Below are 69,192 nucleotides of genomic sequence, written 5' to 3'. Positions count from 1 at the left end.
TTGAGCTTGGGTTTGGAGTGAAAAAATGGGAATATTCTGAGAATGCTGGTACTGTCACCACAGTTGGCAGCACTGCCTGTGAACCCAGGTAGTGGCAAATGTTGCTGGAGTTTATATTGCAGCTTAAAATGTCAAACTCACCAGACTCCTCTCAAGTCCTGGGGAGCCTGGAGATGCCACCAGCCGGTCTCTGCCTCTTGCATGCACTTGCTTCGTGCCAGAGCTTCGCTCTCAGTCCAAGTTCTGGTGGCAGAAAGCTCCTTTATTCCCTTTTTTATTATCTGTTTTCCATATCACTTATGTGTAGTTCCTCCAAGACAGGAGGGATAATTTTCTGAGCAAGAATATCAGGATTTCAGGGAGTGTTTCAGAATATCAGGGAGGTGATTCTGCCCCTCTGCCCCCTCAGGGGAGACCCCCCTGCAGAGCTGCTCCAGCCCTGGAGAACAGCACAGCAAGGACAGGGAGCTGCTGCAGAGAGTCCAGAGGAGGCACCAAGAGGATCAGAGGATGGAGCAGCTCTGCTGGGAGGAAAGGCTGGGAAAGCTGGGATTGTTCAGCCTGGAGAAGAGAAGCTTTGGGGTGACCTCACTGTGGCCTTCCAGGACCTGAAGGAGCTGCAGGAGAGAGACCATTTCCAAGGGCCTGGAGTGACAGGACACAGGGAATGGCTTCAAAGTGACAGAGGGCAGGGTTAGATGGGATATTGGGAATAAATTCTTCCCTGTGAGGGTGGGCAGGCCCTGGCACAGGTTGCCCAGAGAAGCTGTGGCTGCCCCATCCCTGGAAGTGTCCCGGGCCAGGTTGGACGGGGCTTGGAGCACCCTGGGCTGGTGGAAGGTGTCCCTGCCCATGGCAGGGGGTGGAACGAGATGAGTTTTAATGTCCCTTCCAACCCAAACCACTCTGTGATTCTGTGATTCTGTGATTTAACCCCACAGAAGTAGTTTCACCCCTCTTGCAGCCTATTTTGGGGTCTCTCAGATTTTGAAGTTAACCTTCTGTGTTCTACGCAGGAGAGCAATATTCCTTCACAGGTAGCAGAACTGAGGTAGGTCACAAAATTTAAAATATAGGATACAAAAATCCCTGCCTCAGCCAGGTTTGAGTTCTTTACTGGTTGGTTTGGACTTTTTTACTGTGGTCTGCTACTTTATTTGTGGAAAACCATTTATCCTCTTCCTAATGGCTGACCTGTCGATCTCCTCATCTTCAGAAGGAGCAGACACCCATGCTGATGACAGGCTGACTCATTTCAAAGCTTTTCTGTGACAAATGTGATTAATTACTGACAGGCAGGAGATGGGATTGTGTCCTTCCAACAGGGAGAGGGGCCTGGGACACAGAGGACCTGCACTAAAAGCAGCTGTAGGAAAGGATGCTGAGGCTGAGTTTTATCCTCTTTTGTTTTGGTGTCTGAGAGCTGAAGAATCGGTGGAAGGAGAAGTGGAGGCACTGATATAAAGTGTGTGTTTTTAGGACATGCTGGAATGAGGCAAGGATTTGTAGGATATCATATGTGATCCCTGCTGTGCTGAAGGACCCACAGTGATGATATTTACTTGCTCCTTACACCGTAACAGTTCATATACAATTATAATTAATAACTCTTTCCTCTCTCCTCCCTCTAGAGAGTCGCTCTCTAGCCCAGGTCAGTCCAAGAACTCTGACAAAGCCATCCATGTTTGAGTGACAAATACCAGCACCAGGGGCAGGAGAGACTTTGATGCTGTTCAGCACTGGCTGCAGCACAAAGGAGACTCCAGTCCCATCCAATTGTGCTTTGATCCTGTTTTCTCTGAGGGAATCACAGCTTTGCTTTTGCTAAAGACAGGAAACACAACAGTTGGCACTGGAGGAGGGATTGTAGCTCTCTGTAAAGGTTCCACCTCCAGAGTGATGAAGTGAGCTTGGAGGTGGGAGGGCAGAGGTGATGCCTCCCCCAAAGGGACACAGATAAGAGTCACTTGTTTTTATGTAAAGGCATAATCCGAAGAAGCATCAGTTTTGCAGCTCTGCAGACAAAATGGCCAGTGTGGCTCCACGTCTGAGGGAGAAGCAGGCTGAGAATTACAGCCTGTGTTTGCACAGAGGTGAACTGCCCTACTCATCCCTCATTTGAGTCAGTGTTCTTTCCTTTCAGGCGTTAGGAGGCAGATCCTAAAAGGATGCAAAGTGGGCCAAGCCTGTTGCAGTCAGCAAAACGAGGTTTATTTACCCCAGCTACGAAAGAGCAGGATTTGGCAGCTGAGAAAGGGTTTGTTGGAGGAGGGATTGTAAAGGAGGCTCTGCTGGTTGGGTGGGCACGTGTCTGGAAGTGCTGGAGTACGTGCAAGGCTTTTCTCTGCCTACAAAACAGAAACCTGCAGGCGTCACTTCACGGGGGATTTGAAAGTCGGGCTCACAGCAATTCATTTTGCACCGCTTGAGTAACCAGCTTCAGTGCACAGTTCTGCCAGCTTAGCCCTGTACAATTGAAACTACTCCCCAAAGACCTAAGCTGTCTGGAAATATTCCTGAATATGGGATATTGAAGTGCAGCTGAGCAAGAATATCAACAAGGAGCTGTTGCCATTAGGCTCGGGTCCAAAAAAACAAAGTCTCTGCAGCGTTGCCTTTGCTCGCCCTGGCAGAGGAAGGTGGGACAGGCAAGATCACGTGGAATATTAGCATGTGATGGAATGAAATGTTAGTCCTGACCATGTTCTTTCATGCTGATATCACAGCCAAACATGGAGCTTTTTGGGCAAGCAGGGAGGTCACGACCCTCTAGGGGAGATGGAAAATAAGTACATTGAGGTGCATGTCAAGCCAAACCTCTCTTGGCAGGAAAATTGAAGTTCAAGGGGCTGTAACTTCCCTGACATGTGGAGGTTGGGCTGACCAGTTCTTCAAAGGGGCAAATGAGTGGCAGATTTGTCGAATGAACTACACTGAGTTTCAAGAGGAGCTGATTCCTGCCTGTCACAAGGAAGCATCAACGCCATTGGTTTTCTCTTGTGACTGTGACTGGGATGCTTTTGGCTGGCAAAGAAGTTTCAGTAAGCTGCAAGTAAGGTCAGGATACATAATAAGCCTCTTTTTACCAACAGGAACCCAAAACCAGTTGAGGTCCTGAGAGGATGATTTCTCCTGTAACCTCCCAGTGAACACAAGGGCAAAGATGAGCAGCTGCTCGAATGCAGGAGCCAGTTCAGCTCCAGAGTTGGAAAAATCATGGATATACAGAAAGAATCCTAAATAAAAACACTGGAATTATTGATGTTTGGGTAATGGCAGTGATGCCAACTTTCCTCTTTTTTCCTAGGGTTGGTGCTCTGACACTGGGGCCTCTCTGGGTGCCAACAGTGGGATCCTGAAATTCTACTTTTGTGTAATTTGTAGAGGTATCAGCTTTACTGCCTGGCTAACAGAGCTGCTCCAAGAGCCTTTTGGGGTCTCAGCCTCACTTACAATTGACATGTTTGACAATGTGACACACTGAATTAAATTCTAGGCTTGTGACAAGAACTGCTGGGTATCCTGGTGTGTCTCGTGGGTGGACAGCAAACATCCCCTCATCTGTATAGGGGGATCATGACACTTCATTTACAAAACCACAAAGGATCAGTTGTTTTCCCTCAGAAAACAAATTCTCTTAGAGTTCTGGAATGGTTTGGGTTGTAAGGAACCTTAAAGATCATCTCATTCCAACCATACCTTCCACTGGTCTAGGCTGCTTAGAGCTCCATCCACCCTGGCCTTGGATGAGAGTTTGATCCCAATGGAAGTTTCATTTTTGGCGTGTCATTATTGCATCACTTCTTGACATGGCACAGAGGATCAAACCTTAACAAGGCACAGCAAAGTGCACGGTGCAAGATGTTACCAGCCTGAAAAATCCACATCCTTCTAATGTGATGAGTGACTCATTTGCAGCTTTAGGTTAATCTGATGCCAATATCCCTGCCTGGTGCCTGTGTGCCACAGAGGTACCTGGATGAGCTGGATTTAGTGCTGATTTCAAGGACTACATCACTACATCCTCGCATAGATGTTTGAATCTTTATCCATCAACTGCTTTTGAACAGAGAATATCGCTGAGAGGGAAATACAGCCTTCATTTCCCTGTTCTGACTTATTTCAGAGTGCTTGAATTGCTAATGTTATCCTACTTTATAAAGCACCCACACAAACTGGGCCTGAAAGGGGCCACACTTTTTGTTGTGCCAGTTCTCTCTGCCCTGGTTCATCTTTCCAGCGCTGATGGGGACGTCGAACAAAAGCTGGTGGTACTTTCTAGGTTCTCCTTTCTGTCATATCCCTGGGATGTGTGGCTCAGAGCTGATTTCAAAGCATTCAGCCCCGTGGCTTTTGAAACGTGGCAGGTCTCTTTTTATTCCAACATGTAGAACAAGTGTGTTACAAACAGGCTCCTGCCGTCGTTGCTGTTGCCCTCAGCGATGCTGAATAGGAATCATCCAGGAAGCAAGATAAAAAATGACATCTTTACAATGTGAGGCTGCTGTTCATCCCTGATGTTAAATCTGGGCAGTCAGCACCTCTACACCCACTTCTGTGTTTGTCAGACACAGCACATGAAGTTGTTTTGAGGTTGAACGTGGGAAATGCAGGTCACAGCATCCCAAAACGGCAACCCATCGGGTTCATGGCTGGACTGGGTGATCTTAGAGGGCTTTTCTAACCCAAATGATTCTATGATTCTAAAGGCAGAAATATTTTTTTTTTTTTACTTTTTACTTTAAATGTTCCTTAAAATGAATGTTTGAGTAGAAGCCAGACTGGGGGGATTTTATGTGAGAAAAAGGCCTTTGTCTTAACCCTGGTGGGAAGGTTGGGAAGGTTCCAGGTGCATGTTAGAAACAGCAAAGCTTCAAAGGATGATCTGGGATCTGATTAAGAAAGAAGCATTTTTTTTATTGCCTCTCCTCATCACATCTTCTCTCTGAATTCTCCAGAGGAGTTCCTGACTTGTTTGCTACCTGCTGCCTGGGGTGTGGTAGGAATCAACAACCCCAACACAACCAGAGGGTTCTGGAATATCCCTGGTGAGGAGACTCCACACCCTCTCTGCCCAGCAAAGTTCTTCTCACGTCCAGGTGGAGCTTCCTGGGCATCAGTTCCTGCACATTCCTCTTGTGCCATTGCTGGGCCCCCCCAAGCAGATCCTGGTCCATCCTCTGCCCCCTCCCTGCACAGCCTGATGGAGATTTAAAAGGTCCCCTCAGTTGTATCTTCTCAAGGCTGAAGAGGTCCAGCTCTCCCAGCCTGTCCTTGGAAGAGATATTCCAAAAGAGGCAGATGAGTTCAATCTGTGATTTTTAGACATCATTCTAAGATATTAACCCGTGGTGAATGGAGACCACCTTTTGTGTAAAGCTGCAAATTGCTGCCACAGGACCCACTGCAGTCCCAGAGCAGCGATGCCATCTCCCCCCATTGCTACCAAACACATCCAGAATCAAAGAGGGATTAAATTTTAATGGTTTCTTTGGGACTGTCACTCTGTGGGCTCATCTGCAGTCACTCTGTGGGCTCATCTGCAGTCACTCTGTGGGCTCATCTGCAGTAGGGAGGTTTTCACATGTACACTGGTGACCTACCAGGGTGGTATTAAAAAAAAACCAAACTTATGAAAGCTTAATAAGCTTAATTAAAATAGGGTTCATTAGGAAAGGAAAAAGAGACAATAATACAAGGAAAGTCTGTGGGTCTGGATAATCTGTTTCTTCATGTTCATCAGCTTGGAATGATGGGAAAATCCATGCCTTGAAGGCAGAGACTGGGCAGTCAATGTATGTGATTGACAGTGCCCTAAGCTTGGAATTGCTGCTACAAGTGACTGTAAATGGATCATTAGTGGAGGAGGTGAAGGGCAGGTAATTTTTGCTTAAAAGCCTGGAGCAGGTCTGTGCTCTCATCACAGAGAGTCAGAGTGAGCTATTCTCAGTCTCCACTTCATCAAAGATGTGAGCTCCAGAACACTGGCTTTGATTTATGCAAATCTCAGGGGGCATGATGTAAAACAATTCCTTCAGCCTTAGTAGTCTTGGAAATCCTTCTAATGCAGAATATGCTCTTAATCCTTTTTCTTCATTTGTCTCTCCCCTGTATTTGCTTTATCTGCTTTAGTCATCCTTTACAAGCCTCCATCTAACTGTGCTCCAGCACAGATTTTTTTTCTGTGGCTGCTTTGGAGCTCCTCGTCCTGCCCAAAGTGACCTGTATGAATTCACTTCACAGCACAAAGTTCCTTTTATATCGCTGTGCTCTCTGTTGGGTGACCTCCCAGTTTTCTGGCATGGTACTCTGTGGTTAGGTGTTAATTAGACTCTAATAATATAACAGCACTCCATCCCTAATACAATTTTGGAAACATTTCAGTAACAATAAAAGTTAGAAAATATGTTGTAGGCATCATACCTGTGCCATTCAACAATTGTTTTCCAGCCATGCAAAACAAACACCATGTACTTCAGCTACTTCATAAAGCAACTTCATAAAGCACTGGCCCTGTTCAGTCAGTTAAAGTGACACTCCTCTCCTAATGTTTAAATAATTTAAGCACAAGAGTTTTATTTATATTCAAAAGAAATAATTTAACTCCGAAGCTCGTGTTCAGTTTCTTGCCTTGCTTTGGCTCCCTCTCTGCAGCGTGGTGAGAGCCAGACATTTAATTGTGCCATGATTTATCTGCTCTGTGCTTTGTTCATCTGCCCTGAAATTAAGGGATCAGTGTGCTTGTGCTGCTGAGGGCACGGGAAGTCTGGAAGAGGGAGGAACTGAAGGCAGGGCTCCCAGATCTGGGGCTGATGTCCCAGTCAATGAGCCATCTTTGTGAGTCATTCTGCACCTCTCCTGTAGAGCAGTGACGCAGCAGTGCCTTGTCTCACTGCATAAAGACATTAGACACGATGAGCCACTCCAGCCCTTCCTGAGAAAAGCACATTAAAGTAGCTCGGGTGATTAACTCTAGAAGATGTGGAGGACGAGGACCTGGATTGTGTTTCACACACAGAGACTGGCACAGGCTCTGCTCAGTTCATCTCTGAATTGACAGAGGCAGCTGAGACCGAATTAAAGCTAAAGGTTGGTTAAGCAGAAATGAGAACTGCAGGGGAGCACTTGCAGTATTCACAGGGAAACACACACACAAAAAGCTGTTCTGAAATGTGAATGGTTCTGTCAAAATCAGTCATCTGAAAGCTGCCACTTCCAGGGACACTTAAAGGACCTGGATGCTCTGAACATTCATCAAGTGGGAGCTGGAGATCCAGAGCCTGTATCAGACTCAGCATCAGACTGGGAAACGTGGACAGTCAGCTCTCCCTGCTTCTGATGCCAGTGTCTAAACCTCTACATTTTCCCTAGGATTTGACCTCAGTGGAATTTAAAAGCAAGTGGTTCTCGTGAAGTTGGGCCCTGGTGGGACGGTAAGTGCGAGGTGTGAAGGATCAAGTCCTCAAAGCAGAAAGGTTTTTGCTGTTACCAACCTTGGGAAAAGAGGGGCTTTCAGGCACGTGTTTCACATCAAAGATTTGAAGGGCTGGTTTGTATTTACTTACTGGCATTATGTGGAGCACAAATAGCAGGCAGCTCTTTTTTTTTTTATATTCCATTTCAGGAACTTTGCTCTTTGATCTTTAAGGCACCACTGAAAATACCTCATGGACCAGAGGCTTTTTCCTACTCGAGAAATGAGTAAACTGAAGCATGGAGGAGTGAGAACATGACAAAAACAAGGTGTGGGGTTAATGGTCAGGGATTTCTGAACCAAGTGGCTCATTCTGTGAAGAACTCAGACAAGTGTAATGAGGCAGCTGTGATGAGAAAAGCCTTAGACTGAGCTCAGTTAGGATCAGGTGGTACACGAGGAGGTGTTGCTGGTGATTTTCAGGGGAATATCTGGGAGATCAGGGCAGGAAGCCTTTGTCTGCTGTGTCCTGCATGAAGATGAAGAAGGACAACCAAAAGTATGTCATAACCAGCCCTGATGGAATGTGCAGCATGTGGGATCTTGTGAAGGAGAGAGATGAGTGTTGCAAAGCACATTTAAAGTGCTGGGAATGTGTCTTTTGGGTCACCATGCCCTATTTGGGATATCTCATAGTGAGAAGGAGGGGAAAAAGAGCATTTGGAAATAGAAATGACTAGAAAAAACAATCAAGTCAGGGAGGGTAGAACGTTCAGTGCTGAAAACAATTCAGAAAACTTTTGACAAACATTTGTCTCATGTTCTCATACTGGATCCTGCTTGGCCAAGGGGATGGAACAGGTAATTTCCTATTTCCCAGTAGCTCTATTTCCCAGGTAATTTCCTATTTCCCAGTAGCTCTGTTTTCCAGAACTCTCGTTGAGCTATCGCAGATCTGCAAACTCTGTGCACTGTGGTGAGGATAAGGAAGCTTTTGCACAGTGAACAGCACCTGGAAAGCATTCAGGATTGAAAAAAAATGGTTCATTCAACAGCAGAGCAAAAATCTCACAAGGCAGCTGTGATGGGTGAGAGAACTGATGACTCCAGTAGCCTTCACGAAACCCTGACTTCAGAGCAGGACCTGAAAAATATCCAGGTAGAAAGAGGTGTTTGAGTACAGCACAGGCAGAGATAGTTCAGGCAGACAAAGTTTGGGTTCTGATCCTATTGCTTTTTCCTCATTTTGGGGGTGTTTTGCAGTTGTTTTACAAGAAAACAAATAATGTGAACCCACTCCTCTTTCAGAGGTGTGAGTTGCCATCCTGAAGGGTACCAGATAATCCACGGTGCAACAACGGGAAGGGTAAGAAAAACTGCAGGAATTCTGCTTGCAGTTACCTCCAAAACACAAAGTCTGGGGGTTGTTAAGTGGTGACACTCCTGTGCCCCCACAGAAGGTTGTGTTACAGAGCAGGGCTGAAATCTGTGGGGTCTCCATGCACAGCCCTCCCTCTGCTCTCCTCTGAGCTCCTGGGACGTGCCAGAGGGGTGGAAGGGTCTGTGCCAGGTGCCATCAGTGGGTTGGGTATCACATCAGATGGGGCACCTTTGTCACAGCTGAGGTGGGGGGATTAAAAGCAAAAAAGAGGAGGTCATGTCAAGACCAGGAAAAGCAGAGCAGTGAAGCCAGGAGCTCAGAAAGGAAAGAAAACATGAAAAGGAGAGGTCAGTTAAAGGGGAAAATAAAATGAACCGCTGAGGAAAACCACTTAGAAAAGGGCTGTGATTCAGCCTGGGGAGATGCTGAGGTTCAGTCTTGCAAGGTGTAATATGAAGGTGAAGGCAGGGTTCAAACCTCTCTGGGGAATGCAGGGTTTCCTCGTGCCCTGCTCCTCCTTAGTTCAGTGGTGTTCTCCATGCACTCGAGTGATTTGCTCGAGTGACCTGCTCCAGAATCCCAGCAGCCTCTCAGGTTACAGGCAGGAACGACTCCAGGCTCCAGCCAGCCTCGGGCTCACATGTTCCCCACCGGTGTGACATCTCTCCTGGGAGCCCAGCCCTCGCTCAGGGGAGCTGTGAGACTGTGTACCTTGGTTTTAGCTTCGATTTACCCTCAGTTCTTTTCGATTAACCTGGTAAATGAATGTTGACTGAGAGCATTTTGAAGGCTCTCTGTGTTACTGGCACCAGTTGCTGAGCAGAGCTCACTTTTGGTGCAGACCCTGAGCATTGTCCTGGCACTGACTCTGTACTTCCCCTGCCAAGTTGTTGCCATAATGCCCAAATCAAATGTGTGCCTGAGTATTTCCCTGCCTGTGCAGGCAAGGGGAATGGCCTTGAGCAGCAGGAGAGAAGGTTTAGATTAGTATTAGGAAGAACTTCTTTAATACCAGGGTGGTGAGGCACTTGCACAGAGAGGTTGTGGACTCCCTATCCCTGGAAGTGTTCAAGGCCAGGTTGGACAGGGCTAGTGGTCTAGTGGAAGGTGTCCCTGCACATGGCAGGGCATGGAATGAGATGATTTTTAAGGTCCCTTCCAGCCCAAACCATTCTGGCATTCCGGGTGGTGCCAGGCTGGTCTGGCATTCCCTGGGCTTGCACAAACAGCTGGAGCAGGAGCTGTCAGGCTGCTGCTTCCTCAGCCAGTCCAAGTGATCCTTTTCTCTTACAGCTGAGGTAATTCTAAAGCATGCTTACAGTAAGAGGAGACACTATTTTTATATGGTATGCATTTATCAGGTTCTCCAGAGAGCCCCTATAGCACTGACTAAACAGGTCTGACTTTTTCAGGGCGGCTACGAATCTGCAGTTCCTTTTAGACTGGTGTGAAAGGTTTCATCACTTCTGAAAATCATCTTGGCTGTTGTTATAACACTTACATGTTGTTGCTGCCACCTTTCCTGATAGTCTTCTGGCACAGCCTGACTTGTATCTCTGCTCAGTTTTGTAGGCTCTCTCTTGCTTTCACGTGGCCTCTCCTCCCTCCCCCCTTCTCGCCCTGCCCTTAATGAATGACTTGCTGTGTAAATTCAGTCTTCTGTGTTTATTTTAATTTGTCTGGTCCTGATTAATGAAAAAGCCCTCAGCTCCAGCTCTGGCATTTAACTGGGAAGCTCTTTTGAGTCAAGCTTTTAAATCCACGTTCTCAAAGGAACACAAGGATGTCGGGGCTTCTTCTTTTGCTGTGTCCAATTTAAAACTCTCTTCAGGGGCCTGGTTTTCAAGAGTCAGAGTGCAGGCAGTTCTAAAAATGCCTGGGTGTTTCCAGCTAGACACACTCAAATTCCTGGTTGCTTGCCTAATTTTTCAAACTGGCTCCAAATTTCCATTGAATAAGTATTTGTACTTATCACTTACTCAGTATCATATCTAGTATTAAAAGCAACAGCTCTCAAGATACTGTTTGTTTAAAGATCAGTGAAGGCAGCAGCCTGTGAAGTGATGCATGTGAAGTGAGTATTTCTCTTGCAGGCATTGAAGACCTGTGAGAATTCAGCCATCAATTAAAATGCAGCAAAATATTGCAGTCCTTAATGTTAAGGATTTCAGATGTTTTAGTTAATAAAGGTGATTTACAGGGAGTGACAAAATAGATAGTGTCACACCTGTACTGACAGTATTAGCTGTTCTGGTAGGCAAAGGAGGACAGAGATTTAAAGGTATGATTGCTCATTTTTCTTCATTTTGTGCCACTAAAAATGTTTCCTGCTCATAGCAAAGCAAAGGTGGATCATTTTGGACTGTCCTGGAGGGTACCTGTGCACCTCTATTGTCCATCAAACACTATGCAAATATATTCCTTCTGGCTGAAATATCTCTGCTCTCATTTATGGAGCCTTCAGCAAAGGAATTAAGTCATTCCTTCCTCTTCTCCTTTGGAGTGGAGCCTTGATGCTCTGCAGCAATAAACACTCCAGCAGGTTCTACAAGCTCGGCAGCAACGCTCGCTGTGGTTTGGGAGACGGGATCCGACCACTGGAATGTGGGACAGGCAGGCAAAACGTCTGTGCTTGTGCTGGGGGAATAAAGACAAGCAGTGGAGCCTGTGAGAGCCAACCAGGCAGTCCTGAAGACCCATGTCACCACCAGCTGCTCGTGGAGCAGGATTTGGAGATGCAGAACACTGTCAGCCAGAGCCCAACCTCAGCAAAGCAACTCTGTCCCCGTCAGATCACACCAAACCTGTCACTGCAGGTGTGGGGAGGACTCAAGTACCCACTGGGGAGCCACAGGCCTGTTTTGGTGTGGCTGCTCTGGGGCTCTAAAGATCAGAGCCCTGCACTCTCCTCCTTCTCCAGCTGGTCCTTCGTGCCTTGGAGGCAGCAAAGTGAGACGGGCGTCCCTGACTCCCCTGGCCACTGTCACCCTCTGGAGCTGTGGGTGCTGAACCACACTTTCTGTTTGTGGCAGCAGCCAGGCAGCTCAGGCTCTGAGCCTTCCACCCTCCAGACTGGAAATCTGGGAGCACAGGTTCTTTGGAGAGGCCCTGTCCTGCTCAGATTGCTTTTCGGTGGGAAGCAGCGTCACTTTGTTGGAACCAGGGCAGATTTTAGGCAGGGCCATGGGCTGAATCCTCTTGCTGCAGTGTAGCAGCTGATGTAGGTCACTGCCCAGGGTGGTTGGTGCACTGGCAGCAGCATCTCCCCTGTCCTATGGCACATCATGCCCCCGTAGCCCCCCACCCCAGCGTCCACGCACAGGGCTGTGCCGTCACATCCTGGCTGCTGTAGGGGCAGATGATTCAGGGCACATTCCCACAAAGCAAATAGGGGTGATAACCCCACAGGCTGTGACTGCAAGTAACTGTGTGACCTTCCAGGCTTCCCCAGCAGTGCTCAACAACCTGGCAGCACCTCTTCCCCCAGCACAGCCCCGTCCCTCCCAGCCCATCTCAGGAGCCCTAAGAGCTCTACACGCTCCACACCAGCACACCCCGGCTCCCCAGGGAGCCCCTGGAGCGGTACAAATGGATGTGACCTACATGAGTAACTCCGGGAGCAGACATGCACAGCCACCTGTGCTGCTCCTCGCCAGCGGCCGGTTCGTGCTCGGCAAACACGAACTACAGCCCCAACTTCCTCCTCCTGCACCGCCTGACAGCAGGCACGCCGTGTTGTACAGCGGGAACGTGTCATTAGGCTGTCATTAGTCATGAAGCACAGCCGGTGGGTGATGGAGATCTCTGGCTCCCCTGTGCAGGATCAGCCACAAGGAGTGTGCTGGGGGTGGCAGTGCCCCCGTCAGTGCCCAGGCAAAGGCAGCCGATGCTGCTCCAGCCATACCTGCAGAAGCAAAGAGCTGTCTCTGGCAGAAGATGTGTTTGCACACCCGCTGCATCTGCTCCTGACGCCTCTGCCCCCACATCTTGCCAAGTTTTCTCTTGCAGAAATCCACAGGCACTGCTGTTGCACTGACTCCCTTAAGCTGCCTCGACTGACTCCAGTGATGTCAAAGTCGAGTTGAATTCTGGCCCCTGTGGGCCTGGGGGAGGGGATGAAGGGAAAATCAATGAAAATCAGGAATGTACTGGGCTTTGGAAATGGCTTTATTTACTATTGTGTGGGGAAATAAAAGGAAGCTGTGTTAGACACACCTCAGTGCTGTCCAGCTCTCAGGGAAAACTGCCATTGGCATTGGGCCAGGGAGGGACACCCGGGTGCCAGCTGTGCCATCAGTGCTAGGATAAAAGCCCCTGACCAGCAAGAATTTGGCTCCAGCCCCCTGATGCCACCCCCACAGGGATTTCTTTGTCCTGAACTCAGGCCACGGACACCACTGAAAGGCTTCACCCTCCTTGCCCTCCTATTCTCAGCACAAAACCTTCCCTCTAAGGGGTTTTAACACACGAGCATCTGCAGTTCAATTTTTGTTGTTGCTTTTCACATGCCTCAGCACCTTGTGGCATCTGCTTGTGTGGGGATGGATTCCCTGCTGCTCATCCCCTCAGGTGCCCAAATGCACGGCCGAGCTGGGATGATGCACCAGGAGAGGAGGAGCCCAGCCCTGGGCTAAACAGGGGCAGCAAGTCCCTGCGGGAATTTGGCCCATCAGGACCCTTTCCAAGGGAGGTCACAGTATGGAAATCCTGCTGGAGGCTGCAGGGCAAAGCCATTGTGGTGTCCCAACCTTAAACAATGGGATTTAGCAGGAGGCATCCCCTCGATCTGCTGGCAAGGAGCAGGGGAGTCTTCACTTGGTCCCTGGAGCTTTGGCTGCTGCTCTCTGCTCTGTCCAGTCAGTCTGGCCCTTCAAAGCTTGTTCATGTGCATCCTGGCATCTCCCCAGATGCTCAGGCTTTCCTCTGCCGGGCAATGGGCAGTAAGGGAAGGATGGCATTTGGCTTGGCTCCCCTCCAGCAGCTCTGGGAGCTGAAGGTTGAATAGTGCTTGTCAATCCTCTAGAGAAGGAGGACACCTCCTTTTCTGGTGCAGTTCAGCATCTCCAGCCAGGCAGGCCATGGATCTGTTGGGAGACCTGTGATGAATTCCAGTGGCCACAAGCGATGGCTCTGTGGAGATCCCTGCTGGGTGGTGTGTCCATTCCCTGAGGACTTGGGTTGGAATTCCACGAGGAAAGGGGGAAACTGCTGCTGCCTGTTACAACTCTGAGCACCTACAGCTCCCTTGTCACCCTGGATGTGCCTTCCCTGGCTCCCCCTTCCTGCCTCCAGGTTCGGTGCCTGCTGTGGAGATCCCATCATCTCAGTTCAGAGGGATAATGGGTGGAAAGAGCCCGGAGACACCTGCTCAGTGAAGCGGCCAGGGATGGCACAGATGCATTAAAACCAGAGTGAAATTGCTGCAAACAAAGTGCAGAAGTTCCTGCAGCTCGGGGTTATCTCCTGCCTTCACGTTCCGAACCGACGGAGCATGTTCATGGCTATTCATCAGCACGAGGCCAGGCCCCTGGAAAAGCAGCTTTTACCTGCCTTGATGCTGTCCCTCCTCAAACACACTCCCAAAAAAGGCAGGGCCCATGCATCTTTAATCGGGGCACTGAACAACTCAGTTTGCTATCTATAATTTAATCCCACTTGGAGAGGCTGAACAAGGGGGTGTTTCGGCAGGGGGGAGATTCCTCTGCCTGCCTTCAGCCATCACACTGGTGCAGGCAGGGAGAGGGGCAGAGGTGCAGGCAGGGAGAGAGGCAGAGGAGCAGGCAGGGAAAGGGCAGTGATACAGGTAGGGAAAGGGGCAGAGGCACAGCCAGAGAGAGGGGCAGAGGTGCAGGGAGGAGAGGGGAAGAGATGCGGGCAGGGAAAGGGTAGGGGGGCAGGCAGGGAGAGGGACAGCGAGGTGGCCAGCATCCAGAGCAGGCTGGTGCTCCCAGAGCCGCGCTGCCTCCCCCCTCACCTGCCCGCGGGCTGCGAGCCCTGGCGGCGAGATGGGGGTTGTTGAAAGCGGTTTCCACTCCGCCGCACAGATGTTCCCAGCCCGTGCCAAGAGAGCGGGAGAGGCTTAAAGAAAGAAAACATTGTCCTGTGGCAAAGCCCAGCGAGCATGTAGGAAGATTTCTCTTTTTTTTGTTATTGCCATTATGATTTGGCAGCGTGAAAATGGATTTCTCTCGGGCCTGAATCAGCTCAGCTCCAACCTATTCAGGATTTTATCCTAGTGCTCATCCCGATATCCAAGTGCCTCCCTGGCATAGAGGCTCATGCCCAGCCAGAGGGAACATTTCTAGTGCCATCCTGTCACCGTGTCTCCCTAATCAAACCCAAACTCTTCATGTTTTTATATTCATTCCAGCTGTCTGGTGTCCAAAGCACTGGGACAGTTCATGCCATAAGGGCAAGGAATTTTCCATGATAGTGACCAAGCATTTCCCCCTTTTCCTTCTTCCCCCCGACCCCCTTCCCAGTTTTTCCCCGCTCCACACTTGCTCCAAAGTCTAAGCCTGGTACAGAGAAAACAGGAGCTGAAAAGGCAGAGGCTGGAGACAGCCAGGAGATCCCAAAAAAGGCATTTTTGGGAGAAAGTGCTGACGCAACCCAGCGGTGCCGTCGTGCTGCAGCACCAATAAATATTTGATTTAGCCTGAATAGGAAGGCATCACGTTCAGAATGATCTGAAGAAGAGGGAAGATCACAAATACAATATTATTGAAAGGAAGATTAGCGTGGTGAGCATTCCTGGAGCTCACCCCGGTGTGCAAATTGCCTCAGATTAGAATAAACTGGTGTTACCTGTTGGAAAGGTACCACTGGCTGCACTGGGGTGGGTGGGCTGTGCTGCCAGTCAGAGAATGCCTGTGCCTGGTGCTTGGAAAGACACTGAGAGATAAAAATCCAGCAGATTTTTAAGTCCTTGGCTGACATGTGCTGTCAGCATTCCCTGCACTAGCGTTGCTGGGCACAGCTAGGGGGGCTGACAGGGCCCTGGGAAAGCCACTTTCATTACCCAATACTTTCTAATTCTGGCAGGTTTGGGTTTTTTTTACTTGACTGTGTTGCATTTAAGACTATTTCCCTTTCATGTGTTTGTCAGGTCTTGCTTTCCATCATCCCCTTCCAACAAACACAGGGTTCTGATCTGACTCTCTCAATGCATTCCCCCCTCTCGGACTATCCACTCTCCTCACCTTTTCTTTCAGTTTTTCCTCACTTCCTTTAACGAGTTGCTCTGGATTTCTGGTTCCACTTAGCTCAGCATTAAACCCTGCTCGGGATTCCTCCCTCACTCCCACCACTGCTGTTCTGGCTCGTGTGGGATGCTGCTGGGCTTGAGTGTCCAGCCAAAACCAACCAGAGAGAAACAACAAGTACTTTTCTTTTCAATGAGCTGGGAGTTTTCTAGATCCGATAAACCCCTTCTTCCCACACTGCGTGAAGCACAACCTGCCTTTGTTAAATAATTCAGAGTAAAAAAATCCACATGTCCTCATGAAAATGCTCTGGTAGATCCCAGTTTCCATCTCCTCAGGGTCTACAGCAGGGTTTGCAGTGGATGGGCCTGTAAGTGGGGCCAGGAATCTGCTGGGGGTCCCAGGGAGTGCTCAGGACTTTGCTTTATGGATTGTGACCTTTGTATAGGTTAAGGGAGCCTAATATTGAGGATGTCTTTCCCACAAGAGCATTTTATCTACTGGCTGGATAAAGATGGATTTCACAGCTCTCTGGCCAGGAGGATGCTGAGAAATGAGCTTTTACTGTGGGTTCAGAGCCAGTTCAAGAATCAAACCTCTGAACCTGGGGATGTTTGTAGCTGGAATTTTTGCTCAGCTTTGGTGCTGACTTCCTTGACTGCCTGGGGCAGCACAGTGCCAACAGCTTTCCTTAGCCAGGCTGGGAGCAGTGAGCCAACACAGCGCCAGTGGGTTTATCCAGGACCAGATCCTGCACAGAACCCCCACGCCCCATCCCACCAGCCCAGGCCACCCAAGGGTGGGCTCCACCCCACCAGGCAGGGCTGCTTCCCACCATCATTCCCACCTCCTTGGGAGGAAAGGCTGAGCACCCAGGCTGGCCCCAGGGCAGCAGCACCCCCGGGATAGCGATCTGGATAACTCCTAGAAGGAGGCTGCTTCCCTGGGAGGCCTGGCAGGGGTCCACCCCACCAGTGCCAGGCTCTTGGGGGACATCCTGTACCCATCAGGGCTGGTTGCTGGTGGGAGGAAAACTTCAGCTGGGCTCAGCCCTCTCTCCTCTGTGGGTAAGCAGGGATCACTTGTGGCAGAGCCATCCTCAGAGGATCCACGGGTGGCTGATCCCCCTCCATCAGCTCAGCATCACCAGGACACGATGGATTCAGTCTGAGATCACTCCTGGCCCCAGTGGCAGCACACAGCCCTCTGCTCTCCTCTGTGCCCACCACACTGACAGCTGCCAGCCCGGTGCCCCCCAGGGGAGTCACCATCTCCCTGCCACCACCTCGCCTGAGCTCACAGCCCCTGACACAGGGACACCCGGCCTGCAGGGAGGAGGGATCATGACATCCTGGCCCTTCCTCCATCATTTTGCTCCATCTCTTCTGAAGCCACGTCATCACCAGCTGTGTCCAGGGCAGGGCTTGCAGCACATCCCTGTGCCTGAGGTGCTGGTGGTGCCTCATTCCTCTGCAGGGCGGGGGAGGTGGTGGGAATGCTGCCTGGCACAGCAGATCCTTCCCTGGGACACAGGGAGATGCTGATGGATGCTGCCAATGCCTGCAGGGGTGGAAGAGCCTGCAGCATCTAAAATCAAGTTTAGCCCCCCCCAGGGCCCCCCTCCTGCTCTGTCCCTTCCCAGCCCTGTGGCCCTGGACAGCAGCTGCTGGGGTGTGCCAGGGTTCATTGGCACCCTGGGCAGCTCTGCAGCCTCCCACCTCTGCTCCAGGCTGTTATCCCAGAGGGTTGGTGGGAGCCATCAGAGCAGTCCTGGGTGAGAGTTCATCTTGGGGCTGCTGGCAGAGGAATGCAGGTCCCAGCCTCATGTAGCTGCACTGATTTAGGCAATTTGAGTCCCCCAGAGCTGTTTGAAGAGAAATGTGCTGCTGTGGGGCTGTGGGTGAGTGGAAGGCAAGTTGCTGCAGAAACAACTGGTCCTGCTGCAGATCCCCTGCTTGTGCTGGTATGGTGCTATGGGACAGGTCCAGCTGGACCAGGGCTCTAATCCATCTGAAAGCCGCCTGTAAGCCCCACAGTGGGTTTCCTCTGCTGAAGGTGCTGTAGGTGGAGAGGAAGGAGCTGACCTGGTGGCTTTGGACATCCTTCATTCCTCCCACCACACAGGGAAGGCTCAGGAGGCACCATCCCTCCCCAGACAGGCTCTGCCAGACCCCAATGACCACCTGAGTGTGATGCCAGACGATGCAGGGTCGGCAGGAGGTGGGCAAAGCCTCCAGGCTCTGACAGTGCTGGTTTGACAACCCTTGTTTTGTGGCTCTGTGTGGAGGAACCCTCGTTATGTGGGTGCAGAGGGGACCATTGTCCCACTGTCCCAGCTGAGAGCATCCAGAGGTGGCAGAATTGGGGCATCTCGCAGTCAGCCTGAGGTGATGCTGAGGGCAGCAGGGCAGCACCCACGGAGCATGGCCGGGATTCCTGGAAAAATCCAGGGACCGTGGAGGAGGGAGAGGGCTGGGTCACCCCAGGGTGATGCTGGGGACACCAGGCAGGCGGGGCTCGGCCGTCCGCGCCGCCAGCGGCAGCTCCCCGCTCTCCCCCCTCCTCCTCCTCCTCCTCCTCCTCCTCTCCGCTCCCTCTTCCTCCTCCTCCCGTCTCCCTCTCCCTCTCCCGAGCCAGCCCGGCCGGGGGAGGAGCCGGCCGCGCACAAAACCTCCCGCCCGGCCCCTCCGGGCCCCGCACCGGCACCGGCACCGGCGGCGCCCAGCGCCCTCCCCGGGGCCATGAGCGCCGCGGCGGGGCCGGGGCTGGGCCGGCAGGGGCCGGGGCAGGGCTGGGGCCGCCCTCGGCCATGAGCGCGGCGGGGACGGGCACGGGCGGCGGCCCCGGGGGCGGCGGCGGCCCCAGGCGGGGGCGGCGGGGCGAGCCCGGCGGGGCGGCCCCGGGCGGGGGCGGGCGGCGGCGGCGGGCACTGCGCTCGCTGGGCAGCCTGGCCGGGCGGCTGCTCCGCACCTGGGCGCGCCTGGCCGGGGGCGCGGGGGTCGCCGAGCCGCCCCGGAGGATGACGAGGGCGGGTTCCGCGGCGGGGAGCGGCGCCGGCCCGGCGGGGCGGCCCCGGCGGCGGGGGTGCGGGGGCGATGCGGGAGCGGGCGGGGAGCGGCCGCCGGGCGCGCAGGGGCTGCGGAACCACGGGAACACCTGCTTCATGAACGCCGTGGTGCAGTGCCTGAGCAACACGGCGCCGCTGGCCGAGCGCCTGGCGCTGGGCCGGTACCGCGCCCGCGGGGCCCGCGCCGAGGTCACCCACCGGCTGGCGGCCCTGGTCCGAGCCCTCTGGACCCGCGACTACACCCCGCAGCTCTCCGCGGAGTTCAAGGTACCGACCGGACCCGCCCCGCGCGTCCCGAAGTGACCCCGGCCCCCAGCGGCATCCCCAGCCTCCAGCGGCATCCCCAGCTCACAGCGCCCAGCAGCTCCCCCTCCGAACCCACTGACACCTTTTTCAGACCCTGGTGCCCACGGGCACGCCCAGCTCACGGGCTCCACCAGCATCTCCTGCTCCCAGCACCTGCCAGCACTCCCCCCACCCCTTAGCACCCTCTGACACCCCTGCCAGCACTCCCAGCTCACAGAAGCCAACAGCATCCCCCCACTCCTAGGATCCCCCCACTCCCAGCACCCAGCAGCACTCCCCATTCACAGCACTTACCAGCATCCCTCCTCTCAGCACCCAGCAGCACCACCCATCATCCAGCACCATTCCCAGCAGCCACCAACAACCCCTGCTCACAGGACTCACCAGCATCCCCCCACTCTCAGCACCCACTGGCACCCCCAGCTCACAGGGCACATCAGCATCTCTTGCAGCACCCACAGCACCCTCTGCTCACATCACTCACTCCCCTGCCTCATCCTCCCCATGGACCCTGCCCTGCCAGACACCTCCCAGCCCTGCTGCCATCACCCCTCTGTGGCTGGGCTGCTGTTACCTGAGCTCTGAGCTCCCGTGGTGGGTGGGCTCCCAGCCCTGGCCATGCCACTGGGCCATAAGGGTGAGCTGGCTGTGATGGTGGGGTAAGGCAGGACAGTGCCCTGGGAGCCCAACTCAGTGGCCTCAGGCCCTGTCACTGAGTGTGTCACATCCCTGCTGGGCACATGCCACTGTGCTGGGGACCTGCACTCAGCTGGGGACAGGGACAGGGTGTCAGGCACAGGACAACAGATGCAGCCTGGCACCACAGCTCCCCACGCTCAGGGACACGTGTCCCACTGACATTTCAGCAGGGGCCTGAACTCTGCAAAGTGGAAAGCCAGGCCCTGCCCTGGGGTAAGCAGCCAGTCTGTATCTGCATGCGTAAGGCCTGGGGTACCCACTTCTCTGCCCTCCCTTTCCAGGGGTGTCCTTTCTTCCTCCCTTCCCGGCCTGGAGGCTGGCAGCACCCACCCCACAGGGTGCTCCTGCAGGAGTTCATTGCCTTTGACAGCCCTGGAGCAAAGCAACCAGCTCGTGTGCTGCTGGGCACAACAATCCCACGCCCTTTGCTCCTGAACACACACGTTCCTTAGGCACAGATCAAAAAAAAAAAAAAACCCTCAGACTTCCAGCCTTTGCTTTGCATTCCCTCCTTCCCGGTGGTTACCTGCAGCTGCCACGAATTTCCACCTCATTTTTTAAAGCCACCCAAGTGAGATTTTAAAATTTAGAGCCGAGGTCTGCGACTTGTTTTTTCTGGAAGCCCATCCGTGGTGGCCTTGCTCCCTCTGCTTGTAGTGGGATGGTTGTACTGCTGGGAGCAGGGCTGGGGACAAGCAGAGTGATGGCCAGAGGGGTCTTGGCTTGGGGTGTTTCCCAGCGATGCTGGAGGTTTGATCCCTATCCCAGCAGGTCCCAACATGCTGGTTATAATCAGCACAGATGGTCGGGATTTCACCTGGTTAAAATCCACACAGATGGTCAGGCTTTCTCCCTCCTGGTGCTGGGTTTGGGGCTTAGCTCCTAAAATTGTCCTCTGAGGAGCCACCACCAGCCCAGACTTGGAGATGAGTCCTTGGGGAGCCACCCAGCTCTGATTTTTGGGGTGCTCCCGGGGCTTCCCACAGGGATTCCACACCCCTATGCATCCTGCTTTTTCGGGGTTAGGGACCCATCCTGGCATGTGCATGCACAGCTCTCATGGGCTGTTGGCATCTGCTGGTGGCACATACCCTGGGGCCACCCAAACCACGGGCATGTAGCACCTCAGGGAGCTTGGCTGACTTGGCAAGGGAGCTGGCTTGGTGACCTGATGTCACCCTGGTGAGTGGCACCTTATCCTCCCTGGATATCACCTCAGCCCCATGGCATTCCCAGCCCTGGTGGGTCCCCGTGGGCTGGTCTGGCTCATATGGGCTGTGCTCTGTGCCCAGCCACAGCAAGCTGTCCCCTCCGAGCCTCATGCCAGCAGCTGGGACAACACGGTGATGGGCATGGAGCTGCCGGCTGGTGTGCTGGTGTCCCCACCTCTCTGCTGTCCCCGAGGCCACGATGTCCCTCTAGAGGCAGAATGAGGGCAGGCGCTGCTGCAGGGATGGAGCAGGGGTGGGTTTTGTGGTGGGTGCTAACGAGGTATCTGTTCATTAGTGCCCAGCAGCGCGGTCCGTGGCTCACCCCTGCCCTGCCCATCTCTTGTAGAACATTGTCTCCAAGCACAGCTCGCAGTTCCGGGGCAACGCTCAGCACGACGCCCTCGAGTTCCTGCTCTGGCTGCTGGACCGCATGCACGAGGACCTGGGGGCTGCCTCCCCCGCCCAGCAGACCCGCAGCCCCCAGGAGGTGGGTAACCCCACCGGGGTGGCTGCACACCCTGGCTCAGGGGGAAGGTGTTCGGGCCAGGTCTGGGAGCGGGGAAGCTGGAATGTCCTGGGAGGCAGTGGGACTGGAGCTCACCCCACCCCGGTGTGGATGGGGATATGGATGATGAGGTTTGGTCGGTGGGTGAGTGGAATTGTGGCGGGATCTGGGTGCTGGAGGGGTGTGCAGGGTGGTTGGGGTGCTGGGAGAGTGTGGGGGTGTCAGCAGGAGCATCCCAGTTCCAGTGGGCATCCTGGTTCTTGGGGCTGCTTGATGAGGAGGAGATCCAGCCCCCCCCCCATCCCTCCCTGCCTCCAGCTAAGCCCGCTGTAATTACAGCTCGGCGGCTTTGCTGCTGGCAAAATGAGTAATTAAGTCTCCCTCTATCCATCTGTGCTCAGGCATTGCTCTGGCCTTGGCCCTCCCTGCCTGCCTTCCTGCTTCCTGCAAGCTCCTTCCCTGCTCCCTCCCTCCCTCCCTGCCGGGTGCTGCCTGTTGCAGTGAGTGGATCTGTGCCGTTGGCATTTGCCACGTCAGCTCAGCTCAGCAGAGTGCTGTCCCCACTTTGGGGGCGATGCCCACGTTGGGAGGGATATGCCCAGGTGATGGGTGATGCCCAGGGAGCCTGGGACCAGCTTCCTCCTGCTTTGGGTGTCGTGGCTGTGGCCAAGGGTGCAGGTCAGGGTCCCCATGGGCAGCCCCTGCCCAGCCTCCAGCCTGCCGTGGGCACAGCTCTGTCCCACAGGGGAGGGCTCAGCTGCAGTGCCCATCTCTAGAGCCTCTGGCTGGGGCAGCCCTGTGGCTCCCAGCCTTGCTTGGCCAGGGTCCTGCAGCCATCCCTGTGCTGAGCTGGGCTGTCCTCAGCCCTGCCACCTTTCCTGGGAGGCTCTCTGCGAGAGCCTGGCAGCTCCCGTTGTTCGTGTGTTAAATGCAAGGTGCCCACATGTGCCATGGGCTGTGGTGTGACACCAGCAGTGTCCTCAGCTGCCCATGCAATGCCCAGGGCACCTGCCTGGCTCTGGGGATGGGGCCCTTTGTCTGTCCTTCAGCATCTGTGGTTTTGTTTGGCATTCCCCACTCTTGGGGGGTGCCACCTGAGTGGCACCTGCACACCTGTGTCCTTGGGGAGGGGGTGCCCCTCCCAGGATAAATGGCTTGGAAGTGTCTGGGTGGAGGTGGGCACACACATACCTGTCCTAGTGTTGGGGAGGAGGAGGGTGGGTGCACATACCCACGGGTGGGGATGGCGAGACAATTTGCTCCTGGTCAAGCCCATCCCGAGGCTCAGGGGCTGGGGAGCTCAGCTGCTGGGAAGCAGAAAGTGAGGAGATCAGAGCTGGACAGGCTGGAGGGTTGGGAATACCCTCCTGGCCCACGAGGTGTGTGCTGTGGCACCCAGCTGGCTGTGGTGGGGACCAAGGCTTGGCTGCTGGGAGGGCTTCAGGGGGAGGTTTTGGGGGGGTTTGGGGGGCTGTGTAGGGCACAGACATGGTCCAGGTCCCCTCTCATCCACACCAGATGGACCCCAGCCCCTCAGAGATCTTAAGGACACGTCAGGCTCAGCAGGACCTGGTGCCAGCAGATGGCATGAGGAAAATCCACTTCCTGGCCAAATACCCGGTTATTTTCAGTCTTACTCATTGCAACACCAGAAACTCACTGTCTTACCCCAAAACAACTCAATCTCTTCCCAAGCCACCAACACTCCTTTCTGCAGCATCTCTTTTGTCACTGGGCTCTGGGGGTGAAGTCAGTGGCTTCTGTCCTTGACGTGGGGCTCCTGGTGGTTGGCAGGGTGGGGGGCAGGCAGGGTGCAGGCAGGGGGGTGTCACCTAACCAGGCACAGTCACATCCCAGTGTCCTTATTCCCTGTGGAGTGGAGCAGAAGACTCTGCTCTTCTTGGTGTCCCTGGGGCACATCTCAGGTGTCAGAGAGGCGCTGTGCCCACCACCTGCACCCTCACAGACCCACGAGAGCCCTGCTCTGGGGCAGGGTCGGAGTGCTGGGTGCTGTGCCAGGAGCCCTGCCCGGGCTCAGAGTGCCGGGTGCTGTGCCTGGACTTGGTGTGGCAGGTGCCACGCTGGGTGCTGTGCCTGGGCTTGCTGCTGGGGAAACACTCAGCAGCAGCAGCAGGGCTGGTTTCTGGGCACCCCACAGCCCGCAGCAGCCCACCTGCCCGGCAGGGCATCGCGCCAGCCCGGCCTCTGCTGAGCTCCCCCGGTCTGGGGGTTTGCCTGCGGTTAATTGGCACCCAGCCCTGTCCCCCCCGGGCGGGTGCGTGCCCAGGAATGTGCACACCTGCTCCAGGAGCTCATCTCCCATGGAGACACACATGGACATGAACACAGGCACTGCTGCAGCCTCCACCATCCCACACCCACCCGTGCCCCAGCTCCCAGCGTCCACGGGCGTGTTTGCTGGCTGGGATGTGCCCGTGGGCACTGGGGCTCCCTGGGGGGGATGTTACACGGGACCAGCTTTCCCCCACCCCCAAGCTTTTCCCCCACTGGGGTGCTGCTGTGGCTCACCCAGGATTTCCCTCCTGGAGCTTTTCAGCCAGGCTTGAATGCATTCCCAGCTCCAGTTCCTCAGTGTCCAGGAGCTCTGGACGCTGGGGCTGCTTTGGGTGACCCCTGGGGGTTCCACCACTGCAAATTCTTCATTAACCCTTTGTGCCCTGTGCTGCTGGTGGATGGGATGTACCCCAAAGATTCCCCAGGAGAAGGTGGACAGGCAGCCTGGAAGGCACAGCAGTGCCAGGCAGGCAGGTGCCAGGGTCACTTTGGCATCACCTCCAGCCCATCCTTGTGCCATGGGGACACCAAAACTGGCCTTGGTTCACTAGGACATGTCCCCAGCGCCTGAAGGGTGGGGGGTCACCCCAGCACCTCACTCACCCACTTGTCTCTTGTCCCCCCAGCCTGGCAAGGACAGGAGTGGCAGTGCCAGCCGGTCCCCGACAGCTGCCCAGCACCCCCGGGGGCAGAGCTTCGTGCAGAGCCACTTCCAAGCGCAGTACAGGTGAGTGCAGGGCTGGATCCTGCCCCACTGGGGCTTCACCCTCCTGTGAGGGGAGGAATGTGACAGGGAGGGGGTCCATCCATCCATCCATCCCATCATCCCACCCAGCCCAGGCACCAGAGCTGCTTCTTCCATGGGCAGAAAGTGTCCAAGGCCAGGTTGGACAGAGCTTGGAGCAACCTGGGCTAGGGAAAGGTGTCCCTGCGGGAAGGGGAGGGGGCTGTGTGCAGATGGAATGGTCTTTGAAGGTCCCTCACAACCCAAACCATTCTGTGGTTCTGTCACAGGGCTCAGGACTGGGGTTTTCCCAAGCCTGTCCCAGCAGTCCAGCGTAAGGGTGTCCCTGCACGGGACATCCCACATGTTCATCCCTCTGAGACTCACAGGATGCTGGGAGGGCCAGCGTGTGGCCACCCTGTGCCTGTGCCGTGGCACTGCAGGCATGAGGGGATGCATCTGACGTCACAAGCCTTTCCTCCTCTCTCAATTAATCCCTCGTCCTATATATAGAAAAAAAGGCACCTTAATTATCCACCCTTCCCTGTGTCAGAGCTGTGTGTGTGCAAAGGGATTTATTAATTTGTGTGGCTGCTTCCCGGGGAGCTCAGTGGCTCTTCAAGGTGACAAATAACAAGCATTCACTATTTCAGTTTGGGTTTTTAATTTATTTTCCCCCTTTCTGTTGAATATAAAGGTGGGAGAAAAGGAAAAATGTAATAAACCCAACAGAATTAAAAAGGAATCAGTGGTAAGGTGATGGTTGGCATTAAAGGTTCACTTAAGCCAGTCTCCAGTGGGATATGGGATGGTCGCTACTTCCAAGGGGACCTGCTCCTCCAGAGTGGCCCTGTGACCTCCCAACACAGCAGATGAGTCCCCAGGGCTCCCCTGGAGATGGTGGTTTATCCAGGCAGAGCCTGGGTGAGCAGAGCTGGCAGTCCCAGGGCTGTGGTGGCACCCTGGGGCTTGTCACAGGCAGATGTCTTTCTGCTACCCATCACTGCTCCTCCCTGCAGCCCAGCCACAGCCCTGCTTATCAGCAGGGGTCTTCTTCCTCTCAGCACCCCAAGGCATTGTCCCTGCTTAACCCAAGTGGTCTGGGGTCAACTCCAAGCCCCCAGGAGCCAGAAACCACCCCAGACTCTGCCAGCCCTTGGCAGAGGGTGCAGGATGTGGGGGAATTTTGGGGCTGCATACATGAGAGTGGGAGATCCCCCAGCCCTGGCATTTCTCTCTGACTTCTCTAGCACCAGTTACTGTGGGTGCCCTTGTTAGGTTTCAGAGTTGAGCAGCCCACTGGGTTGGGCAGGCAGGACAGGCTGGGGTGCCTCACCCTGGCAGGAGGTTCATGCCAATCTGGTGTGATGCTGGGACCACCCGAGCTCTGTGGGCTGTGGTACCCAGGGTGCAGAACCAGTGACAGGGCACTGCAGCCCCAGGCTGGGGGCTCTGGGGGACCCTGTGCCTGCTCTGATGATGGTCCCCATCCATGTTTCACAGGTCCTCCCTGACGTGCCCTCACTGCCTGAAGCAGAGCAACACCTTCGACCCCTTCCTGTGCATCTCCCTGCCCATCCCCCTGCGCCAGACCAGGTGAGCCCCACCCACCCCTCCCCAATTGTGGTAAAATGAGGGGTACACCCACCTCCCGGCAGGGTGTCAGCTCCAGACAGAGTCATTGACATAATTTGGGGTAAATAATTGATGTGGGAGTTGGGGGCAGCTCTGGGGATGGGTGACAGCAACCCACTGTAGGAGCTGTGTCCATGGGGTGTTTGCCAGCCCGGAGATGGAGCTGCTGTGCCAGTGGGTCACAGAATCACAGAATGAACTGGGTTGGAAAAGACCTCTGAGATGATCCAGTCCAACCTGTGACCCAACACCCCCTTGTCACCCAGACCATGGCACTGATGCCACATCCAGTCTGTCCTTAAACACCTCCAGGGATGGGGACTCCACCCCCTCCCTGGGCAGCCCATTCCAGTGTCTGATCCCTCTCTCTGGGAAGAACTTCCCAATGTCCAACCTAAACCTGCCCTGGGGCAGCTCAAGGCTGTGCCCTCTTGTCCTCCTGCTGGTTCCTGGGAGCAGAGCCCGACCCCCCTCCGAGCCTCCTCCTCTCCAGGCTGAGCCCCCCCAGCTCCCTCAGCCTCTCCTCACAGCACTTGTGCTCCAGACCCTTCCCCAGCCTCGTTGCCCTTCTCTGGACCTGCTCCAGCCCCTCCATGTCCTTCCTGACCTGAGGGACCCAGAACTGGACACAGCACTCGAGGTGAGGCTTCACCAGTGCCCAGTCCAGGGTCACAATCCCTGCCCTGCTCCTGCTGCCACACAGTTCCTGATCCAGGCCATGATCCATTGGCCTTCCTGACCACCTGGGCACACTCTGGCTCATGTTCAGCTGCTGTCAGTCAGTCCCCCCAGGTCCCTTTCTACCTGGCCCTGTCTCCCCAGCCTGTCCCCAGCCTGTGGTGCTGCAGGGGGTCGTTGTGGCCAGAGTGGTGGCCGTGAGCGGTTTCGGGTCTCAGCACAGCTGAGTGTCCCGCGGCCGAGGCGTGTCAGCGTGTCCCCGTGGTGTCCCCAGGGCTCTCAACGTCACCCTGGTGCTGCAGTGCGAGCGCTGGCGCTTCGTGCGGGTGGGACTGGCCGTGCCGCTGCTGGGCACCGTGGCTGACCTGCGGGAGATGGTGGCACGGGAGGGGTGCATCCCCCCGGAGCAGGTAACGGGGGGACACACATGGTGGGGGGACGCACCCCCCACACCCATCAGGGATGCTGAGGGTGCTGGGTGCCATCCCACAGGTGATCCTGGCCGAGGTGTCCCCGCGGGGCTTCCTGCGCTCGCTGGGGGACAAGGAGGAGCTGGGAGGTGCCGGGGAGGGGGCTCCTCTCTACGCCTTCCAGCCGCCCCCCGCCCGCCGCGCAGGTACCGCCCCCGCGCCCGGATTGGCTGCTGCCTGCAGGCCTGCGCTGCTCCCATTGGTTGGGAGCAGCTCGTGCCGCGCTGGGATTGGAGCTGGGCTGGGCTGGGGTGGGAGTGCCCCTGGGATTGGTGGGGAGGTGGATCCGCTCTGCTGGGATTGGTGGGGAGGTGGATCCGCTCTGCTGGGATTGGTTGGGAGGTGGATCCCCTGTGCTGGGATCAGTCAGAGGCATCTGTGCTCCGCTAGGTTTGGGGGAGACGGGATTGGTTGGAAATCTCTGCTGGGATGAGTTGGAAATGGATCCCTTTAGTTGTGGTTGGCGGGAGCTGTGTGCTCTCTGCTGTGATTGGATGAGATCTTGTTTGCCCCTCTCCCATGATTGGTTGGATGCGGGTGTGCTCTGCTGTGATTGGTGGGGGGGCCAAGCCCCCCAGGCTGTGATTGGTGGGAAGCGCGGGGTGCAGGCAGCGCTGCAGGCAGGGGAGCACAGCCGGGGACCCAGCATGGGCTAGTTAATTAGTTACTTAACTAATTAACTAATTAATTAACTAATTAACGAGAGCGCCTCCGTGCCCCCGCCCTGCCCAGGGTGCCCCCGCAGCCTGCCCGCGTCCCCCGGGGTGGCCCGGCCGGAGGGGCCGCGCCTGCCGCCCGCCGCTGCCCGCTCCTCCGACTGCCTGCACCGCGGGCCGGGCGGCCGCATCCTGCTGCTGCTCTGCAACACTGCGGGCGCCGGCCCCCAGCTCGCCAGGTACCGTCACCCGTCCCACGACCCCGCCCTGCCCTCCCCCCGCAGGACGGGGCGCGGGGTGTCCCCCCGGAGCCGCCTGTGCCCCTCAGCCTGGTGTCTCCCCCCCTGTCCCCAGGTTCGGGCCGCCCCTGGTGCTGCGGGAGGAGCGGGGCATCTCCTGGGAGCAGCTCCAGCAGAGCATCCTGGCCCAGCTGCGGGCGCTGCTGCGGGGAGAGGTGCGGGCACAGGTGAGCTGCGGGGTGGGGACACTGCTGTGCCCTCCTGGGGCTGCTGGCACTGGCTACAGGGGTGACCGCAGGGGTGGAGCCACATGTGGCTGTGGGGTCTCCCTGGGTGGCCCTGGTGGAGCTGTGGGTGGCGATGGCAGCACCGTCTCTGTCTGTGGTGACACCCTAGGTGGCCATGGTAGAGCCGTGCTTGGCTGAAGGGTCACCAGGGGTGGTTGTGGTGGCCCTGGAGTGGCTGTGCTGTTGACGCTGGTGGTCACTGTGGGTGGCCCTGCTGTCCATGTGGGTGGTCATATTCTCACCACAGGCAGCCAGCGGTGTCACTGTGTGTGACCAAAGTGTCCCTGTGGGTGTCCGTGGTGGCCGTGGGGGTTATCTCATCAGGTGGCCACAGCATCACTGTGTGTGGCTGCAGCACTGCCCAGCTCCCACAGCAGAGCCACCCCAGCCCAGCTGCACTCGCCAGCACCCAGGTGCCACCATCCCATGGGAACTGGGGTCCCCGTGCTGCCCCTTTGCCCCCCAGCTATCCACATCCAGTGGGGCAGGTCATCCCCCAGCCCCACGTCCCTGGCTCCACGGATGTCCCCTGCCAACCCAGCCCTGGGGACCAAAGGAATCCAGTTTTTGGAGTGTTTTTGTGTCCCATGTCACAGAGCCTGGCTCCCACAGGTGCTGCTGTAGGGCCAGGGGAGGCTCTGTCCCCCCCACATCCCCACAGCCCCCTCTCCCCTCGCAGGGAACAGGAGCCCTTTTCCGCATCCGCCTGGCTGGGGGCTCGGCCCCCTGCATCTACCTGTCCCCGCAGGACCCCCGCCCTCTCTGCCACCCTGCCATCGACAGGTAAGGGCACTGCAGCGTTGGGATTGTCCCCAGGATGTCCCCTCACTCCCTGGGGGTGGCCAGTGGCTGCACCATGGATGAGTGCAGTGTTCTTGTGGTGGCTGTGCTGTCCATGGGCCATGGGCGGCCAAAGGTGTCCCTGTGGTTTTCCAGTGACCATGGATGGCCAGTGGTGCCACCGTGGGTAGCCACAGTGGTGGTCACCCTGCTCCCCCAGCACTGTGTCCCCAGCCCAGTGTCCCCACTGTGGGTGCTGCACGGGGAGGTGGTGGCTGTCCCTGCCTGCCACCACAAGTGGGCAAGGAGGTGGCCCCACAGTTACGGGGGATTTGGGGGGACATCTCGCCTCGTCCTCCCCCCCAGAGCCCTGCAGCTGAGCGGGGCAGGCGGCCCCCCCCATGTGAAGCTGACGGTGGAGTGGGACATGAGCACCAAAGAGCGGTGAGTCCCCTGCCCCCAGGGTGGGAGGGGCCAGCCCAGCACTCAGGCCACCCTCCCTGACGGGAATCATGTGTGTTCCACCCCAGCCTTTTCGGCAACATCCAGGAGGAGGTGGTGCAGGACGCGGAGAGCGTGCGGCTGCAGCAGCAGGCACACCGGCAGCAGCACAGCTGCACGCTGGACGAGTGCTTCCAGCTCTACACCAAGGAGGAGCAGGTACAGGGCACCCCACACCCGCGTGGGTGCCTGCTCCCTGCCCACGCCCGGCAGAGCCACCACCAGGACCGGGCCTCGCCCGTGGCGCGGCGGCTGTGGGGGTGTGAGATGCCGGTGGAGGTGGCACGGGGGTGCTGAGGATGGCGCCGTGGTGTCCCCAGCTGGCCCCGGACGACGCCTGGCGCTGCCCGCACTGCAAGGTGCCCCAGCAGGGCACGGTGAAGCTGAGCCTCTGGACGCTGCCCGACATCCTCATCATCCACCTCAAGCGCTTCCGCCAGGTGGCCGAGCACCGGCACAAACTCACCACGCTGGTGAGGTTCCCCCTGCGGGGGCTCGACATGGCCCCCCACGTGGCGCAGCGGGGCCAGCCCGGGGGGCAGCTCTTGGGGCGCTGGGCGCCCTGGCAGCCCCCCCTCCGCCTGCCCCCGGGCTGCCCCCGAGACTACCTCTACGACCTGTACGCTGTCTGCAACCACCACGGCAGCATGCAGGGGGGGCACTACACCGGTGAGTGCGGGGCACGGCGTGGGGGTGGGGGGGCAAACTGCTGGGCAACGTGGGGGTTTGGGGGCACCTCGAAGAGCGTGCTGTGGGGCACAGTGTGGGGTTTAGGGGCACGGCTGGGGATGCCGCGGGGAATGGCACGGAGCTGGGGGTGCCTTGCAGGGTTGTGGTGTGGGGCATGGGGTGGGGTGTGGGGGCAGTGTGGGAGCTGTGCCGTAGGGTAAAGCATGAGGGTGGGGGCGCTGGAGAAGGGTGTGCCTTTGGGCATGGCAAAAACATTGTGGGCGGCACTGCGTGGGGTTTGGGGAACATCACAGGAGGACCATGCCATGGAGTTTGGGAGACCATGGGGCAAGGCAGAGGGGAGCTGGGGTGCAGGGGACATACAGGATGGCATTGCAGCCACCCCAGGGCAGGCACCCCAGCAGCGTCCTGCTCCCCCACCGTGTCTCTGCTCCTGCTCCCCACTGCACCCTGGAGGTGCGGGGGAGTGTGTTTGTCCCAGGACAGAGCCTGCACCCCTCCCTCACCCTGTGCCCCCCTCACCCCCAGCCTACTGCTGCAACGCCCTGGACGGGCGGTGGTACAGCTACGACGACAGCCGCGTGGAGGGGGTGCGGGAGGCGGAGGTGAGCACCCGCAGCGCCTACATCCTCTTCTACCAGCGCCGCCACGCCGTGTCCGCCGGCGGCTCCGTCAGGGGTGAGCACCCACCCACCTCCCTGAGCCTCTGTGCCCCGGCACAGCCCTGTGTGCTGTGGGGCACAGCCGTGTGTGCAGACACACACACACGTGGGGCACAGCCATGCGTGCTGACAGAAACACGTGGGATGTGCACGCACAGCAGAGCCAGCTGCGTGTGCATTGAGCACACACACAGCGCGGCTCCCTGCACATGTGTGCATATGGACACGCGTGCACCCCTGTGCATGTGCAGTCCAGTGGGCATGCAGCACAGCCAAGCCTGCCCATGTACATGCATGTCATGCACGCTGGCATGCAGTGTTGAGCACACAGGGCACAGCCACGCTCACACCCTTGCACATGTGTGCACAAACAGGTATGAGCAGTACAGCTGAGTGCACACAGGCTTACATGCATGTGCGTGGAACACACGGTCACACACAGTGCTGCCATGTGCAGTGTCACTGGGGCACACACACGTGTGCTTGGAACTGTGGCCACACAGCACACTCACCACACGTATGTGCACACGCCTACCTGTGTGCACTTCCCTATATGTGTGCACACCCCCCTACACGTGTGTGCACATACTCCTGCATGTGTACTCACACCTACATGTGACCTACATGTGTGTGCACACAGACCTACCTGCAGCACCTCTGTGTGTGTGCATACACTCCTGCACATGTGCACACACTCACACATGTGCACATACCCCTGCATGTATGTGCAAACACCTACATGCCTATGCACACCCCCCACACACGTCCACACACCTACACACGTTTGCACACACGTACATCTGCACATATGTGCACACACACCTACATGCCCATGCAACGCCCCCAGGCCGATCCCCCGCCCCGCTCCCCCAGCTGCCTCACTGTGGCCCGGCAGGACCCCGGTCCGGCCCCCGGCCCAGCGCCCCCCGCTCCCCGCAGGCTCTGCCGCCCCCCCGGGGCACTGGCTGTTCCGCCTGGCCGGCACGGACCCCGGCACTGCCCCCGACTCCTCCGGCTCCTCCAGCGCCCCGGAGAACGGTGAGGCTCGGCCCCGCAAGCCCCCCCGCCCCCCGGACTTCCCGAGCCCTCCTGACCGAGGTTCCCCCGCAGGCGGGTTCGAGGCGCGACCCCCGGTGCGGGGTCTGCAGGGTCGCAGCCTCAGCGTGCGGATCGCGCCCGTCGGACCCCCGGGGCAGGGCGAGCCGGGGCCCCCCCGCGGTCTCCGACGGCCCACCCGGCTCCGCCGGGCAGCCAGCGCCGAGGGGACCCCGCGCCGGCCCCCCCCGGGCCAGGGCAGCCCCGTGGTTGGGGTCCCCCCCCGGATCGTGCTGCCCGAGGGGGACGCGGGTGTCCCCACGGGCCGGCGCCCCCCCGGCCCCCCGGCGCTGGGGCGGTCGCGGAGCTCGGCCAGTCTTCCACCTCGGCCAGAGGGGGGTCTGCGCCGATCTGCCTCGCTGGGCAGGGGCGCGGGGGGAACCCCCCTCCCCGCCCGGGGTGTCCCCGGGGCCACACTGCAGCGGGGCCGGCAGCCCCTCGGCCCCCTGCGCCCCGCGGTCGTGCCAGAGTCCAGCTTCTGAGCTGCAGATGGGGGGGGGCATCGCCTCCCAGCACCCACACAGGGGGTCCCGAACTAAACTGGGAGCTCCCGAACTGCGGGTGTCCCACTTCAGGGGTGCCTGAAACAGAGGATCCCAAAGAAGGGCTTCCATCCTGAACCAGGAACATCCCGACCCGGGAACATCCCCCAGCGGGGTATCCTGACTTGGGGGCCCCGGAACCGGGGCATCCCTAAGCTGGAGGCAGTCAGGTACCCCAAAGGTTGGTTATCCCAATCCAGAGGCATCACAAGCTGGGGACATCCCAAACTGGACTGTCACGAACCAGGGACTCCCAAACTGAGGGCATCTGAAACTGGGACTACCCCAAATCAGGGCATCCCAGCTTGAGGACCCGGGAGGAATCCCAAAGCAGGGTATTCCGACCCAGAGGCTCTTAGCCAGGGGGCATCCTGAACCAGAGCCTTCCAAACAGGGAATGCTGACACGGGGGCTCCCAAATGGGGCACCTGGACCCAAGGCATTCCTGCCCAGGGCCATCCTGACCCAGAGGCATTCCAAACCGGGACCATCCCCAGGTGGGGATTTCAGACCTGGGGACATCCCAAACTAGCGTCATTCCAAACCGGTGGCTCTGAATCCAGGGCTATCCCAAACCGGGGGCATTGCCCGCTCACCGCCCCACGCCCCTTCCCCGGGAGCAGGCGGGCGGAGGCTCCGCGGCTCCGCCAGGGCACCAGAGTATTTATTGTACCAGGAGAGTTTTATTCAGAGACGCTTTTTGTTTTCTAAAAGGCGACTATTTTGGGGGGTGGGCGGGTCCCCCACACCACAGTTCTATGCAATACGCGATTCCTCCAGCCAGCTTTTGTACGCGGGGCTCCGCCCCACCGCCGGCGGTTTCTATTAAAGACACGTCAAACAAGCCGGGCGTCCGTGCCAGGGGAGGTGTCCGAGGGGAAAAAGGGCTTTGTGTCCCATGGGGGGGGGTGGGGATCAGCCTGGGAGTGGGGCTCAGTGGGGTCAGTCCCGGCCGGATCTGTGACTGTCACCCTGCATAACCCGTGTTGTCACTCGGACACAGCAGCCTTGGGCATGGCAGGTTCCCTGGGGCACCCATGGGTGCTGGCAGTGACATGGACAGGACCTCCTGCTGCCCTACATCCAACAGCTGCAGCTGAGAGGGGGTGGGAGCCCCAATATGAGTGACCACCCTAAGCCTGAAGCTGTCCCATCCCATGGGACCAGGTCCACGATAGCCCACATAAAGCATCAAACCATCGTTTGATCACCCAAACCCACCCTAAGCCCCACCTCCTACAGCCCTCTGAGAGTCCCTGTCCTCAACCCACCACCCTAAATCTGGGCTGGGACCACCCCAAGCTTGGTGTTTCCCCACCCTGTGGGACAGGGACCACAACAACATGCACACAGCAAACCCCATCAGCTTATTTAACCACTAAACCCTCTTCCTACACCAAAGTGCCTCTCACAGCTGGAGTCCTAAATCTGGTGTCGGGTTGGAACCTGCCCAAAATCCAGGCTGGGACTAGCCCAGGTTAAACGCTGCCTCATCCCATGGAACCAGGACCATCACATCCCACACAAATCAAAATCCCCATCATTTTATCCCCCAACCCTCATTAAATCCCATTTCGTACAGCAAAGTGCCTTCCAAGAGCCCATGTCCTAAATCCATCAGTGGGCACAAATCCAGGGTAGGATCACCCCAAATCCAGTCCAGGACCACCCCAAATCCATGCTGGCACCACTCAGAATCCAGGCTGGGACTACTCCATGCCTGGTATTGCCCCATGCCCTGGGACCAGGACCAGGACATCCCGCACTGACCCCACCCCCCGACCCTCCTCCACCCCAAATCCTCCCCTCACATCCCCCATGACGGCCGGCCCGGTGCTGCCGGGGCAGGAAGCAAACGGCGGTGCCTCCGGGCAGTTCTCAGCGAGTGGCACACGGATTTATTGGATTTATTGATTGCTTCGGGGTGCTGGTGCCCCCCGGGTGCCCACCTGGGGCGAGGGGCACGGCGCGAGCGGGGCGGGGGCGAAGCGCTGCCATTTCCATCCTCCCTCTCGCACCGGCTGGGCGGGAATGGCTCCAAATAAAACAAATCTCTCTATAGTTTCTCTCTCTATATATATACAAATATATAATATATATATATCTCTGCCGATATATATATATATAGAATCTTCTCTCTCTGGAAAGGATAAAAGGTTAATTTGTCTGTGCATGCACGACCAAAGCCACCAACCCACAGGGACAGCGGGTGCCAAGGGACGTGCACCCCTCGCCCACCAGCACCCCGAGAGCCCGGCGGGGCCACATCCTGCACATGCCCAGGTTATTGCTGGTCAGGTCCCATCCTGCTCCGGCAAACAAGCGGTGGGGGAAGAAGCCGAAGGAACGAAATCCCACTGCAAAGCGCCGAGCTCGTTGTCACCTGGCTGGTACCCAGCGGCACCCGCCGCCCGCCGGGGCACGGAGGAGGTGGTGGCGTCACCCCAGGACGGAGGGTGCTGCGGGGTGGGGTGGGGGGAGCAGGCACCCGGTCGAAAGGCAAAGTCTGGATAAGGCGAAAAAAAATGAAATAAAGAACAGCGACCGCCCCCAAACCGGGCGCTCTGCCACCCAAAACTGGCGCGCCCGTGGCCCCTCGGTGCCGGTGGCCGGTGCTGGCCCCTGGGTGCCGCACGGATGAGCTTGGGGACAGGGACACTGTCATAGGGCTGTGCTCTCTGATTCCTCCTCCTCCTCCTCCTGCCGGGGGGTCAGGCTCGGCCCCGAGAGTCTCTGCGCTGCCTCCGGCGGGTCCCGGCACTGGGCAGCGTCGGGGGGGACGTGGAGGGAGGGGACCTCAAAACGGAGCAGACCTGCGGGAGGGCACAGTGATGGGGGACACTGCGGGAGGGGGCTCGGGGGCAGGACACCCACCGGGGCTCGCACCGTGTTAGTGCCGCCACCAGGGATGTCACCCTGCTCCATGCCACCCCACCCGAACCGGTGGTGACACCACCCCTCCCCCCCTCCAAGGGGACCCACAGGGAGAGGCTGCACGTGTGGTGACAGAGGGTCACCATGTCACCGTGTCCCTTGCTGAGAGCAGAGCAATCCCTGAGGGCACATGGCAGGGGAGCTGCACGTGTGCCAGGGGCGATGCCAGGGTGTGATGTCAGGGCTGCACCAGGGTGCAGTGCCAGAGCCACAGCACTGCTGGTGCCACTCAAAGGCAGCCCCTGGGGAGTGCCCTGCCCCACAGGGTGTCCAGGGCTCAGTGCCACCCATGCTGTCCCATGTCCTGCAGCCAGGATGGGCAACAGGGGTAGAGCCCTCTGCCCCTCCAGACCCCGTGGGGGCTCCCTGACCCCACACATGCTCAGCCCCTGTGTCCCTCGGTGTCCCTGATGTCACCTGGCCCTTCCCAAAGCTTCCCTCTGACTGCCCCTCTCCAACAGCCCCCACTGCTGCAAGGACGGGGTGCGGGGGGACGGACACACATGACACCAAAAAAGCCCAGGGACAGCGAGGTCAGAACAGCAGGAACAGCAGGAACAGCAGAGGCTCATGGGGCTTCCCAGGGACAATGCCACCTTCTTGGGGACACTGCCAGCTTCCAAGGGACATAGCCAAGTGCCCAATGACATTCCTGGGCTCATCACCACTCTCTTCGGGATAGTTTCACTTTTCCAGGGACATCAACACCTTCCTGAGAACATGGTCACCCTCATAGGGGTGTTGCCACCTTCCTGGGGACACTGCATCTGCCTGGGGACATTGCCACCTTCCTGGGGCCAGCACAACCTCTCTGTGGCCAGTTCTGCCCTGCCAGTGATACAGCCACCTTCCTGGAGACATCCCCACCTTCCTGAGGATGCTGCCACCTTACCAGTGACCCGTCCACCTTTCCGGGGACACTATCACCTTCCTGAGGACAATGCCACCCTTCTGGGGATACCAATCACCTTCCTGAGGATGCTGCCACCCTCCTGAGGACATCGTCACCTTCCCGGGGCACAGTTCTACTTTTCCAGGGACATTGCCATGCTCCTGGAGGACACTGCCACAACTGCCACCTTCCTGGGGATACCCCCACCTTCAAAGGCACACTTATGCCCTTTCCAGGGCCAGTTCCACCTTTCCAGGGATGTTGCCACCTTCCTGAGGACACCTGCCGCCTCCCCGAGGACATTGCCACCTTTATGGGAATACCACCACCTTTCTGAGGATGCTACCACCCTCCTGGGGGCATTGCCACTTTCCAGGGCACAGTTTTGCCTTTCCAGGGCCAGTTCCAGCTTTCCAGGGACATTGTCACCCTCCTGGGGGACACTGCCACCTTCCTGCGGACATCACGTCCTGCCAGGGCACAGTCCTGCCTTGCCAGGGACACTGCCACCCTCCGGGGGAAGGGGACACCCTGCCACCCTCCCCAGAGCCTCCCCACCGCCCCCGTGTGCCCCCGCCGGGGTTACCTGTGAGCGCGCCGTCCCCGGGGCCCGCGGCGTCCAGGCAGGGCAGCTCCGGGGGCTGGGAGCACCGGGGGTGGCCGGGGAGCTGCGGCGGCGGGGAGCAGCGTGGGGCGCGGCCGCGGTTTGGGAGTCGGGCGGGCCCGGGGGCGGCGGCGGCGGCGGGGGACGGCAGGAGCAGGGGGCGGCGGCGGCGGGGGCTGCCCGGGGCTCGGGCAGGGGGCCCGGGGGCCGTACGGGGAGGGGTGCTGGGGGAGTCGGGGGACAGGCTGGCGGGGAGGGCTGCCCCCGCCCGGCTCCCCCGCGGCCGCCCGAGGGGAGGATGGGCGCCAACTTCTTGGCCACTGCGGGACAGAGACACGGGAAGGGGTCAGGGTGAGGGGGTCGCACAGAGCAGGAACCCCGGAGCCCCTGGCCCGCTCCTACCTTTGCGCAGGGTGTGCGGGCTGTGCTCGGCCGGCAGGGCGGGGGCGGGGGCGGCGGCGGCCCCGGGGAGAGCTCCGGGGCTTGAAAGTGCTGGGGGCGGGGGACGGGGGACAAACGAGGGAGAGAGAGGGAAAGGAAAGGAAAAAAAGGAAAAGGAACAAGAAAAAGATATGGAAAGGAGGAGAGAGAGAAAGAGGAAGAGGAGGAGGAAGAGGAGAGAGAAAGAGAGAAAGAGAGGAAAGAGAGGAGAAAGAAGAGAAGAAAAGGAAAGAGAAAAAAGGAAAAGAAGAAAATGGAAAAGAAAAAGGTAAAGAAGAAGAGAAAGGATAAAAAGAAGGAGCAAAAGAAAAAGAAAAGGAAAAAAAGGGAGAGGAGAGGGGAGGGGAGGGGAGGGGAGGGGAAGGGAGAAGAAAGGAGAAGAAAGGAGAAGAAAGGAGAAGAAAGGAGAAGAAAGGAGAAGAAAGGAGAAGAAAGGAGAAAGGAGAAAAGAGAAAGGAGAAAATCAAAAGGGAAAGGAAAAGCAAGGAATAAAACATAAAAAAGGAGAATAATAAAAAGTAAAAATTAAATTAAAAATGAAATAAAAGGAAAATAAATCGAAAGAGAAATAAAACGCATAATGTAAAAATTAAAAATTCAAAGAATCAAAAGTAAAAGAATAAAAATAAAAGATATAATAAAAATTAAAGAATCAAAAAGTAAAACTCAAATATAATGAGAAATTAAATTGAAAAATAAAATTAATTTTAAAAATTATAAAATAAAAATAAATTAAAAAATAAATAAAATGCAAACGCGAAAAATTAGTCACAACAACAGGAAAGAAAAAAGAAAATTTAAAACAAATAGCAGAAGAAAGAAGAGGGAGAGCCGTGAGGTCCTTCCCGCACCCAGCACCCAGTGCCCCCCTCCCGCTGCCCCCCAGGGTCGTTCTCAGCCCCAGTTGCTTGTGGCCACCCCCCCCATGACCGAGGGTCCCCCCGGACAGAGGTGACACCCCCCGCCCCCCGTCGGTGTCCCCGCGGTTACCTCGGGGGGCCGAGTCCTGCGGCGCGGGCGGGCGGGCGGCTGCCCCGGGGCAGGGGGGCGCGGGGGGACCCCGCCGGGGGGGCAGAGCCACGGGGACAGGGAGGGACAGTGCCACGGGGACAACGGGGGGTAGTGCAGGGAGCAGGGATGGGGGGTGAGCAGCGAGGAGGGGGCGCGGGGAGCGGGGAGGCTGCGGCTGCAGCCCGGCCAGAGGGGCTGTGCCCAGGGAGGGGGACGGGACCAGGGGCCGGGGCACGGGGGGTCCCGCTCGTCCCCGGGGCGGGGGGCGCTGGGGCCGCCACTGCGCCAGGCAGATGCCAGGTCAGCCCTGCTGCAAATGTACAGAAGCACCATAAAAAACAGCAAAAAAAGAATAGAAAAGGGAGGAAGAAATAATAAAAGAGCAGAAGCGCTGGCGGGGAGGGCGGGGGAGCGGCAGGGGAGCCCTTGCGGTGCCGAATCCCTCTGCTCGTCCCATGGCACATCCCACCCGGGGCTGTTCCTCCCCACCCAATGTGTGCACTCCAGGGCAGAGTCCAGCTCTGCTCCCATTTTGGGGGCAAAAAAAGTGAGATTTAGGAGCTTTCTCCCATCTGACTTGTGCAAATTAAAGTCGGAGGCAGACCCTCGGCAGCCAAAGGGCTCGGGGGTCTCTTGGCTCCCTGTGGCTTTTCCCTGCATCTTCCTGGCACCTTCAACCCAAATTCTGCTACACCCAGGCAAGGGACACTGGGAAAAATCCCTGAAGGCAGCATAGTTCCCATGGGAATGGCAAGACGGGGATGTGGCGGTGGCTGCAGGGATGCTGAACATCCTCTCCTGCTGCCCTCAGGATGCTGCTCCTCTCCCAGGGATGCTGAGCATCCCCTCTTGCTGCTCCTGGGATGCTGCTCCTCTCCCAGGGATGCTGAGCATCCCCTCTTGCTGCTCCTGGGATGCTGCTCCTCTCCCAGGGATGCTGAGCATCATTCCACCCACTGCCTCCAGGATGCTGCTCCGCTCCCAGGAATGCCGAACATCTCTCCCGCGCAGTGGGGTTGTTTTATTGCCGGACTGACACACGGGGAGGGTGCCCCGGTTGGGGACACGGGGCGCCGGTGGCCTTACCTTGTCCGCTCGGTTCCCGGCGGGAAGCCGAAGCTGGTGGGAGGCGGGGAAGGCGCGGCTGAAATCTCCGGCGATTGCTCGGGAATGGGCGAGTGGGGCGTGGGGGGCAGCTCGGCGGGCGGCGCGGGGGGCTGGGCGGACGGAGGGGCGGAGGATGCCTTGCGACCCGCGGAGGTGCCTCGGCGAGCCACCCACGAGGTGTCCATCACCCGGACGCCCATGCTGGGGGCACACAGAGACAGGGGCTCGGCACCCGCCCGGCGGGAGGGCACCGCCAGCACCGCGTCGCGGCTCCTGCGAGGTGCCTGGCTCCTAAAAACGCCTCCTCCATTGGGAAACTGCTGGGAATGAACCCAGGGCAGGGTGGGACGTGCCTGTGTCTCCCAGCAGCCACCTCTCCCTTCCCCCAGCAGCGTTGTCCCAGCACCCACCCAGCACCCTCCCAGCATCCCAGCAGCTTCCCAGAACCACTGCAGAGGATACAGTACCTTTGGATTTTCCTAAGGCTGCATGGGCAGAAACACACAATTATTAGTGTGATAAATCCCCTGACACTGGGCAGTGCAGCGAGAGCCCAATGCTGGGCAAAGGAGCTGTGAGGCCCAGGGGCTTAGAGAGACTGCACAGCAGGGACCAGGCTATGCCAGTGGGAGGGACAGATTGGGACATTTTCTGGAAATGGGGACTTTTTTTTTGTGATGAGGAGAGCCCTGGGGTGTTTTCTGGAATTGATCTGGCTATTTGCAGTCCCTGGGAGGTAGCATGGGTGGGACATGCACAGGCTGGGAATGGGGAGCTCTCCCCTGGAGCAAAGCCTGCAGACCTTGGGGAGACCAGGGCACCTGTCTGCAGCACAGCACAGCCTTGGTGTCACACCACGGGCCACCCCACTCCCATCTGCAGTGGGCTGGGGGTGGGAGCCAAGCCCTGGGCTCACCTGAGCATCGTCCAGAGGCTGGTATGGACAACAGGGGGTTCTCCCACCCCAGGACCACCCAACCTCCACCAGCTCCATGTCACCCCATCTCGCAGTTGTGGCAAAGCCAGGGATGCTGAACACCTTCTCCAGGTGCCCCCCAGGATGCTGCTCCTATCTCAGGGACACTGGCAAAGCCACCACCTCCCTCTCCCCAAACCCTGGCCCTTCAGAGACCCTACCCATCCTTCTTGTAGAACTCCAGCATCATGTTGTCCGTGGCCACGCTGAGGGGCCGCCGCGCCTGGTCGTGCTGCCGGCGGTCGGCGTGGTCCATGTCCGGAGAGGGCATGGAGCTGTAGTTGGCGTTGTGGTTGACGTGCATGGGGCTGCCATAGTTGCCTGTCACGTTGAACTCAATGTCTGGGGGGTGGGAAAGGAGCAGGGAGGGATAAGAATCCTCAGTGAGGGGGTATTGGCTCCGCAGAAGCACCCAGGGGGCTCTTGGGTTGGGCTCGCTGCTGTGAGTCTTGCCAGATCCCTGCCCTGCCCCTGCCCTAGGCCAAGGCAGGCAGAGAGGGCTGGCAAAAATACATCTGGGAGCTCCCTAGGGAGAGCCAGGAGGTCCTACAGAGCCCATCCTGTCCCCAGAGCCACAGCCTACCTCCTGGGAAGAACCAGTCGGCGTGCTGGATGAGCGGCTCGATGATGCCCACGATCTGCAGCGACACGGTCGTCATCATCTCCGTCATGTTCCTGCAAGGTGGTGGGGCAGGACAGCAACCTCAGCCCCTCAGCAACCCCAGCGCAGTCCAGCCTTATTTCCAGTGGGATTTGACCCCCAGTTTTCCCCTCAGCCCCTTCCCAAGCATCCCTCTGTCCAACTCCTCACCCTTCTGCCTGTGGCCACAGGAGGTTGGGCCCCAGCACGATGGCCACGTTGCTCGGTGTCATTTTGTTCATGTCCTGGTACTCAGTCAGCTTGGCCAGGAATTTAATCACATACCTGGAGGGCAGATCCAAAGCATGACCGTGTATTTACTGATCACACCCTCTCTGTCCTCTCCCTGTGTCCTGCTGGCCCCAGGCTCACCTGATGTTGTTGTAGTTGGCTTTGGGCAGCTTCTCACAGGCGTTCCAGAGAGCCTGGAGCCGCTTCTCCTGCTCTGGGATGCTGTGAGGAGGTGGGAGAGAGTGTTATCCCCATCCCCACCCCACTCCTGGGCTTTAGACCCCTCCATCCCTGCTCAGGGGACCCTGAGAAACCCTCAGGTTGCTGCTAACCCTATATAAGTAAATTAATCCCCAAAACCTGGCAAAAAGGAGGAGGAAACCTTTTCAGTGGAGGTTGGATGCTGGGCCTCTCCCCACCTCCTGGCTCTCAGACCCCAAGGGAAACATCCCAAATGTTGTGAGCCGTGTCAGAAATGACTCACAGCCCCCAAACTACCTGTGCCACCACCTGTGTCACAGAGGAACGGGGGAGACACCCCAGACTCACTTGGAGGCCTGGATCCACTCCTCATACAGCTCAAACGTCATGAGGGGCTCCGGCAGCTCTCGCAGGTAGGACTTGAGGGCTCCTGTGGCACACAGGGGACACAGGCATTGGCACTGCGGGTGGCACTGGCTGTTGGGCACCAAGTGATTTCGCTCCTGGGCATTTTGACTCCCACCCCTCCCAGCCTTCCCACCCACCACAGCCCAGAGCACTCGCTAGTCTCCCCGGCTTGATGGAGCCTGTAGCACCCCCTGACCTCCAGCACCCACCTTGCCACCCCCACTAGTGCCTCCCAGCACCTCCTTAATTCCCTCCACCAGGCATTCTCCCAGCTCTCTCTCATTTGTCTTTGCTTAGGACATTCACAGCTCCTCGTGCTGGGAACAGGTTCCCAGTGGGAAACCAGGGTTCAACCCTGTGCCTGCTGGAGCTCCAGGCCCCCTCTGCCCATCTCCAGCCTGTCCAGGTCCCTCTGGATGGCAGCAGGGCTCTGGGGCAGCCCCAGGTTGTGCCATCTGCCAGCTCACTGCTGGTGCACCCTGCCCCATCGGCCAGGTCTTTAATTAATGGCGTTAAACAAAACCAGACCCAGTCTCAACCCCTGGACCACACCACTGGTTACTGGTATCCAACTACACCTCGTGCCACTGATCCACCCTCTGGGTGCCCACCGTGGGGGCCTGGATGGGCCACCCCCCACCCCAGCAGCCCCCCTGCCCCGAGGAGCCCCCACCTGCGATGGCATGAGGGTCAGCTGAGTACTCCTGCACGTCCACCACGCAGCAGTCCAGGGCTGCCTTCAGCTTCTTCAGCTTGGAGGCCGAGGGAGCCACTCGGAACAGACCCTTGGCAGAGGACATGGGAGAGCGTAGGACAAGCTGGTGGTGTCCCCAGAGCCCCCCCAGTTCCTCATCCCTGCCCCAGAGGCACCCACGGCCCCTTCCATCAGGCCCACCAAGGGTGCTTGGGCGTGGGACCCACCTCCTCCTGCATCCCACACTCCAGCAGCATGGTCACACACGCCTCCACGGGGAAGGCGATCTCCCGCCCGCTGACGGCCAGGTGCTCCTCCAAGGGCTTCCCAAAGGAGGGCTTCTCCATCCACGCCTCTGTGACAGGCAAAGGGGGTGACAGGATGAGGAGGATGGTGCTGGATTCAGCATCCCCTCCCTGAAAGGCTCTTGGTAGCAAAATATTCCGTTTGGGTGATGGCAAAACAACAGGACCCCGACCCTCTGTCCTGGGCGGCCCAGGAAGTGCTCTTTAAACAGAAAATCCAAACAAACTGTTTTCCAGTCATCATATGGGACATTTCAAAGGGGCTGGATAACGTTTTCCAGGGCAGGCAATGACAGGCAAACCTTTGCAATATTTCTGCCTTCTTCCATCACAGTCAGAGGCAGGAATATTTTGTGGCAATGAGAGAAAAAAACCAAATTAATCCTTCCCTGCCCCATTGCAGTGATGGCAGGATCCTGAGCTCTGTCTCATGAAGGAGATGCTCCTGGGGCCATCATATGGGTCTCACCTCAACCTCAGGCTCCCAGCCAGTGCCTACAGAGGCTGCACACCACAGAGGGACACCCCTCAGCATTGGGGCTGGCATTAGGGCAGGTGGTGGCATTCAACATCAAACCTGTAACTATGGAGTTTATCTGATTACAGCTCCCTGCTGCTGGCTGATAAATCAGTTTTTGCAGGTCTGCCAAGATTGCTTTGATTTTTCCAAGGTGTTCTCCACAGTTCCTCACTTTGAGAGGGGAGAAGGTATGGTTAACAGAGAAAAAACCCACCTTAAAGTGGACAGGATTCATTGCCAGGATCATAAAATTATGGTTTGGGTCAGAAGGAACTTAAAAGACCATCTAGTTCATCTTCCTGCCATGCACAGGGACACCTTCCACTAGCTCAGGTTGCTCCAAGCCCCGTCCAACCTGGCCTTGGACACTTCCAGGGATGGGGCAGCCACAGCTTCTCTGGGCAACCTGTGCCACAATCAGGCAGGTTCTCCCTTTCCATGAAGCTGGCTGGATCCTGCATCCCACAGCCCAGTGGGGTAGGGATGGGATGCCCTCTCCATCACCACAGCAGGTGGGATGCAGACAGGACAAGCAAAGGGAAGATGCTCAGCCACAACACTGCGGGGTCACCCCAGAGCCAGCTCTGGTGCTGGCCTGACACCGGGGCCTCGGTGTCACACACACAGGACCAGGACAGACCCCGTGGGCACTCACCCTGCTGGGCTTTGATCTGGGGCAGCACGTTCTGCAGGAGCGCCAAGGACTTGCGATGGTACTCGGCCTGCACCTCGATGAGCTGCGGGGACACAGAGCCAGCGTCACCCCCACGGCCGGGGACAGGGACGGGGGGAGCCCCGGGGGGAACGGGAGGCACTTACAGTTTGGAAATAGTTTGCATAGTCTACTTCTTTGGCCACAAAATTGTACATGTCGGCCGAGAGCTGGTCCTGCGGAGAGCAGAGGGTCAGTCACTGTCACAGGGGGTCACCAGGAGGGACCAGCTTGGTCACGCCAGGAGTGGCACAGCGTGGCACAGTGCAGCCCCCACTCGAGGTGTGCTTGGGATGTTGAGTGTATGGCAGCCCCACGGGGATTTGCTCTCTGCCAACACGCAGACACCTCCCACCTCACCCCCCAGCACCTCCTTCCAGAGCCCACAGTTTTCCAGCACCGTGGAAATGTCACGCTCGCAAAACAAAGACTTTGCCACTTCCCAGATTACTCATTTCCAAGAATCCCCTGGGATATTTTAACCAGAGGAAAACCATCCAGCCTTTAAAATACATTCCAGCTGCAACATCCAGCACCAGCAGAGTGAACATATCAGGGGCAGTTCCCATGCACTTGTTTGCTTGGAAGTTGCTGGGTATGTGGGGCTGAGATGCCCCAAGATGGGGAGACACAGCCTGAGTTTGTATTTCAAAGGATGTGGGTTCTGTTTGTGCCCCTGGAGGACAGAGCCAGGATTTGAGACACTCACACAGCTCCATCTCCTGCTCCCAACCTGCCCAATGCCACAGCACCAGGTTTGCCCAGCCCTTGGTGTTTTCTGCCCCAGGAGAATTCAAAGTCACACAAAACTTCCAGTGGGTTTTTATCACTGAATCCCACAGTCCACGACAAAGGTGCTGGCTGCAGTGTCCCCCCCTGGCTTGGACTCTTCTCCCACGCAGCATAACCAGCTGGGGAGGTCATGGCCCTGTGGGATGGCAGGGGGTGACATGGGCTTGGCACATGCCAGCACTTCCTGCAGTTGTTGGGGATTCAATTAAATTTACTTACAGAATATTAGAAATTAATTGTGTGATTACATTTGCATCACAGTGGGCCCTGCCCAAAATTTAGTGTGAGCAGGGAAGGAAATGGAGACTGGATCCACTCATGCCACCAGATAAGAGGACTCAAGGGAAAAGACCTTCAAGAACAGGCAACACAAAAGGGATGAGACGTTGGCAGAGATAAGGTGGAGGGTAAACATAAATCAAGCTTGTTACTGAGCTACACCAGACAGAAGGTAAGAACAGCTATTGTCCTGTCTGTGTGGACATGGAGAGAGAATCCAATGAGGTGTTAGAGGACCCCAGACCCAAAATCACCAGAGGACCAAGAGGTGTGAGCACAGCAAGAATGGGGACATCAACTGAATGGGTATAAAAAGACCCAGGTTTTCTTCGTTCAGGGTCCCTGGACAGCTCCACCAGATGGAGTTGTTCCCACTGCTGTACCACACAATTATTAAATTATTTTTTCCTGGAACTGAATGTCTGAGACTGTTCTGTGGGAAATCTAAAGGAGAGAAATTTGGTGACTCAGGTGGAATCCCAGGCCAGCACCTTCAGATCCTCCTGCCACCAAACATCCAACTGGCCAGCAGTGGGTGAGCTCACCTGGCACCTACAGAGTGGGAGGCACTCAAGGGTGAGTGATAAAATTCACTGAGCAGATTTGGTGAAGATACTGTGGACTTGATACCCTCTTAGTGTTGGGAAGCCTTGCAGCTTGTTTATAGTGCACAGTCTGAGCAGTGCAAGGTGCAGGGAGGTCTGAGACCCCCATGAGGTGCACATAGAAGGGGGATCTGAGTCTCCCTTAATCCACAGAAGGGTTCAAGTCCCTCTTAGTGCTTGAAAATGATGGGAAATAAATCCAGCATAGAGAAGGAAGAGAAATGTCTCTAACAGCAGGTCTCTGTGCCAGGGCTGGGTGAGCTCAGTGCTGAGCTCACTGGCTCCTGCCAGGATGGGTCCCCTGGGAATGGGGTGCTCTCCAGCTCCAGTGGGATAAGGAGGATGGGGAAAGTGGAACTGTGGATGCCCTGCTTGGCCAGTGAGCATCACCCACTGCCACTGAGCTGTGTTTGGGGATGGGGACCAGCCAAAGAAGGGTTTAGCACAGGCAGTGGGGTAAGAAAGATGAAGAGCAGGGTAAGAGGAGAGGCTGCAGGTTTTCCACAGTGTCTGGGACACCAAGGCCATTCCCCCCAGCAAGGAGTGGTCCCCCAGGAGCCCTGGGTACCCTGCAGATCTCCACTCTGTTGGCTGCCTCCTCCATCTCCTCCCTGAGAGCGTCGGCTTTGGCGCCCGAGGGTTGCAGGTTGCTGGCCAGGCCCGAGGACTTCACGGACTGCTGCCACCTGTGGAGAGGGCAGAGCTGTCACAGGGAGGGACAGGGACCAGCAGGGACTGGTGAGCACATCCCAGTAGACTTGGAGGGCAGCCCAGGACCCCCCTCAGCCAGGCCCACCATGGTCCCCAGGGCTGAGCACCACGGAAATTATTCCAGTCCAGCCGGGATGCAGCACCCACTCCCAACCCCAACCATTCCCATCCCCAGCTGTTCATTCTGGGCTCTAATGAAGTAATTATTTTCAGCAGGATAATGAGCCTCATTCAGGTGTGGGGACAGGTGAAGGGACACCTGTCAAACCTCTCCCCAGGTTTGCTGTGAAGTGGGGGCTTGCACAACTCAGCAGTGCCACAGGGCAAGCAGGAACACCCAGCTCTTTGCCAGCACATCAGAACTCACCAAGATAGGGAAAAGAGGAAACAAAATACAGATTTCTGCCAGAAAAAAAACATACTGTTTTGCTGCAGAGGGTAGGCAAGGAAAAGGAAAAGGAATCCATGGATTCTGCAGACAGGAGCAGAAATTGTGGCTCACTGCAGAGCTTGACTTCAAGGCACACAGTGACACAGCAGAGACTTAGTGACCCGAGGGAACTGCAGTGCCAGGAGTCCAGTCTCCCTGGAGCTAATCATCCCTTGGGAATTCTTATTTTTCATAAAGCATTTGAAGCCACTTCCTACCTTGTCCTAGAGGAGTCCATGTCCAGCACGAGCTTTGCCAAGTGCTTCCTCTGCTTTTGGATATTCGGGATTTCCACCTGCATGGGAATGGGAGGAGATAAATATCCCTGGAGAGGTGTCCAGGGATGGGTCACACACACTGGGGGTTTGGGCTGGGGCAAGATAAGGATGCAGCTCCTTATTTTATCATCATCATCAGGGAGATGGCACAGCTCATCCTTCCTCTGTGTCCCCACCTGGACTGTGCCACACCTTGACAGCCCCAACTGCAGAACCCAAGAGGAGCATCCTTGGGGGATCAAAGCTTCCTGCCCTGGGCAGCTGGAGGAGGAAGGAAAAGGGCTTTTGGGGATGGCAGTGCAAAGCCCCCCATGTATGGCCACCACTTCCCAAAGGATTTGGTAACAGCTGAAAGCCCTGGACACCAGTAGTGCCACAAAGTTCTTGCTTCTGCTGGGGAAGACAAAATCAGAACCAAGCCCAGGATGTTTTTCTGAGTGTAAGACCAGGGGAAAAAAAGCATTTGGTAAAACTGAAAAACAAAACTGGCAGCAGGGCGGAAAAGGAGAGGGGAAAAAACCACAACACCAATGAGTGTTTGGAGCTTGGAAAAACGGGTTTGAAGTGACAGTGTTAACCCCCTGCCTTGGGAAAGGCAGAAAGGAGGAAGAGCAGTGGGAGCAGGCGAAGGAGCCCAGCAGGACACGCTCCAGCACCAGCCCAGCTGCAGGAACTGAACAAGCTGCCCAAGTGATGCTTTCCCCACTCAGCTGTGAGTCCCCAGCACGGGGACACCCCCAGCCCGTGACACCCCCACACTGCTCACCTCAGCCAGCACGAAGAGGGGCTCGATGACGTCCCTCTCCACCTGCAGCTCGAAGTGGATGAGCTCCTGTGCCAGCTTGTCCTCGGCCTCACCGCACAGCCGCAGCATCTTCCTGCAGGGACACGGGCACAGCTGGGCACAGCTGGGCACAGCAGCACTGGGGGGCAGGGGGTGCCTGTCCTGCACCCCACAGGGGTGGGCAAAGGGCACCCAGCACCCCTGGGGGTCTTGGATTGGTGAGGGGCAGCCTGTCCTTGGTGGAGGGCTGGATAAAGGGGGACCATGGGCACTGTGGGTGTCAGGAAATCTCATTCCCCATTCCATAAATCTTGTACCAGTTACCATCTGGAATTGCATGGACTTGGTTAAGATTTATATACATATAGATACACAGTTTCTTAAGTTATAGATACATTAAGATACTTAAGATATATATCCACACATAGTTTACATTGTATGCTGCATGACCAAAGGACTCTGTTAAGATTTATAAGCATATATGTACAGTTTCTTAAGTTATGGATATATTAAGTTACTTAAGATATATATATATACACACATAGTTTAGATCATACACTGCATGGCCAAAGGACTCCAGCTCATGACAAGCAGAAGACAAAAGGAAACCCCTGCACTAAGGAGCTCACAGGAACACCACAGCCCTCCCATCCTGCTGGGAAACCCTCCCTGTTATCCAGAACCACAGATGGGGAACGGCAGCCACTCCTGGCAGTGGCATCCCAGCACCCCCATAGCAGTGTCAGAGCTCTGGGGCAGCCCCAGGCCCCCCTTACCCCAGCAGGGAGTCATCTCCCAGCACAGCTGATCCCTCCATCAAGCACTGGGCCAGCGTTGTCAGCGGCAGCTTCTTCTGCAAAGAGAGGGGCTGTGTTCCCACTCTGGAACCCCCCGGAACCCCCCGAGCCCCCGGAGCCCCCAGAGCCCTCACCGAGCGCTTGTCGGCGTCCACGCCCTGCTGGCCCTGCAGACATGCTGTCAGCTTCTTGTGGGTGCTGTGGGACACCTGCTTCACCAGCTCCAGGCGCTTCTCCACCTGCAGAGGCACCGGTGTCCATCCCCCGGGAATCCCGCCTGTCCCGGGCAGGGACGCGGGGGACTCCGGGCTTTTCCATCACGGTGGTTTGAGTTGTTGCTCTCTGGGGTGCAACAGCAGAGACCAAAGCCATCCCAGAGCAGAGGTGCCCCATCTGACCCTGGATCTGGCAGCATCCATCCCCTGCCAAGGCCTGCCACAAACTCGCCAATCACTGACAATCACCTTATGTGCCTCTGGATTGATCAAATCAAGCAATTCAGCCCAAAAAATCAGCATGATGAGCCGTTAAATGCAAGCAATCAAGATCTGCTGAAAAGCAAAGCTGAGAGATGGAGGGAAAACATGGAAAGCTCAAAATTTGGGGATATAATGTGGAAAAAGAGAAAGAGGGTCTAAAGTTCAAAATCTCAGGAAATGATCCAGGGGGAAGAAAAGAAATACTCCCTGCCTGAGTCTGCAGCAAGTCCTTGAGGCAGGAGGCACCTCACAGGAGCCTGGCAGGATGAGCTGGATGAGCTGTTTTGCATCACTGTATTAATATATCTTACTAATAATATATACTATATGTAGTAATATTTAAAATGTTACATCTATTTTAAAAATAATAGATTCTTCAGGATATCTGGCTGAGGTGGAGCAGTCTCTGTCCTCTTTGCAGCACATACATGTTCCTTTCAACATATATACATGGACATGTATATATATAATATATATAAAAATTATATATATTAGAGATATACACACACACGTTTGTGTGTATATGTTGGAAAGAAGGGATATGATGGTCATGTGGGTGTGTACCCATCTACACAAGCCAAACTGGAGTTAATTAAATAAAGACCCCTGCAAACAACACTGGTCCTTTGGGAGACACCTGGACAAGGTGGCACCGACCACCCTCCCCACTGAATTATCACCAAAAAGATGCAAAAATCATCCCCCGTGTGACACTGTTGGAGCCAGAGATGCTCCAAGGCCTGGAGAAGAGAAGGTTCCAAGGAGACCTTAGAGCTCCTTCCAGTGCCTAAAGGAGCTCCAAGAGAGCTGGAGAGGGACTTTGGACGAGGGCCTGGAGTGACAGGAAAAGGAGGAATGGTTTCCCACTGCCAGAGGGCAGGGTTAGATGGGATATTAGCAAGAAACTCCTCCCTGTGAGGGTGAGGAGGCCCTGGCACAGGTTGCCCAGAGAAGCTGTGGCTGCCCTATCCCTGGCAGTGTCCAAGGCCAGGTTGGACAGGGCTTGAAGCCACCTGGGCTAGTGGATGGTGTCCCTGCCCATGGCAGAGAGGTGGAATAAGATGAACTTTAAGGTCCCAAACCAAACCACTCTATGAATCCATGAATTTGGTGATGGATTTGTGAATTCACATCGCTTCGCTGGCACTTTCCCTCCTGGGGTGTGCAGGGATCCAGGAGACATGACCCCCATGGGCATCACAGCTGCTAATCCAGGGCACCATCAGAGGCTTTTGGCTCAAGCTGTTTGGCTGAAATCACCCAACCCATCAGCTTTGGGAACCATCCCCTGCTGTCACATGTCCCTTCCCTGGGGCAGGATATGGAGAACAGGCGCCCACAATCTGGCTGGCTGGATCAGGTTGCCATCCTGGCAGAGACAAGACTGGATCCGATTCCAGCTGACCTGGAAACCAGGCTGGGAAAGGGCCAGGAGGCACGTGGGAGGGAGACACTGCTGCTTCCCACGCTCCCAGCCCCCCCTCCTCCTCCCAGCCCGTCTCATTCCTGTGGGACGCTGCAGCACCGACCGACATGGAGCTGCTGACCCCAGCCAGCACCCAGAGGTGAGTGCCCAGGCACCCATGGACACCTGGGAGAGGGTCAGAGCTCACAGAGGACCTCACCTGCAGGAGATCTTCGCTCAACACTTCAGTCTTCTCGGCTCTGCAAGACAAGAAAGAAGATAAAGCCTTGGTGAGGGCTCTGGCAAGCGTGGCAGCGCCTGGCTGCACACCAGGTACACCCGGAATGTGCTTTTCCATTGGGATGCAGGTGCTGATTTAAGGATCTCTGCTCTCATCAGCCACCGTCTCATCTCCTAAAGAAGCAAAGGAACCACGTCCAAAGCCTTTCAGAAAGTGTAAATCACAGAATCCCAGAATGTTTTGGGTGGGAAAGGAACTCTTCGTGCATCACACCAGTTTAGGGTTCACTGCTGATCTCCCTCTTATTTTTCCATCATCCCCAGCAAAACAGGGGTGCTGAACTCCCAGCAGGAAGTGGGCAGTGCTGCAGAGGGAGGTGGTGTGTGGACACAGGAAAGCAGCTCCCTGGGCTCTGCACACCCCCAGCAGTGAGGATTTCAAGGACACAGCCCGTCCACACGGCTGAGCCTCCTCGGACACAGCCACTGGATCTGAGGTGGCAGCTGCTGCCTGGGGCCTCACCAGAACCCTTCCTGCCACTCACTGGGGATGGATTTACCGCTCCAGAGCCCATGTCATCCGCTGTCTTTGCTAGTGAGGAGCGCTGGGGGTGCAGAAGGAGACACAAACCCGCCATGCTCGGCCTCGCTGCACCTGCAGCATCCTGCCCGCAGAGCCCGCGGCTGCCCCGCACCACGTCTGCTCCAGCTCATTTAAACCAGCACACTCGGGATCACTAATTCATTTTCCCAGGGTTTTTAACAACGTCGGGGTATCATCTCACTCGGAAAAATGAGCTCTGTCAAGATGTGCTGAGGCAGAGCTGTGATTCAGCCAATTAGTCCCTAAAGGTTTGTTAATGAAGAGCAAGAGCTTGGTGCTCTCATCCCTTAAAAAACAACCTTTATTTCCTGAGCCCTGGTCTCTTTCTGCCATCCAAGGTGGTTTCTAAGGTTGGAAAGATAGAGGGAAGTATTGATACAGTGGAGATAAGGAGCAAACACAGAGCAAGGTTCAGAGAGAGAGCCTGGCACGGCAGCAGCTCATCCACAAATACATCACCAAAGCCTTTAGAAACTGTAAATCACAGAATCCCAGAATGGTTTGGGTTGGAAGAGACCTTAAAGCTCACCTCACTCCCCTCCCTGCCATGAGCAGGGACACTTTCCATTAGCCCAGGTTGCTCCAAGCCCCATCCAACCTGGCCTTGGACACTTCCAGGGATCAGAGGCAGCCACAGCTTCTCTGAGCAACCTTTGCCAGGGCCTGCCCAAATCAACTGCATTAAATCTACTTTGTGTATTAAAGCTGTCCCAGCATCTGATTTAAATTGGTTTAAAAATAAATCTAAAAAGAAATAATTTTCAAAAAAAAAAACCCCTCTCTTTATTTTAATTGGGGAAAAAAAAAAGGGATTTAAATGAACATATTCAAATGAACACCTATAAGAAGCTCAAGTGATGCGCTGCTTGCCCGGGAGCAAGAGCTGATCAGCTTCTCCTCCTCTTCTGCAAATCACCTTCACTTTATTTAGACAGGGCTGGAAACGCTACAGAATTAGCACAAACAGGGAAAAAAGCAGCAAATATCCACCGGCACAGACACAACGGCCGTTCGCGCTCCCCCGCCCGGCTCGGGATATATTTAGCATCCCAAAGGAGTGGGAGGTGACAGGGAGTCAGGTGAGCGCTGCACAGCCACAGGCAGGCACTGCTGGTGCACGTCCCTGCTGCTCCCTCGGCACCCCAGGAATCCTTTCCAAACTTAAACATAAAAAGCAATACCTTTTTTCATGTGTTTTCTCCTCTTCCCAGCCGGGCTGGGGGATGGGATTTGCACATCCCATGGTCCTGCACTGCCAGGTCTCCCTCCCAGAAGCCACAAACCCAACTCTTGCTACAATTTGATGTGTATTATGGAAGCAGAAAATGATGTTGCAAACAGAATAATAAAAATCTGGCCTTGGTCTGCTTTTAAGCACATCCTCAGTGTGAGAAACCCCAGCGGCTTTAACAGAGAGCAACCCCCTGGCACAGCCCCCCGTGCACATTCCAGGATGTTCAAGCAGGTTGGGGAACCTTCCAGTGATTAAGTTGGCTTTAAAAAGTGGGGAGAACCAGGCTGCAGCATTTCATGGGAGGGAATAAGCAAAGAGGCTGTTGGAGCTGCTCAGCACTGCTGCCCAGGGCTGTGCAGAGTGATGGGCACACAGCCCATCATTCAACACAACCCAGGGGTTTCCCTGCCTTATTTCAGCATCTGTGGGAGCTGGGATGCTTTCCACAGAATCACAGAATCAACGAGGTTGGAAAAGACCTCTGAGATGATCCAGTCCAACCTGTGACCCAACCCCACCTTGTCACCCAGACCATGGCACTGATGCCACATCCAGGCTCTGCTCAAACACCTCCAGGGACGGGGACTCCACCCCCTCCCTGGGCAGCCCATTCCAGTGTCTGATCCCTCTCTCTGGGAAGAACTTCCCAATGTCCAACCTAAACCTGCCCTGGGGCAGCTCAAGGCTGGGCCCTCTTGTCCTCCTGCTGGTTCCTGGGAGCAGAGCCCGACCCCCCCCGGCTTCCCCTCCTGTCAGGGAGTTGCAGAGAGTGAGAAGGTCCCCCCTGAGCCTCCTCCTCTCCAGGCTGAGCCCCCCCAGCTCCCTCAGCTGCTCCTCACAGCACTTGTGCTCCAGACCCTTCCCCAGCCTCGTTGCCCTTCTCTGGACCTGCTCCAGCCCCTCCATGTCCTTCCTGAGCTGAGGGGCCAGAACTGGACACAGCACTCCAGGGGTGGCTTCACCAGTGCCCCTCACAGGGGCAGAATCCCTTCCCCTGCCCTCCTGCTTGTGATGGGGATGGGGGTCCCAGTGTGGCCTTGGGGACACAGCACAGCTGTGGTGCATGGGGTTGGTCACAGCAGTGAGAGCCAGGTCCCACATCCTGCCAGCGCTGGGCACCAGCATCCAGAGCCAGGAGTCACCCTGTTCCCACACCTTGGCTTCCACAGCGAGGCAAAACACGGCCCCAGGAGCCACCACGGGGTGTTTTTCCACAGCCAAAACTGGGGACAAGGCTCCTTCCCCAGCCCACCTGGATCCTACAGGTGATGCCCCCAGCAGCCACCACAAAGAGCTCCAGCTGCAAAGCCTGGCCCTTGGATGCACCAAAAAAATACAGTTAATTCCCCCCAGAGCAAATCTCTGTACTCATCCTGCTGGTAGCACTCTGGAACCTACAAATCACCTCCAGGAGCACCAGAACCGAGTGGCACCTCCAAACCCCCAGCACGCCCAGCCCAAGCTCCACGTGCCCATTTCATGAGTAAAACCTAAAAATTAACATCATCCTACTCCCCTGACATCGTGCTGCGCTCCAGCTCCGTGCTGCTAATGCCTCCAGGGGAAATCCCTTTATATCCCTTACGTTTCTAAACTTAAATAGTTTTCAGCCCAAAGTTAATATGGTTTTACAGGAGCTTACATGGTTTTGTGAGCCATCCTGGGAGCCTGAAGCAAGTGATGCTTGGAGGCAAATGCACACCCTGCCAGGGAGACCGTCCTGCACATCCCTGGCTCCATCCTGCCTGCCTTGGAGGGTATTCTTTGGGTGCTGAGCCCTTGAACGACATCAGAGATGCTCAAGGAGACCCCAGTGACACCTGTTTGGTACCCAGTGGAATTTTCTGGAGCAGTGGGACGGCAGCATCTCTCTGGGATTTTGGCAAAACATCTCCAGCAGGCTCAGCCCTGAGCATCTCCATAGCCCTGAGCATCTCCACAGCCCTGAGCATCTCCACAGCCCTGAGCATCTCCACAGTCCTGAGCACCTCCACCCAGCTCAACAAATCCTGCTTTGTGCTTTCTTCTCCCTCCCATGTTGTGCTCCAAGCACTGCCCCACTCAAGGATGGGTGAGGGTCCCTGTGCCTTCCACAAACTCTCTCTCCTTGGCTTCCCATCCCCAGGGAGAATCACTTGCTGAAACCCTCTGGATTCAGGAGCCCCAGCTCCCCATTTACTCTCCAGTGCTGAGTTCAGACCCTGTAGGACTTTGAGCCCAAAGCACAAAGGGTGCTTCTGAAACCACAGCTCTGCAGAAACCTCCTGACAGCACCAAGAGGGACCAGTCTGGATGTGACTGATGCTGGGAAACCTGTCTGGCTCCAGCAGAGATGCCCTCCCAGTTCCAGCCTGGCATCTTGATCCCAGTCAAGGAAACCCCCAGCCCCTCCAGGCACATCTGAATCCAAACTCAGCACCTCTCAGTTCCTCCACAACACCCTGCAAAGACTTTCCTCAGCAATCCCCAGCCCTTCCTGGCATCCCCCAGTCCATTCCCAGCACTCCCAGTTCCTCCCCAGCATCCCACCAGCAGCCCATCATCCTTCATTCATACCTGCCATGCCCCAGTCCAACCCCAGCACTGGTGGCACCAGCAAAACACATCCTCTGGGCACCAGTTGAAGCCAGGACCAGTTCTGGGCCATCCTTTCCACTCATTTATCTCCATCCCTGTGTCTCACAGAGTGAGTCTCCAGGGCTCCTGTGCTGGGTCACAACTTCCCCAGGGAACCAGAGATGGTGGACTTTGACCATGCAAGGCATCCTGAGCAAAGAACAGCACCCTAGGGACCCTCAATTTCCCTGGCTGCTCTCCAATCCCCCAAAACTTCATGCCATATAAGTTCCATGCATCCTGTGGGGAGCATCCCTTGGAGAGGCAGTCAGCAGCACCAGATCTCAATGCTTTCTTTCCTCTTGCCTTTCAGCAAATAAAAGCCTGCTCCTCCCCTTCCCCTCCAGATTTCCAGCACCCTGGAGCTGTTTTTCCCAGCACAAACCCAGGCACTCCTCAGCCAGCACCTAGACACTCAGTCCCTGCAAGCAGCTGGGAGAAAAAGGACAATTAACACCGAGACTTAAAGCAAACGAGCGGGGGAAGCAGCCACTGTGTGGTCAGGCATTGGCTTCTGCAAAAACTAATTGCTGCCAGCAGAAATCAACACCAATAAAGTAAATTATGTTGAATCCCACATAAATACATGACTTTCTAGTGCCTTGACCTGGGGAGGTACAGCAGAGCCAGTGCTTCCCTGGGGCATCTCCTGATGCCAGACAACTCCTGGCTGGGCTGTCCACCAGCAGTGCCCACCCCATGTCCCTGCCACTGTCCCCCTCTGACTCTTCAGCCACCCCAGACAAGGAGCTGCTGGCCTTGGATTTGACCCTGAGCCACCAAAACTCCAAGCACAACAAGGATTTCATGGCAATATTATCTCTGAGTGGGAAAAGCATCATGCCTGGCTGGTGGGCAGCGCTTCACCTGGCGTGGGGACAGCGGGAGCAAGGATGCATCTCCAGAGGCACGGCGTGTCTGCCTTGAGGACCCTCTTGCCTACCCTTCCTGCCCAAAACACCCCTTTCACCCCATCCCTGGCCACCCCTCCCTGCAGTCTGCCCATTAATATTTAGTCACTCTTTAATTACCAACACTGATTCCCCCGATTTCTCCTTGCTCCAGCCTAAAAATCACCTCCTGGCTGAGTGCAGGAGAGGGAGACATGAGGACCCAGCCAAGGCCGTCCCGCGCCGGCAGCGTTAACTCCCACGGGTGGGTCTGCCCCGCATCCCACACGGCTGTGGGGTCAGTGCCTGGCTCCATCCCGGTCTTGCCACAGCTCCCTGTGGTGCCGCTGCTCCTCCTGGTACCCGTGGGAAAAGTCCAGATCCTCCAGCCCCACAAACCCAGAGGGTGAGGTGGGCGAGGTGGGCGAGGTTGGCGAGGGGAGATTCAACCACACATCTCGGATAAAGCACTGAGGATCCACTGATGTGCCAGAGGGAGGGGGAAGCTCCTCGAGTGTCATCCAGGAAAGCTCTGGAAGCGCCGGGCATTGCAATCCAGGCTGGATGCTGGTCCAAGGACTGTGCCATCCGCAGCTTCTGCCGCCACCTGGGCTGTGCTGGCCCCCACATCCCCAGGGACACACCATCCAGCGCTCCACAACCGGGATCTGCAGAGCCCAAACGGAGCTGCGGATCCTTCCCGGTGCCTTTCTCGCAGGCAAAGGAGCAAAACATCAAATATTTATATCCTCAAATCGCTGCTCAGATCCCTTGGGGAGACAACTCCGACTGCAACATCCAGCGAGACACGGCGAGACGGCCCCGCCGGCGCCTCCTCCAGCGCTCCCCGGGCTGGTCCTGCCGGTGGGTGACACGGTGTGACAGTCCCCGTGCCCCAAACCTGCACCTAAAGGTAGCGATGCCCACCCAGCAGTCCCAGTGCCAGGGCTCAGCCCCTGGCAGCTTGCCCACCTTCGGCCGAGCCAGGCTGGAAAAAAGCAGGATGACACAGGCAGGGAAGGCTGGTCCAGCTCTCCATCATCCTTCTGCCCACAGCTGGGAAAACTGAAGGAATCGAAGCAAAATGGGGGACAGAGTTTTAAAGGCAAAACCCCCTCTTCTCCTCATCTCCTGCCCTTCTCCCAGCTGCGAGCTCTCTGTGTCTCCAGCATGGGATGTACGAAGCCCTTTGCTCCTGGCACATCCCTCCCCAGGGTCGCATCCTGACCGGGCTTTGATCCTGATTTAGAAACCATGGAGAAGCCCCTGCAGAGCGGAGAGCCCTGAGGCTGCTGGAGCGGGGACAAAACCTTCAGCCCGCTCCATGAATATTCCAGTTTGCCAGCGCTGCCGCCTTGTGAGGAGGATAAAAATATCCCCAAGGCTGCGGGGATGCTGCCGGCACCGGCGGCAGGGCCAAAATTCCCAGGGGGGTCTGCTGGCAGCCAGTCACTGGCACCCCAAAGTGCAGATGGGGAGCCCAGCTATTTAAAGGGTGTTGTTCCCTCCAGCAAATCCCAGCGGAAGAAATCCCAGGTGGTGCTTCCATTCCCTCTGTCCTTATTTTGTGCAGGCCGAATAAAATGTCCTTATTTCTTGCCGAATATTCTTGCTGCACCAAGAATAAACCCTTGATGTTTAAGGGCTTTGTACTGATGTGCAAGTCCTGGTGCTGGGAAAAACATCTGCCCTAAGAGCCACCAAAGTGCCATCCAGACCAAAATGCCACAGCTTTGCCCCCGGAATGGGGATATAGTGTGGGATGTTCAGGAAGGACTAGGAGGAAAAATCCAACCCCTCCAAGCTGCTGCCATGATTCCTGATGTCCTCCCTGCCCACTGTGCCCTCTGGGAACCCAGCTGTGCCATTCTGGCTGCAAGCGCCTGTTTTAATCCCCATGGGGAAAAAACTCCATATTGAGCCAATTCTGGAAAAATTCACAGGACTGTTTGGGTCACTGGAGTGGGTGGCAACACCCTGGTGCCATCACCTCGGAGCCAGGGTGGAGCTCCCACCAGCTCAGTCCCCGATGGGATGGATACATAAACACAAATAAAAATAAAAGCACTTTGCAGGAAACATCCTCAGAATGTTTTACAGCCACTTATTGATTTCTCTTCTCTTCCCTTTTTCCAGCCCACGGAGATAAATATTATGGCCCTTTTCAGACTGGGCACAACAATTCTCACCAAGATCGGGTATCAAGCACAGGGCTCTTTCTATTAGTGAAGTGACTAAAATAAAATAAAACAAAGCAAAACAAAGTAAAATAAAATAAAATAACATTAAACTGAAATGAAATAAAATAATAAAATAAAAAGAACTACTGTGCTCAGGGCCCAGCAGAGCGTGGGGATGCTCCGGCTCATCCTGTCACATCCCAGCACCTGCAGGGGCTGCTGCTCTCCCCAGCGGGGACAGGAGGTCCCCACTGGTCCCCTAACACTGATCTTGACCCTACTCTGACCCTAAACCCAGTTCTAATCCCTGTGCTGATCCTGACCTTAACGTTGACTCCAAACCTAATCCTGACCCTTACCCTTACCTTATCCTAACTATAACCCTGACCCTAACATTAACCTTGACTCTAACTCTAATCCTGACCCAAACCCTGATTTTGACCCTTACCTTAATCCTGACCCTGACCTTGACCCCAGCATGAACCCTGACCCATGTGGGTGACCCCTGTCCCTCAGGACCATCCCTGCAGATGGTCCCTCACTCCCCCCACCCCAGTGCCAGCTGCAGCCACCCCAGGGACAAAGGGCTGCTCCTGCCTGTCCCCTTCTGGCATCTGACAGACCCATAGAAAGGGTTTTCCCTTCAGCTGCCCATTTTCTTCCATTTTTTTCAGGAAATTGCACCACCAAAAGCAGGAAAAGCCACCAGGAGTTGAGACTTGGCTTTGCAGGGTGGCTGGGCAGATGTCCCTGCTGTCCCCAGTGTCCCCCCAGCCTACCCTGCTGTGTTGGTGGGGGAACCAGTGGGATCTTCTGGGACTGCTGGGATAGGTGACACAAAGGCACCAGCTGGATGACACCACTGCCCCCAAGGCTCCCATCTCCCCCAAGAGACAACCTCCACATGAGCACAGACCCCAGCCCCAGGACAGCATCCACCCTGGTTGTCCCCAGACTCAGGGGCACTGGCACTGCAGGGTGACAGTGGCCCACTGGGGTTTGGTGACAAGCAGGAGGGGCCACTCCTCAGACCCTCGAGAGTTATGGTGCATGTACCCCAGCGAGCCTTTCCCAGGGGAGACAAAACACCAGGGTTCTATTACTATTCTTTATTTCCACTTATTATTCCTTATTTCCACTTATTATTCCTTATTTCCATTTATTATTCCTTATTTCTATTAATTATTCCTCATTTCCATTAATTATTCCTCATTTGCAAGTATTATTCACGTTTGCATGTATTATTCCCTTACTTCCTTTTATTATTCCCTACTTTCCTTAATCTATTATTCCTTAATCCTATCTATTATTCCTGATTTCCAGCTGTCTGGAGAGGTCTGCTCAGGACTGCACAGTGGGAAGAGGGATAAACATCAGCCATCGTGCTCGAGATGGGGACCGGTGGCTGAGGAAGAGGATGGTCCCCGAGCTGCCGCTGAGCCCCGAGGAGGATCCAGCCGCCCCATCCCAGCAAAGAGGGAGCCACATTCCCCACATTCATCCCAGCCTGGAGGATCTGGCGGCAGGGGCAGCTCTGCGGGCAGCCGACGAGCCGGGTACCACCGGAGCCTCCCAGTGCCCGTCACGAGCCGGCGCCGCAGGGAGCCCTAAGAGGATTAGGGGTTTAGCAGCCCCCGGGCCGCCGGCCCCGTTCCCTGGGCTGGGGAGAGCCGGCGCTGCCCCCGCGCTCCCGGGGGATGCGGGAAGGAGGATGCTCCTCGCCCTGTCAGCGGCACCATTTTGAGGCCGGGCGTGCGCGGTGCCCACGGCTCCCCGCGGGGGTGGGGGGACACGGGGACACCCCTCCCGTGCGCGGGGCAGATGTGCCAAACCTCCTCGGAGACACGGCAAACCTCCTCGTGGGGAGGGGGGGCCCGGAGAGCGAACCTGGAGAAAATCACACGCTCTGTCCCCAATCCAGCCTCCTCCTGCTGCTCCCCCGAGGGAGGCGAGCGCTGGTCCCTCCGCGCTCCCGCACCACATTCCCACATGGTGATCCACGGGCCGTGTTCCCCGTGCCATGATCCCACACCACGCTCCTGCACTGCACTCTCTCACCACATTCCCTGTGCCATGTTCCCTGTGCCGTGACCCCACACCACGCTCCAGCACTGCACTCCCTCACCACATTCCCTGTGCCGTGATCCCACACCACGCTCCCACACCACATTCCCACACCGCGCTCCTGCCCCACGTTCCCACACTGCACTTCTGCACCAGGTTCCCACACCGTGCTCCCACACTGGATTCCTGGAGCGCGCTCCCAAACCACATTCCCTCCCCACGCTTCTTGCCCCACGCTCCTGCCCCTCTGCTGCTCCCGCACTGTTCCCGCATCGCGTTCCCACACCGGATTCCTTCAGCACGCTCCCAAATCACGTTCCCACACGTTCCTGCACGGCTGCCACAGCCCCACGGCGGTGCCCGCTGCCATCCCACCCCGTGCCATGTGCCAGCAGCGTGACCTCCAGCCTGGCAATGGACCCCGAGCCGGCGGGATGTCCCCCCAGTGCCACGGGGGGACAAGAGAGGGGGATGCAGGGGGTGCCAGCGGAAATCCCAAGCCCTCAGATCCGGAAGGGGATGCTGATCCCGACGCCCTGGCCGTGCCGGTGCCCCAGTGCCACCATGGGAAGGAAAAAATAAACAAATCCTCCTTCCCCTCCCTCCCCCCCTCACCCCCCGCTGCAAAATCCCCAGGAATTACACAACAGCCACCATCAAATCCCGGGCCTGGCCACGCTCCGGCGCACACGGGCACTGCCGTGGGCACAGCCCCTTCATCCACAGCCCGCTGCAGCCCTGGCCCCACAGCCAGCCGGGTGCCGGGGGGGCAGGACACTGGGGCACCCCACAGCATCAGGGGGTCTGGAGAGAGGGTGTTCCTGCAGCCTGGCCCTGGCACAGGGGGTGGGCAGGGCAGGGGCAGCCAGGGAGCAGTGGGCAAAGGGGGCAGGGAGTGGGACAGGGGTAAGGGGGGCAGCGGGGCAGGGGTTAACAAACAGGCAGGTTGCAGGCAGGGAATGGGCAGGGAATGGGCAGGGAGGAGGTGAGGAATGGGCACAGGGGCAGTGGGGCAGGCAGGGAGCAGGGAATGGGGCAGGCAGGGAGCAGGGTAGGCAGGGAGCAGGGAAAGGGGTAAGGTGAGGACAGAGGGTGTCAGGGTGCAGGCATGGAGCAGGCAGGATGCAGGCAGCAGTGTAGGGGGCACACAGGGTGCAGGAAGGCTGGGGGGCAGGCAGGGTGCAAGCTGAGGGATGGGGCAGTAGGATAAGCAAAGTGTGGACAGGAACAGGGGCAACAGGAAGAGGGCAGGGAGAAGGAAGGGTACAGGAAGGGAGATGGAGCAGTGGGGCAGGCAGGGAGCAGGGGAGCAGGCAGGGGTAGGGGGTGGTAGGGTATAGGCAGGGAGCAGGCACGGGAGCAGGCAAGCTGTGGGATTAGGGGCAGTGGGGCAAGCAGGGAGTGGGCATTGTGGAGCGGCATTAGGCAGGACACAGGTGGGTTGCAGAATCAGGGCAGTGGGGCAGGCAGGGAGTGGGCAGGGAACACAGTGTGCAGGTGGAGAGTGGGACGAGGGCAGTGAGGCTGGTAGAGCATGGACACGGAGCCAGGGCAGCAGGGCAGGCAGGGAGAGGGCAGGAGGCAGGGGCGTGGGGAGGGTGCAGGATCAGGTCAGTGGGACAGGCAGAGCACAGGCAAGGCTTGGGACTGGGGCAGTGGGGCAGGCAGGAATCAGGGAGGGTGTTGGATTGGGATAGCGGGGTAGGCAGGGAACGGGCAGGAGGCAGGCGGGGTGCTGGATCGGGGCGGTGGGGCAGGCAGGGATCGGGCAGGTGCGGGTGCGGCGGAGCAGGAGGGACGCAGGCAGGGTGCGTGATGGGGGCGGTGGGGAGGGCAGGGAGCAGGCAGGGTCCGTCCCCATCCCCATCCTCATCCTCAACCCCATCTCCATCCTCATCCTCAACCCCATCCCCAGCCCATCCCAGCCCCATCCCTTCCCAGCCCCATCCCATCCCTACCTGCCCACGGTCTGGTTGGCGAGCTGGCGCATGCGGTTGAATTGCTTCTTCATGGTGGCGGCGGTGCGGGCGGTGCGGGCGGGCAGCGGGGGCCGGGGCCGCGGGCCGCCCCTCCCGCATCCCCGCCCGGCACCGAGCCGGGCCGGGCCGAGCCGAGCCGAGCCGGGCCGAGCGGGCCCCGCCGCCCCTGCGCCGCTCCGCGCCTCCGCCTGCGCTCCGCGCCCCCCGCACCGCCCCGCACCGCCCCCGGCCGCGGCGGCGATGGGAAATGTAGTCCGGGGCCGCCCGCCCCGGCGGACTCCGCAGGGCGTGGGGGTGTCTTGGAGCGAGTCTGGAGCCGGGCATCCCCCCCGGCATTCCCTGATATCCCCCGACATCCCTGGGCGTGGCCCCAGCGTCCTCCCGGCATCCCTCAGCATCCCTTGACATGGCCTCGGCATCACCTGGCATCCCCCCCGGCATCCCTCTGGCATGCCCCAGCATCACCTGGCGTCCCCTTAGATCCCGTGACATGGCCTCAGCATCTCTCCAGCCTCCCCTGGCATCCCTTCACATCACCTCGGCATCCCTTGGCACGGCCCCAGCATCCCCCAAGGATCTCCTGGCATCCTTTGGCATCCCCCTGGAATTCCCCTAACACCCCCCAGCACCGCCCCAGCATCCCTTGGCGCGGCTCCAGCATCACTCCGGCACTCCGTGCCAACGCTCGGCTTCCTCCCGCGGCATCGCCCACCTCCGCTCCCTGGAGCCCCCGCGACTGGGGACACTCCGGGCTGGGGGGCAGGTTTAAACCGCACCTGGCTGGGCAGCGCCGGATGAGCCGGATTTGGACCCTGCTGCAGACCCGGGCAGGGCAGCAGGAGCCGGTCCCAGCTGGGGCTCCCTTCTGTCTGGCGGCTCAGTGCCCCCCAAGCTCTTCAGACCCCGGAAGGGGAGCTGGGGGGGCTGCTCCCGACCTGCCCAGGACACTGGGCCCCGAAAGGGCTGCTCTGCCCACGCTGTCGCTCCTGGCTTGAAGAACCCTTGACTGATTGAATTGCTGTGGAGCTTCTTGGTGTGGAATAAACAGAATTTGCAGCACTGGTGCCTGTGAGGATGTGAAACCTGCTTAGGAAAAAGCCCCAGTGGCAATCCCTGCGGGCAGCTTTATCCTCCTCATCCCAATCTCCCTGCCCTGCATCTGGATCCGCCCTCAGGGATGATCGGAGGCACAGTCCCACCCCGGCAGGGCTGTGTGAGTGGCTGCTCTCTCCCATGGCAGCAGCCAGGCTCAGGTAGGAGAGCACCAGGGCAGTCCCTGCACCGGGCTGTGAGCTCTGATTTGACTCCCAGACCTTTTCCATAGGTCCGTGTTTCTTCCTGCTAAAGCGGGGTCAGGAACTTGCTGTTGGATCCTGCAAAGCATCTGCTCCCTCTCCACCCCACCACCCTCATCCTGTCTTCCCATCTGAAAAACGGGGTTAGAAGGTGCTCCCAGGATTTTTACAGCCTGTTTTAGGACTAATGGGATTTTCCAATAGTCAGCAGTTCCCATGGGCTGTTGATCATCCCCCCAAAAAAGATGATGGGATGCTGCTATTTGGGTCAGTGCAAACAACCCCTGATGCAGCACTTCCCTGCCAGCTCCAGGATGATGCACCCTGGTGTGGGAGGTCAAGGACAGATGGGAGAACACCTGTGGTGGGGGTCTGGGCTGCTGGGGAGGGTGATCTGAGCTCAGAGCCCAGGGACCAGCAGTGAGGAGGATGCTCCAGAGCTCCTACAAGTGTCTGCTACTAAATTTAGCCATTGCCTGAGTGCGATTGGGAACCATGGGCTTGCTGTGATGGAGGGGAAGGTGGCCGAGCTCCTTGGCTTGGCTGGGACATACCTGGAGCAGCTCCAGCAGCAGCTCCAGCTCTGCTCAGCTGCTCCTGGGCACCTCCATCCAGAGGGATGGGGGTGAGGGATCTGGGCTCCTGTGGCAGGAACCCAAAGCCTCTGATGATGCCCAGTGTGGGGTCTTTCCCTGGGACTGTGCCCACGGGAGGCTGTGCCCAGGAGGGCCTTTCCTCCCTGTTGGTGCATCACACCCCACAGCCTGCCTTAGGATCCAGGAACATTTTGCAGCCAGGGCGCTCCTGGCATCTCCCCTGGCATCAGCTGGTGCAGCCTCAGCACTTCCTCTGCTTCATTTTCCACTCTTAATTGCACAGTTACTGCAGGATGGAAAAAGGAGACATTTTATGGGGTGTCTGAGGGTGGAGACAGGAATTTTGGTTCCTTTGAAGAGAGACAAAGAGCTGCATGGTTCAGAGCTGTGGTTCCCACCATGGGATCTTTGAGGCACTGTCAGGGAGATGGTGTACAACCTCCCAGTGGAGCAGGAAGGGTCACACTCCTGGGCACAACCTGGGAAAATCCCTGTAGGACACAGTAACAGTGCCCACCTTCTCCTGGCCCAAAAGGCAGCTTCAAAATACCACACTGGGCTTGAATCTTCTTGTCTTCACCAACACAGCGGTGCCAATAAGGTCAGTCTGAGCACCCCGACTTGCCTGTGGCTTTAATCCTCCCTCGTCATGCACACAGTGACAGAGCTGTCCCTGCCGCCCACCCCCAGCATCTCAGGGCCACTGAACCTCCAAGATCTGATAGCGTTGGCCCAGATGGGTCAAAGCAAATTATCATCAGAGCAGCCCATTTCAGTGGAAAACCATCTGACAGTCCAGAGCCCTGACGTGAGCTGGGCTGGCCCAGCCGTCCCCACCCGCAGGTGCAGCGCAGGCTCCTCCTGACCCACATCCCTCCCTCCCTCCGTGACCCGGCCTGCTCCTCAAACACGTCACCACCAGGTGTCACAGCCCACCCTGCCTCCTGTCAGGGTTTGGTGGGTGCTGTGGTGTGGAGGTACCAGGAGCCACAGCCCCGCTGTGCTGCCGACGCCCCGCGATGCTCTCCCAGCAGTGAGGAAGCTCTTGGCCTCCCCGCAGCTGATAAGCTCCCCGTGAAAGGGCTCTAATCACATTTCCCTGTTTGCTGTTCCAGGAGGCAGAGATAATGAGGGGCAGGAGGGAAGCGGTGCCTGCAACCCCTGCAGCAGGAAAACAGGAGGAAAGGGAGGCGAGGAGCTCGCAGTTGGGTGCCATGCCTTGTCCCTGGGTCGGTGGGCTCACTCACCTGCCCGGGTGAGCCTGTCCAAACCCAGCTGGCACCCACTGCCCTGTGACCACATCCCTGCTCTGTCCTGGCTGAGCTGCTGCTGGAGCACAAGCCCTCATCCTCTGCAGGATTCCATTCCATTTAATTCCATGCCACCACTCCCCAAGCACCAGGAGGCAACGGGCTCTCCACTCTCCCCTTTGTTAGTCCCGTGCAAGTGTAAATAATCATTTGGGTACCGGGAAGGAGCGAATTCCCAAGCAGCAGGGCTCGCTGCGATGCCCTGCCTGGGCACCTGCAGCATTTCTCTCCTCCCCATTCCCGCTTGGATTTGGCTGCAGCGCCTGGCACGTGGCCGTGCCCCCGGGAAGGGCAGCTCTGCTCCACCCGCCATCTGCTCCCCTGGCTCTGTGGTGCCCGTCCCACCGCGTGGCATATGGCACTGGAGCCGCCCCTTTTTGGACAAGTAAGGAGCGCTGATGCCGCTCGGGGCCGTGCTGGTGGCTCCCGGGAAGGGCCCCGCTCCCTCCTGCTCCCTCCCTGCCGCACAGACCCCGGGGTTAAATCCCCCGGGAGAGGGGACCTGGCTGATGGTGGAGGAGGTGGCCAGAGCCCCTCGTCCCCAACCCAAAGCCCTCAGGGTCAGCTGGGGGCATCACAAGGCACAGGGAACCCCACTCTGTGGGCTCCAAGCCCAAAACCCAGGACCTGGCGCCTCCTGCAGAACTGCAGAGGAAGGTGTTTCACTTCCAGCTGGAAACCCCAGCGGAGGAGCTCCCGATCCCCAGGGAACGTGTCCCATCCCCAGGGAGGCGGTGCCAGTGCCAAGTCACCAGCTCAGATCCCCGGGGTTCGTCTGTCCCACAGGTACCTGGGAGGGTGTGACCATCACTCCCCGTTGTGCCAAGTGCAAGTGCTGTCTGTCCCCAATCTTGGAATTAGCACATTCTAACGAGGTTTATGGCCCTGGTAAATACACACACAGGGAGCAAAGGAGCAGCATGCCCTGGGTGAGGATGTGGAGTGTTTGCAAGCAGAGGAGAAAGGAGGGATTCTTTTCTCCTCTCCATAACTATTGCAGGAAGGTGAACAGCAGGATGGGAAGGTTTCAGGGCAGTGCAGCTGTTCTAAGACAGGTGTTTTACGTCCTTTAGATGATGTAAACATTGTGCTGGGATGCCCATCTCACCAACAGGGAAAATGGGAGCATGGTAAGGCCCAGCTCATTTTCCAGGAGCACAGTGCAAGATTTGCCCTCTCCAAACATTGTTTAAAGATTGAGATGTGTTTATGGAGAAGTAGGAGCAGGATCCTGGCCTAGTAGGAGTGAGGGTTCAGGAGGAGCAGCAGGCTCTTTTCCTGGAGTGATACCGAGCATGGAATTGCACCCTTAGTCCATAATCCAGACCAACCACAAGCAGCACAAACAAAGAACACCCTGCTGCAGCCAGCCCTGCTCTCCAGGGAATTACAGGAGGGATAAATGAATGAATGCTGTGCACTTAAGCAAGTAGGGGCTGTATGGGAAGGGCCTGGTGCAGCTGTAAATCCACCACAGCCTCCCCCCACTCCTCACACTTGGCACACATCAGATGGGTGGTGTGGGGAAGCAGGAGGAGCATTAGAAATTAAAATGCTATCAGAAAGTTTAATCATATTTTTCAGTTCAATCACAAATGTCGTGCTGGAGATCATTCCCTGTGGTGGTGATGGATTTCCACCATAGGCGGTTCCTCCAGCCTGTCTGATTCCCAGGGTGGCAGCAGGGCTGTGCCTGTGGAGCAGGACCCAGCCAAGTGTTAACAGATATCTGGGCTGTCTCCACACCACAGAGACAGGTGACCTTCAGGGCATGTCCACCTTTGATGTGCATCCCTTTGGAGAGGGATGGATCCTGCAGGCACTGCAAACAGAGCTTCCATTCCTTTGCCTTCTGTGCAAACTCTGATTAATGGGCAGAAAGTCTGTCTCTCTTTTTCTTCCTGAATCCAAATGAAGTCTGACAGTTCCTGATTAACCATTGCCCTTCCCATGGCTGTTCCCAGCACTGGGATTGTGTTCTGCTCTGCTTTGCCCCACTGTCCACATCACCCACTGCTGCCACTGTGGGAAAATTAAAACCTCAGCAGACCAGAACCTGGTGTTTGATGACACTTATTGAATGAAAAAGAGAATTACTTCACCTTCCTCTTGAATTACATCTTCCTGCTTGGGAAGGTGGGACACAGGACCACCTGGGGAGTCTCACACCTGCAGCAGGACCTGTGCCCGCTGTCCCACAGGGCTCCCAGCACACTTTGGGATGTTTCATGGACCAGGAGACACGTGTTGGCACTGGAGAAAGCCTCACCCTCCTCCTGGGATGAGGAAGCCATGGAAAAACCTGGCCAGTCTGTCTGCTTGGTGTAACTGCCATGGGAAGATAGATGAGGGAAGGGGCTGGTGCTGCTCCAGTGCTGAGCCCCCAGAGGGTGCAGGGTCAGACCCAGAGGTACCTTAGAGCCCAGAGCCCCTTCTGCCAGGGCCATCACCAGGAGCTGAGCCCACAACATGACCATGGGATCCATCTCCAACCAGCCCCCACAACTCCACTGCTTTGCCCATCACAGCCACTGTTGATGTCCTACTGTGTTGACCCCGAGGTGGCCTCTGGTGACCACTGGCTCCTGGCTCATCATTGGCCACTGATGATGCCACGCTGGCCTCCAGGGATGTCCCCCTGGTCACCAATGACCCCAAGACGGTGGTTGTTGGCCCCAGGTTGGTTGTGGTTGATGCCAAGATGACCTCCTGTGGGCTTCTGGCTCTTCAGTGGCCACCACTGACCACGTTTTAGACTCAGTTGACCCCACCATGGTCACTGTTGACCCCAGATTGGCTGCTGTTCATGTCACACTGGTCACCGTTGACCCTGAGATGGTCGTGGTTGACCCAAGTTGGCCGCTGTTGACCTCCTGTTGGCTTCTGGCTCCTCATATGCCACTGAT

General features: G+C 57.1%; 2 protein-coding genes across 3 annotated transcripts; one reads left to right on the top strand and one right to left on the bottom strand.

The window, feature by feature from the left end:
* The first annotated feature begins 19,019 nt into the window (after positions 1 to 19,019).
* Positions 19,020 to 33,118, top strand: USP43 (ubiquitin specific peptidase 43). The gene is made up of 15 exons (XM_050319632.1): positions 19,020 to 19,334; positions 21,630 to 21,770; positions 24,710 to 24,810; positions 26,311 to 26,403; positions 27,395 to 27,530; positions 27,613 to 27,736; positions 28,323 to 28,485; positions 28,601 to 28,712; positions 29,452 to 29,555; positions 29,919 to 29,996; positions 30,083 to 30,212; positions 30,374 to 30,722; positions 31,272 to 31,421; positions 32,345 to 32,443; positions 32,516 to 33,118. The coding sequence occupies exons 1-15, from the start codon at positions 19,020 to 19,022 to the stop codon at positions 32,980 to 32,982; spliced, it is 2,562 nt and encodes an 853-aa protein (XP_050175589.1). The 3' UTR covers positions 32,983 to 33,118.
* Positions 33,119 to 34,913: 1,795 nt separating this feature from the next.
* On the bottom strand, positions 34,914 to 63,456 carry ARHGAP44 (Rho GTPase activating protein 44). Of its 2 annotated transcripts, XM_050319092.1 has the most exons (19): positions 63,065 to 63,456; positions 51,499 to 51,538; positions 49,529 to 49,633; positions 49,374 to 49,450; positions 48,580 to 48,691; positions 47,754 to 47,830; positions 46,963 to 47,080; positions 44,826 to 44,894; positions 44,662 to 44,743; positions 43,409 to 43,536; positions 43,161 to 43,272; positions 42,428 to 42,509; positions 42,020 to 42,100; positions 41,819 to 41,932; positions 41,591 to 41,682; positions 41,169 to 41,349; positions 40,499 to 40,516; positions 40,011 to 40,232; positions 34,914 to 35,855 (listed from the first exon to the last, which is right to left on the bottom strand). In XM_050319092.1, exons 1-19 carry the CDS (start codon positions 63,439 to 63,441, stop codon positions 35,840 to 35,842), a joined length of 2,103 nt encoding a protein of 700 aa, XP_050175049.1. In that variant the 5' UTR covers positions 63,442 to 63,456; the 3' UTR covers positions 34,914 to 35,839. The 2 variants fall into 2 exon arrangements, with proteins under 2 accessions (XP_050175049.1, XP_050175050.1); XM_050319093.1 differs by lacking the exon at positions 34,914 to 35,855 and having other exon boundaries at positions 39,837 to 40,232.
* Positions 63,457 to 69,192: the final 5,736 nt, after the last annotated feature.

This window comes from Myiozetetes cayanensis, unplaced genomic scaffold (genome assembly GCF_022539395.1).
Source record: "Myiozetetes cayanensis isolate MyiCay16 unplaced genomic scaffold, myiCay2020 scf22, whole genome shotgun sequence".
NCBI classification, from domain to species: Eukaryota; Metazoa; Chordata; class Aves; order Passeriformes; family Tyrannidae; genus Myiozetetes; species Myiozetetes cayanensis.
The sequence above is the reverse complement of the archived record's forward strand: the minus strand, read 5'-3'. Positions and strand labels throughout refer to the sequence as shown.

Bases quoted from the DNA above. Each gene is read 5' to 3' on its own strand.
- USP43 (XM_050319632.1), top strand. From the start codon at position 19,020: ATGACGAGGGCGGGTTCCGCGGCGGGGAGCGGCGCCGGCCCGGCGGGG. The intron at 28,486-28,600 runs GTACCGTCACCC...CCCTGTCCCCAG, and splicing joins GCCGGCCCCCAGCTCGCCAG to GTTCGGGCCGCCCCTGGTGC. The intron at 31,422-32,344 runs GTGAGCACCCAC...CGCTCCCCGCAG, and splicing joins CGCCGGCGGCTCCGTCAGGG to GCTCTGCCGCCCCCCCGGGG.
- ARHGAP44 (XM_050319092.1), bottom strand. From the start codon at position 63,441: ATGTCGGGGGATATCAGGGAATGCCGGGGGGGATGCCCGGCTCCAGAC. The intron at 47,081-47,753 runs GTAGGAAGTGGC...CCCTCTCCACAG, and splicing joins ATGGACTCCTCTAGGACAAG to GTGGCAGCAGTCCGTGAAGT. The intron at 42,101-42,427 runs GTGAGTCTGGGG...ACCTCCTCACAG, and splicing joins GAGTGGATCCAGGCCTCCAA to CATCCCAGAGCAGGAGAAGC.